At 45.2% G+C, this 71,678-nt stretch overlaps 3 protein-coding genes and 1 non-coding gene across 7 annotated transcripts; 2 read left to right on the top strand and 2 right to left on the bottom strand.

Moving 5' to 3' along the window:
• Positions 1-20,983: 20,983 nt before the first annotated feature.
• On the top strand, positions 20,984-29,858 carry LOC120685299. The gene is made up of 7 exons (XM_039967133.1): positions 20,984-21,167; positions 21,260-21,300; positions 21,621-21,678; positions 28,715-28,808; positions 29,215-29,299; positions 29,377-29,442; positions 29,536-29,858. Exons 1-7 carry the CDS (start codon positions 21,077-21,079, stop codon positions 29,620-29,622), a joined length of 522 nt encoding a protein of 173 aa, XP_039823067.1. The 5' UTR covers positions 20,984-21,076; the 3' UTR covers positions 29,623-29,858.
• A 432-nt stretch (positions 29,859-30,290) lies between these two features.
• On the bottom strand, positions 30,291-33,447 carry LOC120685298 (alpha-ketoglutarate-dependent dioxygenase alkB-like). Of its 4 annotated transcripts, none has more exons than XM_039967128.1 (8): positions 33,257-33,447; positions 33,000-33,157; positions 32,046-32,398; positions 31,437-31,575; positions 31,233-31,299; positions 31,038-31,159; positions 30,818-30,933; positions 30,304-30,747 (listed from the first exon to the last, which is right to left on the bottom strand). In XM_039967128.1, the coding sequence occupies exons 1-8, from the start codon at positions 33,364-33,366 to the stop codon at positions 30,685-30,687; spliced, it is 1,128 nt and encodes a 375-aa protein (XP_039823062.1). In that variant the 5' UTR covers positions 33,367-33,447; the 3' UTR covers positions 30,304-30,684. The 4 variants fall into 4 exon arrangements, with proteins under 4 accessions (XP_039823063.1, XP_039823062.1, XP_039823061.1 ...); XM_039967127.1 differs by having other exon boundaries at positions 33,251-33,447; XM_039967129.1 differs by having other exon boundaries at positions 30,291-30,933; positions 33,251-33,396.
• A 3,168-nt stretch (positions 33,448-36,615) lies between these two features.
• LOC120686410 (probable methyltransferase At1g27930) lies at positions 36,616-38,610 on the bottom strand. Its single transcript, XM_039968612.1, has one exon. The coding sequence runs from the start codon at positions 37,975-37,977 to the stop codon at positions 37,075-37,077; it is 903 nt and encodes a 300-aa protein (XP_039824546.1). The 5' UTR covers positions 37,978-38,610; the 3' UTR covers positions 36,616-37,074.
• A 15,212-nt stretch (positions 38,611-53,822) lies between these two features.
• LOC120687004 lies at positions 53,823-53,930 on the top strand. The gene has a single exon (XR_005680509.1). It is a non-coding gene; the product is annotated as a small nucleolar RNA R71 (small nucleolar RNA).
• Positions 53,931-71,678: the final 17,748 nt, after the last annotated feature.

Below are 71,678 nucleotides of genomic sequence, written 5' to 3' on the forward strand. Positions count from 1 at the left end.
TGTACTTCGCTTCCGCTGTATCAGACATTTTTGTCATTAATGTAATAAATAACATTCGTATTTGCTTTATTATGTCTTTTTACATGATATGTGCTGTGATATACTGTTCATTTTATTGTATATGTGTGTGACTTGATCCTGGCACGTATATGATTGCTCGGTTTATGTCCTTTTATAAACTGGGTGTTACAGAGTGGTATCAGAGCCGTATCGACTGTAGGACGAAGCCTAGATAGAACTGGTCGAGTTTTAAGTCCTTTTCTCTCTCAGCCTTGTCTGTTGAAACTATTATGCTATTATACTCCTTGAATTCCAAGACTTTTACTCGTCTTGCCTTGATTTCTCTCTCTAAAGAATAGTTTTCGTAGATTTTGGCATGAACCAGTCAGTTGACCACCATGAGTATAAGCTAGGTGACCCTTTTATAATAATACGATAGTACGTTCTGCGACGCGTTGTGTTAGTCGAGTTGTGTATTAAACTCGGCTAAGTTGTGAAGTTTGAATGTTTGTTATTATGCAAATGTTTGATTTGGATCTTTGGTTGATTGCATAGTTTAGTAGTTAAATTTGTTTAAAAAAATCAGTCTTAAGTTAAAGTTAATTAAATAATAGAATGAGTTAGATCGTTGGGGGTAAAACCATCCACTCTACCCTCTCTACCTTATCATGCCTTGAGTTTCCCCGGTCTTGTTTGTTAAGAAGAAGAATAATACGAAGAGGATATAATATCCAGGGATTCACTGGCAAGGACGTCACCGACGAGGACGTCGGTTTCTGTAAGGGGGTAGGGATGTGACACCCCGGCCTACAGGTAGTACATGGGAATTGGAGAATCTCTCATACGGAGCAGAAGAGTTATGCTCTAGTTCCTTGTTCCCGGATTTATGTAACACCTATCTGGAGTTTTTCTCTCTTCCTTGACCTTACCAATCTGTATTTCCTTTTATCCAAGCTCAGATGTCGACAGAACAAAAAGACCTTGGAGACAGTGCAATGGGTGATGGTGAGAAAGCTTGTCCGTGTTGCCACTTCTATGGCGTTCCTTGTCGTCAAGTTCGTGCGACTGAAAATGAAGCCACAACTAGGAGGAACCAGAGGTTGTTCTCCGGTACAAAGAGAAAGAGGTCTCATCAAGAGCAGCTGGCAGAGGATTCCCTTTTCCTTGACGATCCAGCAGTCAATGAGCTACATACCATCCAGAAGAGAAAGGATCCTGAGTGCTCTATAGATACACAGGTCAAGAACTGAGCACTCTATGATTATGTTGATGGGTTGACTATCACTATGAATGTGATCCAGCCACACGGCCGCAAGGGGTCCAAAGAGCAAGCAGTAGAAATAATGCAAGATGTGACGTTAAGTTCACAGGGAGGTCAATCAAGTAGCGCCATTCACTACCACCGCATGTGCTACAAATGCGGGCAAAAAGGTCATTATGCCAAAAGTTGTCCAGCACCTCAGGCCCCACGGCAGGCAGGACAGCAGGGGCGCCCAGCCCAACCCAGGGCGCCACGACAGGGGAAGGTGAACCACGTGACGGCCGAGTCAGCGGCCGAGGCTCCTAACGTGGTTATTTTTACATGCATGGTCAACTCTTATCCAGCTACGGTGCTTTTCGATACTGGTGCTACTCATTCTTTCATTTCCAAGTCATTTGCCGAGCAGCATCGTATACCAGTTTCGTGTATGAGGACAGCTATGGTAGTTGCCTCACCTGGGGGCCAGATACACACATGCTCTATATGCTCCAGAGTTAGTATTGTCATAAGGGGGGCAGAATTCCGCACTGGTTTGGTTGTCATCGATTCCTCGGGGATAGATGTGATTCTGAGCATGGAGACCCTTACCAGATGGGGAGTCCGTATTGATTGTGCTCAGCGGACAGTTCACTTGTCAGCATCTGATGGCCAAGAGGTGACAGTCAGTGCTACAGAGCCTTCTGGTTTTCTACATCAGATAGAGGCTAGACCCACGGAGGGTATTCGCGTGGTGTCTGAATTCCCAGACGTCTTTCCGAAAGACTTGCTAGAAGAAGGAGGAGGAGGTGATGAAGACATATCCTAATCTATTTGCTAGCCAGCCCAGAATCTCGGGACGAGATTCCTGTAAGGGGGTAGGATTTGTAACACCCTAATCTAAATTTCAGTATTTATTAATAAATTTAATTGGCTTTATTTAATTTTCTAGGATTTAATTTGTTTAGCCCTGCATTTATAATTTATTTTTGCTTCATAAAGTAATTAAAATTTATTTTTAGGCCTAACATGTTTGTGCATTCATGCTGGAGCATTGTTTTATTTGTTTGAGTGCTAGAGTTGAATTCAAATTCAAATTTGAATTCAAATAGGTTGTGTGAAGTTTGGAAAAGAAAAAGAAGAGAGAAAACCAGAAATAGGAAAGGGGCCAAACCCACTTAGCTCAACCCAGCAGCCACCTTCCTCTTGGCCCACCTTCAGCCCACACCCCTCCTCGTCGGCCCAAGGCGCAAAGCCCAGCTAACCAGTGCGCACTCATGACACCGGGTCCCGCAGCTCAGCGACCCCGCGCTTCCTCCGCACGGACGCGCAGCGCCGTTCCCGCACTTGGGCCCGCACACCAGCGAGCGTGCGCTCTCCCCGCTGACGCCACAGACCCACGTTCAGCGCCGCTCACCAGCTCGCTCTCTCCCGCGCCCGTAAACCCAGAGCGCCCCTTTCCCTTCCCGCGTGACCCACCGCTCAGGCTCGGTGCGTGACGCCCCGCACTCGACCCTGGCAGCCCACCCGTCAGTGACCGCCAAGGTACCCAACTCTACCCCGCACGCTCAGCTGGGCCCGCCTGTCGGCGCGACCAGCCGTGGACAATGGCGCCCTCCCTTCCCCGCTCGGCCCGCCTCACGCGCACAACACAGCGCTCGGCCCAGCTCACCTCAGCCCGCGCGAACGCGCTCGCCCGGCCCACACGCGCGGCCCAGCAACCACCCCGCCCCGCGCTCTGCGCCCTCACCCCGCTAGCGCGTCGTCGCCCTGACCCGCCAGTCCCACCTGCCAGCGCTCACGCGCGTCGTCCGCGCGCCGCTATGTCTCTGCCAACCCGGGCCCGCTGGTCAGCCCCGTCCCCTTCCTCCGGATCCCGCTCGCGCAACGTCCGCGCCCGAAATCCCCAGCGCAGCGGCAGGGGATTTCCCTCCTCGACTGCGCTCCGCGATCCCCGGCGCCCGCCTTTAATTGGCCCCGTGAAGCCTTCCCCTCTTCCTCTCCCCCACTGCCTGCCTTCCCTTGCACCGCGCAGTACCACCGCCATCCCCGACTAGCAGAGGAGCACTTCGTCGTCGATTCCGCCGCCGCCGGTGCCGCTCCGGCCGCGCCGATCCATCCACAAGCATCACCGAAGCCTGCCGCGTCCGGCCATCAGGTGCAGAAGCCCCGAGGCTTCTCCTGGCGACATCTCCGCAAGCGCCGCCCGCCTCGACCGTTGATCCCCGCCGCCGACCACGCCGCACGGCATCTCCGACCCGAAGCATACCCCGGTGAGCACCAGAATGGTCCCCTCTGTCGTTTTTCGCTAGCTTGGACGGGCCGTAGCCTCTGGAATCCCCGAAGCACGCGCACGCCGGCGAGTCATGCCGTGCAGACCCGCCGCCTCCCTTGCACTCGCCACCCAGAGCCTCGGCGAGCCCCGCTGTAACCCTAGGTGGGTTATGCGTGTTGCGCCGAACCCGCCTGACCCAAGCATGGGTCGATTTGAGGCCCGGAGCACCTAACTCAGTGAAGTCCGGCGCAAGCGCCACTGCCGCCGCCGTAGGTGCTCGCCGCCGGTGGCCAGCGCCGCCGCCAGCGCGCCCAAACGCCCTGATCCATCCAACCGATGCCCAGCGGTCACGATTAGAACCCGAGCCCAGCAAATCTGAGCCGCCGGATCGAGATTCAGCGGATCAGATCTAAACATACCCCTTCGCGCTGCTACTTTTGCTAAAGAGACCCTGCCTTTCATCGGAATCAACCCGCGGTCCTTGATAGTGTAAAAATAATTACCCTGAGGCCCAGTTTTTAGCAGTTAGGCCCCTGGGTTTTCCCAGATTTGAACCCGCCATCCACCCCTGGCTTTTTCACATGTTAGCCCCTAGATCTTTTCAGTTTTTACATTTTAGCCCTCGGTTTTTGTAGAAAACCCCCTGGAACTCCAGTTTTCTTACAAATAAGCCCCTGGACCTTGTTTTAAGCGTAGTTTTCACGTTCTAGCTCCGTTTTCGGCATTCTTTATATCCACGCGATTGTTGTAATGCGTAGAATAGTTTTAGACTAGTTTTGTTTGCTGTTTTCATGTATTGATGTACTGTTTCTTAGTATTTGCACTTGTTTGCTTGTATGTTTATTTTGTGTATTGTTTTTGGCCATGTGTTCGTGAGTAGACGTTGATCCAGCTGAGGAACCCCAATACCAGTACTAGGAGCCATCTTCTGAGCGGTTTGAGCAGCAGGAACAGTTTGAGGAAGGCAAGTATAACATGAACAACACCTATCACTTTTTAATACAATTTCATACTGCATTTTAATATTGTATGCCTATAAGGACTTTCCTAGCCACTTTATATCCTTTATATATATCCTTTGGGTTGCATTTTGGTTAGTTGTGCTAGGTGCCGCGCTATAACACACTTGGTCCTTTTTAATTAATTTGATTCATGGTATATGCAACTTAATTTTGAGAGTGGCACTCTGTGTGGCTTGAGTGGCTCACTTCTCGTTAAAATTGGTTTTGTTAGAAACTTGGTTTAGGGGCCAGCACGGTGCTTAGTGCTTGGTTGGCCACTCTCCATAAGGACCGGTTCATAGAGCGACAACCTGGGACAACAGCACTACCACAAGACTGGAATGGGACGGTCTTGGCTTACTAATTAGGTCTTTTTGGTTTGGAGTAACTTACCTGCGGGGCAAGGGTAGTAAGCTTCAATGGTCCCTGCTCCTCCAGCTTGGTCTGTGCTACGTGCTTGTACCCCTGGAGGTGGGCCCCATCGTCGCTGATCTAACTCTTCGCGGTTACGCCTTACCAACGAGATTCTTTGTAACGGCCTCGTAGTGAGTTTGCTAGTCATCTCACCTAAGGAAGTGTGATGAACAACTAGCATAGCTCACGACTTGTGGGTAAAGATGTGCAACCTCTGCAGAGTGTAAAACTGGTATACTAGCCGTGCTCACGGTCATGAGCGGCCCAGATCCTCCTTTTGATTAGTGGGGTTATCTTCCTTTGACGAGGCAGGTTTCCCCGGGTGGCTTGGTTCGGTTTGGTTCTCAGTAGTTTCTTAATTAATTTTGATTAATTACTATGTAACTGGGTTAATAGTAATTCATCAACTCGTAGTAAATAGCTTTAATAAAATTTTGCCAAGACTTAAAAGCTAATGCAGTTGAGTCAGCCAACCTTATAGCCTCATAGTTTGTGTTATATTTGTTGAGTACAAGTTGTGTACTCACTCTTGCCTCTTCTCTACTTTTTCCTCTTGGATACGCTACTGCTGCTTAGCTCCTGCCGAGACGAGAGAGTTCGCTCAGCGCTACCAGGACTACGAGGACTTCTAGGCATTCGTCTTCTAGTCGACGTCCCTGTGGCGCCCTGCTCAGCTTCGGAGAGTTCTTTTTCGTATTTGTACTTCGCTTCCGCTGTATCAAACATTTTTGTCATTAATGTAATAAATAACATTCATATTCGCTTTATTATGTCTTTTTATGTGATATGTGCTGTGATATACTGTTCATTCTATTATATATACGTGTGACTTGATCCTGGCACGTATATGATTGCTCGGTTTATGTCCTTTTATAAACCGGGTGTTACAATCCCTCACTCCTCTGTCACCCAGCGCCGCTCCCTCTCTGACTCCTTGTGACAATTCAAGTGTCTAGCTTTTAAAATAAAGTTTAGTGTGTGTATTTTGTGTTTATTCTTGTTTTACTGCAAAAAATTTGCAGTGTTAAGTAGGGGTATTTTGGTAATTTTGAAAAACTATAAGCCTCTTTGTGCAAAAGTTTTGACTTAGGGAGTAATTTCAACTTTGGTAAGGGCTTTCTTGCAAATATGCTATTAATAATTATTTTGGTAGCAATATTGCATTTTAGCCCAAAAGTATAGGAATATTTGTTATTAAAAGTATTTTTCCTTAATGTAATAGAGTTCTTTTGCATTTTTGAAAATAACTTCAAATCCTTTGATTTAGTGAAAATTTGCATAACATGATGTGCATAACATGCTGTGTCTAGTAGTAAAATAAAGTTTGGAGTGTGAATGATGTGTTTATTTCTATTTGGTTGTTGAAAATTTTGCAGTGCAAAGTAAGGGTATTTTGGTAATTTAAAAAAATTATAAGTCCCTTTGTGCAAAGTTTTGACTTAGGGAGTAATTTCAACTTTGTTAAGGGCCTTCTTGCAAATATGCTATTAATAATTATTTTGGTAGCAATATTGCATTTCAGCCCAAAAGTATAGGAATATTTGTTATTAAAAAGTATTTTTTCCTTAATGGAATAAATGTCTTTTGCATTTTTGAAAAATGTCTTCAAATTCTTTGATCTAGTGAAAATTTGCATAACATGAAAGTTGTAGATCTTGAAAATTGAACAACTTTCATGTTCGGCATTCTTTCATTTGAGCCCTAGATCAGTGGGAAATTTTTAGTTTATAGATAGCCCCCAGAACTTTTCTGTTTTTGCAAACAAGTCCAGCTAGTCGTCTTCTACCTCCAGACTCCTCGGAGTCCTGGAGGCGCCACCCTGCCACCGGTTTCCCGCCCACCGGCTGCTCGTGCTGCCGTTTTGGACGCCGCCAAGCCGCCTAGGCAATGGCTTTGCTAGGGGCGGCCGGCGAGGTGGCAAGCAGAGCAGTCGCGGGACGGCGTGGCGCGACCTAAAGTCGCCAGCAGAGGCGGCGCTAGAGGCAGTGTGGCTCCATGCGCGACGCGTGGAGGCGGTGAAGCGGCTCAGGAGGCAATCCTGGTGGCGGTCGAGCTCGCCGGATCTAAAGACAGAGGCGGCGGCGGCGCGGCGCCTTGGGGGAAGAGAGATAGGCGCCAGGATGTGAAGGGATGAGACCAGGAGGGGTCAAGGCGGCTTGGCGGCGTCCAAAACGGCAGCACGGCAGCCGGTGGGCGGAAAACCGGTGGCGGGGCGGGGCCGCCAAGACTTCACCCACAGCTCTAGCAAGCTCATCCTTTCTTCCAATTGCTTATCCTCTCCATGCTGGGCCTATAAATAGACCCATACCGAGCCCCATCACCAGCAATCCCTTACCGCCGCCCTCTCTCCCAATTCCGGCGACCCTCTCCACCGCCGACCCACCACCACAGTTCTTCCCCGACCTTCTTAACCCCCTGGTTAGCTTCACCCCGAGCTTGTGAAGCTACCCAACCCCCTCGCGTCGCCAATCCTTCACCAGAAACCCCTTGCCGCCATTCACTCCCGCCGCCGTGCTTTACGCCATCGCCGGCGATTACTCTCCGGCCTCCAATCCTCCATCCCGACCCCACCAGCAGGTTTGTCTCGACCTCCTGATCCTCCTTGACCCCTTGGCCCTCGCCTGTTCCTCTTTCCCTTTGAGCCAGGGACCTATCTGCAAGGATTTCAATTGTCCCAGGGTCTTTTCTGTAAGAGTTTTAGTCTTTTTCTTTTTGAACTTTGAAAATTCATGAAAATGGTAGAAAAATCAGAAAAATGCGAAATCAATTTTGTTTTATTTATTGTGAGTAGATCTACAAGATAGTGCTAAGAGTTTGCTATGAAACCTTGTGTAGCAATTTTTAAAAATAGAAGTGAGAAATAGTTCTTTCTAACCATATACCATGTTTTAAAATTCTTCTTCTTGTGAGCTTTGAGCCATGAGCTCTATGAACTACAGTTAGCTTTTTATAATTTTTTAAACCCATTTTTTTTACTTTAAATCATACTTTTTGTAAATTCCTTCTTTATGTGTTATTCATATTTTAAAAAAAAACAAATCCTTTCTATAGATTATTTTGAAAACTTTTCTCCATGTTGTTTGGTACTTGACATGGATTATCTTGATTGCTTAATTGAATGAATTCACAACTTTGTTGTGAAGGAAAGCTATACTCAAGTATAGTATCTTACTTTTATTTCCAACTATTGCATTTCATATAGAGGTCACCCCGTTAGCAGACGGAACATACGAGTTTATCCACGAATCAGACGGGGATTTTTTTGAAGCTCAGGCCAATATTGTTGAACTAACCGAAGCTCCGAACTCCGATTCGGAAGATCCAAAGTCTACTGACTTTATAGACATCAATACAGGCAAGACCCGATGCATAATCCTATTTCTTTGATTTATGAAATTCAGTACCGCTTCCTTGTGCATTTAAGTTATTGCAGTAGAATGAAAATTCTAGATGCATAATTCTAAGTACCTATTGATTGAACACTAGAACTGAGTCTAACTAGATGCTATGTTAATAGGACCGGTAAAAGTCGAGTGATTTCCTGTCACTCGCGAGATTTATAGGAGTTGACTGTTTACATTCTTGCAATCACTATAAGGACCATGGACGAATTTGATCAACAGCTTCATTTGAAATCCATCTGTGTTGATAAATTACTAAGGCCGCAGTGTGTAGTAGCGGTGGTTAAGCGTTTGAAAGTGCTAGCCACATGCCGTAAATATGGTACGTGGCAAGCCTAGTAACTGATCGGCCCGGCAAGTGGACATACCTTCCACTCTCTCTTAGAAATAGGGATATATATATATTATGTTGCAACACTGCCACTACAAAGATGTGGGATTCTCTGTAGTCAGGGAGAGTGGCCCTGTTCCATGAACCGGAATGAGAAGTAAATGGTTGCTTGGGAGTGACTCAACGGTACTCTAAGCGTGTGAGCTAGGTTATCCTTGCAAGGTTGGAATTCGATTCGGAATCGTCCGCTTCTCACGATGTTTGGGATTGCTTAATCCCTTTGCTACATAGAGTAAGAAGAGGAACAAGTTTGTTTCAAATATGGTTGGATGGAAATAATTCTTTACCATGTTTGTATAGATAGGTGCATACCTAGAATGGTTAAAACAACTAGAACTTGAAAGCTAAAATTTGGAAGTAAGGACCTATTCTTTGTGGTTTTTCAGCAAAAATAAACCCAGAACCTTTCCAAGCCTGGCATGTCTAGATATGGGTTGTTATAAACCCCTTTATCGGATCAGTCTTGCTAAGTATTAGTATACTCAATCTTGTTTGTGACTTTGTTTTCAGGAATGACTTTGGAAGACTCAAACACTAGCTTGACTTGGCCTAGTGTTTTGCCTTCCGGCTAGTCTATGGAGTGGGAACCATCTTCAACCAGCCATGACTTGGACGAATGATGTCATGCTCGGGCTTATCATGACATCTACCTCTCAACGTTTGTGCATAGTTGTGTTTCTTTTCCGCCGTAGACCTTCTAAAGTGAGCTAAGCTTACTTTTATGTCTTTTCTTTGAATAAGTTGTAAAAGATAGAACTTTAATGTCCTAGCTTCAAAACTTTGTTGTAAATTACACCTCTTATCTATGTGATGTAAAATATTATGGAATTGTTGTATCTCCAACTCGCCTTCGTGCGGGACATATACTTGTGTTACGATCGGATATTCAGTGGTTTTATCGGGGTTTTACCCTACAGACCAAGGATTATACCGATTAAGGTGCGCTTAGATGTCTAGCGTAATTGATCTGGTGTAATTCAATAGTGGTTCTGTAAATTGAACAACTTTCATGTTATGCAAATTTTCACTAAATCAAAGGATTTGAAGTTATTTTCAAAAATGCAAAAGAACTCTATTCCATTAAGGAAAAATACTTTTAATAACAAATATTCCTATACTTTTGGGCTGAAATGCAATATTGCTACCAAAATAATTATTAATAGCATATTTGCAAGAAAGCCCTTAACAAAGTTGAAATTACTCCCTAAGTCAAAACTTTTGCACAAAGGGACTTATAATTTTTCAAAATTACCAAAATACCCCTACTTAACACTGCAATTTTTTTGCAGTCAAACAAGAATAAACACAAAATACACACACTAAACTTTATTTTAAAAGCTAGACACCTGAAGTGTCACACTCCTCCCTCCCCTCCATCCCGCACGGTGGCAGCACTCCTCCCTACCCTCCATCCCGCACGGCGGCCCCCTCCCCAGCCTCCCTCCCAGCCAACGGCCCCCTCCCCAGCCTCCCTCCCTACATGCCCTTCCCCAGCCTCCATCCTGGCGGCCCCCTCCACAACCCTCCCGGCGGCGCCATCCTTCCCCTCCATCTCGCACGGCGGTGGCGCTCTCTGTCCCCTCCATCCAGCACAGCGCCTCCCCAACCTCCCTCCCGTCGGCCCCTTCCCCAACCTCCTTCTTGGCGGCCCCCTCTACAACCCTCCCAGTGGCTTCCTCCCTCCCTCTCCTGGTGTGTGGTGGTGGAGGCACGGCCTGGCGCGGTGGTGGTGGCCCTCCCACTCCATCCCGACACGGTGGTGGTGATGGTGGCGCTCCCTCGCCTTGGTATGCCCCCACCCTCCTCTCTCAGATCCGTTCCTCACCCTCTCACCTCTCTCAGTTCCGTCTCTCACACTCTCTCCCTTGCAGATCCAGTGTTATGGCGGCGGTGGAGGCCAAACCTAGCGGAGAGCGACTGGATCCAGCATCAGGGCCACCAGTTCCAACGAGGGACAATGACGGGAAGTTGCAGCGGCAAGCGGATGGGCTCACCGACGAGCAGCTGTGGCGGAGGCGCATGGATGGCCTCATCGAGCTTGTCCATGGATTCTTTTTCTTTTATTTTCTTTTTACAATTTTGATTTACCGAGGCGGTCACCAAACCGCCTCGAAAAGTAGGTCATTTACTGTGAACTTAGGTCCGAGGCGGTTGGGGTCCCCGACCGCTCAGGAAATCTTTCCTCACCACCTCCGTTAAGTTTATTGTAGTAGTGTTTCTCTCTAATGGTAATGCTCAAAATTAAATTTTTCCTTCTGTTGAGCATAATATAGTATGATCAATTAGGTTACGAAATAGACTTAACAAAAAATGTAAGATATATAAAATGTTTGCCATATTTTAATTGTCGCACAAATAGCTTTGCGGAGGCAAGGTTTAGTATATCAATGATTATATTGTTTCTTTTAAGACAACATGTAAAGATTCAGTAGAGGAAAAAATTAAAAAAAATATAATTCCTCAAAATTAAAAGTGGAGAAGTTGTTTGTTGGGTGTGTTATATTTTAATCCACCCAAAACTAATCTCCACATATATTGTTTGTTCCTTTGTGTGTGCTCCTATGGTTTATAATTGTGGCAGACTTCTATTTTTACTTGTAGACATATCACTCCTTTAATTTTTAGAATCTTATCTGTAATCATGGGAAATATTTTGTGCAACCCTAATTAGGACTTTTGATAATTTCTCACAATTTGTTTGCATGGTTAGATGTTTAAGTACTGTTTAAGTATCCTCACCAGAATTTGTAGCCATGCAATAATCTGTGGTAACAGTTGTGCTAGGTACTGGGTTCTTCCAAAAAATTGAATGCCAGCCTCTGTGATGGATGCAAGAAGCATAAAAAAATTAAAATTTTCGATTAATAGCATGCAATTTGATCGAGATCAAATACAATCAATTTATACTAGAGTTACAATACGATCACCTTTTTTTTGTGGAATACAATTCAGTTAGCTAACTTCATAGTTAAAAAATTATCCTTATCCAACCTTCATATCATATTCACTACTACGAAAACGGTTTTTAGAAGTGGGTAAAAACACATTTCTAGGGGTGGGTGCTGTTTGGTGGGTAACATGCCCGCCCCTGAAAACCCATTTCCAGAGGCAGGTCAATCCCCTCACCCACCTCTGAAAATGTCACACTGATCCGCACTTGAAAATGGGCACCATAGCCGGGTCGGTTGCTACTGTAGTTCTGCTTGTGTGGGTGCGCAGGGACCTAGCCCTCCCTATGATCTGTAATTTTGCATTGAAAATTTTGAATTTGATCAAATTATTAGATAAATTAGCACTGCTGGCCCCCCTAACAATGAAAAAAAATAAATTCCTGGCTACACCCCAGCCTAAAAGTAGTTTTTTAGTAGTGGTTGTTATAACTCAAAACTTGGGCGTTGAATCATAAAAAAACACCTAAATTATGGCAATAACAAATGGTTAATCTAAGCATGAGATCTCATGTAGTGATGTATCCATCCCCACATTTTCACTCAAACTGCATGATAATATTTTCATGTTTGGTCATCCATAAATTAAAATTGTAAATTATGGAAGGAAAGTTTGATGAGTAAAAAGGATAACGATTGCAGTTTACTGAAATTTAGCTAGGATCTAGTGTATTTTTGTCCAATAGGAACTAGATACAAGGTCCTTTAATTTTGATATGTGAAATGTTTATTAATTTTCTTTTATCGTATATCCTAAATGGTGATTGTTCATGAAAATTTGACAGTACGACATATTACATATTGCTGGTATCTATTTTACTGAGAACTTAGTTCTACACTTAGCATTGATAGAGTTCATAGTATTTTATTGAAAATGAAGATTTGATGCAATACAGTCCACTACGTCAATTACATAATTTGAATAATTCATGGAGCATAGTTTCTTACCAAAATACTGACAGCAGCTGAGAATTGAATTGAGATGAGATATTTAACAACAAAGTTGGTTAAAGAAGAGGTGGTATACAACATATGTTGTGGTCCTTTTGAGAGCATATTTGGGTTTTTTTTATATGCATACATCTTTTAAGAAACAATATAATTCCAAACGAGAATGGAGGGGTATGATACTAATAATTAACCTATATATCTTGTTCATCCCGTTACCACCCATGATTTTCCTTCATCTGCACTCTTCTGATTGGTCAAGTCTAACATTTTAGTCTTTATTGGGGTCTAGAAATTTATTGGTCAACTCAAATGGATGATTGGCGTTTGGAATCCAACAACTCGTTATGGACATTTGGCCATGCAACGATGTACGTTGTCATCACATGGCCAACCTTCTTGTCCACGGCTTGTACTAGTGGTACTCGCTTCATGTCCAAGTTCTTAATAACTACTCCATCCGTTCCAAATTATAAGTCATTCAAAGAATCTTGGAGAGTCAAAGTTTTTCAATTTTGACTAAATTTATATAACAAGATAATAACATTTATGATACCAATTAAGTATCATGAGATTCTTTGTTAGCTATATTTTCATAGTATACCTATTTGATATCATAAATCTTTGTGTTTCTCTCTATAATTTTGGTCAAACTTTGAGATGGTTTGACCCTCCAAGATTTTTGGAATGACTTATAATTTAGAACGGAGGGAGTACTGAAATATGCAGGGTGAGTTGGACTTTTCATTGTTTCTTCCTTAACTGAAGCAAGAGAGCAGCAGCATTTGTTCCTCCTTTCTGGAAGACAACACAAAAAGGAACAATACCAGATGGCACATATGCCTTCAAAATAATGCTCGTACTTTAAAATCTGTTATTCTTTGAACAACTAATTATTTTCTCCCAACCAGTGTTGCTAATTAATTCATTGGCTTTTGAGTCACATCCAGGATATGTGATGAACATCTAGTTACTAATTTGATGTCGTGAATTAGATTAAATTGAATTAAGCTTCTTATATTGCAGGTCATCACGCCATGATGATGATGGCATTATTGCTTATGTATAAATGTATAATGCACACCTTAATTAGTTCATCGAACATGCTCTTTCAAAGAGTGTTTACCTTTGATTATAAGACAAACCTCTTGCTTACTCTCCTTACCTTCCTTACTCTTATCTGATGCGCAACGAAAGCTCTGTCTCAGTTCTGTATTCATTTCTGCTCTCATGTACCACCAGGCTTGGAATCTTTTCGGTATTCATCATGTCGCCACTATTGCCTTGTTCGGCTGGCTGGCTGGATGGCTGGCTGATTTCGCGTGAGAGGAAAATACTGTTGGCTGGCTGGTTGGCTGGTGGCTGGGCTGATTTTGCGTGAGAGAAAAATACTGTTGTGGCTGGCTGAATCCGGCTGAATCCGCCAGCCGAACAAGGCGATATGTGTGTGTGGTTCTCTGCGCGCGCGTATGAGCGGATTCATATTCGGCTGGTGACATACGCTAGAACTGATTAATTGTTCATATTCATTTCACACCAGCCCTAGTTGTGATACGGTAAACAAAGTAGCATCTCACTTTCTCCATGGCAGTAATTTACCGGAACTGACCCAGCAAATAAATTAAACTTACAAATAATTTCACCGAAAGTCCGGTCGGGCTCTGGCTGATGCTGATCTTTATCCAGCTTTGGAGCAGTTGGTTTCTTGGCTTGTAAGTTTAGTGCTGCTCCGGTTCATGATCACCATCACCACACAACAACTTAATCCACTAGTTAGTGGTGGTAAAGGCATTACTCTATTAAATTTCAACACCACAACTGATGGTGTTGCAGCTTGCTGCTTTTTTAAAAAAAAATATATATATAATGAAGCTAAGCTAGCTGCTTGATAAGCTCGAGCAGTGTCAAACTGTCAACGCGATAATTGAAGCCCTGCTAGCTGGTCCTGGAGCTTGTCGTTTTCATGTTCTACAAGTCAAAGATTTGCCGGAGATACGCATCATGATGTTGTTCCTATGATCCATCCGCTTTCGTCTCACGCTGATTGGGATGGACAACGTAGCTTGAGAGTGTTTCTTGCTTAACCATTCCACTTGTAGTAGTAAACTAGATATGCCACAGTAAGCATGGCACTACTACAAAAAGATTTGTACCAACACCTCGAATTTTTTTAGGGGCGGATCAAGAGTAAAGTACATCACCAGTCCCTAAACTTGCACTGTTGTATCATCCCGCTCCCTAAACTCGCAAATTCCTATTTAGGTCCTCAAACTTATTCATTTGTGTCATCTTAGTCCCTAAACTTGTTCGGTTGTGTCATTCTGGTCCCTAAACTTGCAAATCACCCGTTTAAGTCCTTAGAATAGTTGATCTATGTCATCTCGATCCCTAAAATTGGTTTGAGTCTCATTTATATCAAAACAGGTCGATCTAAAAATTTTATGTAAAAATAATTTATAACTTTTTCATATAAACTCAAATGAAGACAAAATTTAGATCCAAATTGTAGCCCTCGACGCAATCTACAACTTTGTAGTTGAATTTTTTTTATGTAAAGTCATTTTTGTCCTAAAATTTAATTTTAAATTTGAAATTTCAAAATTTATATATATATAATAATATTTTGGGATCCTTAACATTTTTAATTAAAAACATTTCAACTATAAAATTGTAGATCGCGTCGAAAGCTACAATTTTAATATAAAGTTGTCTTCATTAGATTTTATATGTAATGGTCATGAATTATTTTTTGATATAAAGTTTATTGGATCATCCTGTTTTGACTCAGATGAGACTAAAAACTAAGTCTAAGGCTCGGGATTACACATCTTAACAAGTTTGAGGACCTAAACGGGTGGTTTGCAAGTTTAAGGACTAGGATGACACAGCCGAACAAGTTTAAGAATCTGAACGGTCGATTTACAAGTTTTTGGACCAGAATGACACAGTGGTACAAATTTAGGGACCGGTGACAAAATTTACTCTAGATTTGACACGTTGCTACAAATGGAGCGGAATTACTGTAGCAACAGACCCGCCCTTAAAATGCAAAAACAGCACGGCGAACGGTCCGGCCTAAGTGGGCGGACCATTGCTGGTTGGTTCGGACATCCGAACCTCACTGCAGAAGGTTCGGACGTCCGAATGTCTTTACACTGTAGAATGTAGTGAAGTTCGGACATCCGAACCCGTGAACCGTCCGCCAGCTATGGCCGGACCATCCATGGTGCAATTTTTTGAATGAAGTAAATTTTTGGAATAAAATTGAAAATTATTTGTAGGGGCGGGTGAGGGTGAGGTCTGCCCCTGGAAATACCATTTTTAAGGGCGGGTCAACCCATCACCCGCCCCTACAAATAATTTTAAAATTTATTGCAGAAATCTGTTTAATTCAAAAAAAATAGCAAAAAATATAAAAAAAGTGAAATTTATACCATAAGTCTATTGTGATCTATAGAACTAGAAAAAATAGTAAAAGTATATTTCGCTGTACATAGTAATTATGAGTGTGCAACCACAAAGTGAGTCATGAGTTATATGAGAGAGTAGAGTGAGTGAGTCATATATTATGGTTTCACACTCTTAACCATTATATACCCAAAAATATAGTTTTGATATTTTTTTGTTAAAATCTACATGTCATAATAGGCTTATGACAAAAATTTCACATTTTTTGAAGTATTTTGCTATTCTAATGAATTAAACAATTTTTCAAAATAAATTGAAAACTAATTGTAGGGGCGGGTGGGGCCCCACCCGCCCCAACTAATCCATTTTGAGGGACACTCAAATTAGATTTTGGTATTTTTCCTAAATTATACGGGACGCAATAAGTTTCTTGTAAAAAATTCATATTTTTTTTGAAGTGTTTTGCTATTTTTTTGAATTAAATGATTTTTCAGTATTTTTAACGGACCGTCCAGTAACCTAAGGCCTAAGACAGACTGTTCACCGTTCAAAAAGTTCGGAAGTCCGAATGCCTGCACGTCCAAACAATTCGGACCTCCGAACTTTTTAAATGACGAACTGTCCGCCCGTTTATGACGAACGGTCCGCCTGTGGTTCACACCATCGATTTGCACCTAAAAATTGCATCCACGTCATTGATCTGCAAGGGGGGTCGCAGCCACGGCCTTTCAGCTGCACAACCTCTCCCTCACAGCCTTTCCACTTATCTCCTTCCAGCCGCACGATCTTTCCTCTTATCTCCTTCCAGCCGCACAGCCTTTACTCTTCTCCTTAATCCTCTCTCTCTCACGGTCCCACATTCTCCCTCATCTCTCTTTAGGACCTGGCATGGCGAGGGCGCCGGGGTGTTCGCGGCCACACCCGTCCAGGCGCTGTCCGGGCGGGCACGGCCCTGGTGGGCCGCCGTGGCACAGGCCGAGGCTCAGAAGGCAGGCGCCCACTTGGGGGACCTTGAGGTGCGGCTCCCAAAGCACCAAGGTGTAGCTGCTCCCGCCATCATGGCTCCTTGCAGCGCCACCCCCTCCCCTCCCTTGCGGTGGCGCGGGCCCCAGGTGAGTGGATGCGCATCCTCCATTTTCTCTGGATTTTGATTTTGCCTCTAATGCTTTTGTGCAGATCGGTAATATCAAGGTGGATGTCAATCATGCAGACGCAAGACCGATAGTTTTTGGTAAATTGGTCCATCCTTCTGTCCAGAAGCCGATCATAGATAATGATCATGAAGCCAGCAGCTACACTACAACATCAAGTTACTTTCAACCGAGGTGGTGTCGTCCAGAATTGACTCGTACTCAAAAGAGGAAGTTGCAGCGCCTACGTGCTTAGAAGAAGAAAGAGCAAGAGTTCGAGAAGCTGAAGGACAAAAAGTTCAACCAATGCAGACCCTTGGTCCCTCAGGGCAAAGTATGGAGGGTCAAAGCAGCTAACCAGCCAGTGTGACCGGTCAGACCTCCTCAAGTGGCCGGTCTGACCGGTACAACCGACCAGTCTAACTGCTTAGAGTAACAATATGGAGCTCAATGCCCGTTTCGGGTCCTTGCAGTGGAGAAACGCCGCTAACATTCACGGTACAAAGCAATGAGGAGCTAGTGGATTATGAGGCTACACCAAGAACGCAACAATATGGAGCTCAACAACATTTTAGTGCTCTGGGGGGCACAATATTGGCAAATGATAATTTACCACATAAATTTTCTATTCAATAGATTAGTTTGCAAAGGATGCTTAAGGTTTTGACTATATTTTGTTTTGAGATTTTGAGTTGTTTGAAAGATTTAACATCAGTAAATAAAGTCAAATTAGAAGTTTTTTTCGATTCGAGCTAGAAAATTGGCAAACTTTTAGTAATGAGGCATGTTGAGCCTCTTACTTGCAAGAAAGATTTGCAAAAAATTTCTAGGCAAGATGAATTTATTGAGAAGATTTATATCCAATTTGTCATGAAATATTAATGCTCTTACTCCTATTCTTCGACTAAAGAATGAAACCGAATTTGCTTGGGGGGCAAAACGGCGAGAGGCATTTGAAAAGATTAAGAAATGTTTGTCTTCACCACTGGTACTGAAGGCACCTAGGAGAGAGGTTCCTTTCGAGCTTTATGTGGTGGCATGAGATAAAGTTATTGGGGCTGTTTTGACTCAAGAAACTGAATTATTGATGCGGAGCATATTATCACCTACATAAGCCGGCGACTTATTGATGCGGAGACAAGGTATTTATTTCTTTATTATACTTGTACCAAATCGATATATTATCTACTATCTAGTACTTACATAGTAGTATGTCAAACCGATGTGATCAAGCATATGTTACACAAGGCTTATGCTTTAATTGAATATGATTTTGCTTGTGATTTTTCCTTGAAATCTATGGGAGGCCAATTTGATACATTAATGATGAGCATGTTTTAGAAGTCGGCTATGTTACTTGCACACTATGGAAGATATACTTTGATGGATCAGTTTGTGAAGATGGAAGGGGAATTGGTGATGTTCTTATTTCTCCAAATGGTGTTGTTTTTGAGTTCTCAAACCAATTGAAAGAATATTGAACAAATAATTAAGTCGAGTATGAAGCACTTCTATTTGATTTGGAATTTTTGCAATCCATGGGCATGAAACACGTTGAAGCCTTTGGATATTCTCTTCTGGTAGTGCAGCAAGTATCTAAGGTATGCCAATGTTATAATGGTTCTCTAAATGCATATCTTGATAGATGCCTTGATATTGTCTCTTCCTTTGATGAGTTTCTTATAAGACATATTCCAAGGGAAGAGAATGGACAGACTAACACTCAGACTTAGCAAGCATTTGGCTATAATGTCGTGAATAAATTCTTTAACATTCGAAAGGCGATGCGAGCAAAAGTCATGTTTCAGGTTCTAGACGAACCGATCCGACCGGTTGAAGCAACCGGTCTGACCGCCCAGACTAGTCTGACCAGTCCAGAGACCGGTCTGACCAGTGAATCTGCTGATAACACCAATTCGGCTGCGAGAGATGATTCAATCATCAAGGCCGAAGATCAGAATTGGAGGGTTCCTCTTATTTTTTATTTAAAAAATTCTGGTCGTGGTGCAGAGAAGAATACTTGGCGTATGGCTTTTAAATAAATTTTGATTGATAATGAGCTCTATAGTCGAACCGCCGAAGATTTATTTTTCAAATGTTTAGACTTGGATCAGACTAGAGTGGCCATGAGGAAAGTTCATAAAAGCATTTGTGATACACATCAACTGGCACCCAAGATGAGGTTGTCGTTTAGAAGAACTAGTTTGTATTAGCCTACCATGATGTATGATTGTTTTGAGTAGTATTAGGGGTGTGAAGAATGTCAGCATTTTGGTGATTTACAATTGGTGCCCGCTACATTGATGCATCCTATTATCAAATCATGGTCGTTCCGAGGTTGAGGATTGAATTTCATTGGTTAGACTAATCCTACATCTTCAAAGTGGCATCGCTTCGTGTTAGTTGCTACAGATTATTTTACTAAATGAACTGAAGAGTTCCATTGAAGAACCTGATTCGCAGCTGAGGTAATATATACTCAGACTTGTCTCACTTACACAAGATGACATGGCTGATATACAATATCGTCCTTGAAAACGAGACATGATTGGTGCGCAGGTGCCTCTCGTTGTTTAAGTGCAGATTTGGGCTTTGAGAGATCTTTCTTGGTACGCAAGCTTTACCAAGAAACAGGAGGCATATGTTTGACACCCAAAACTGACATAATTCAGGGTTGCTGAACAATCTGGGCAAACCGATCAGATCGGTTGTGGAAACCAGTCAAACCGGTCAGGAATACATTGCTAAACCTTCAATTGGACTGCACCATCACGTAGATTTTGTTGAGACGATCAAAATTCATATGTAGAATGTTCAATTTGTAGTCCAGATGAGGAAATTATGCCTCCAAAAAATTTGCATGCTAGTCTGACTGGTCAGACCAGTCCAGGGGCGGTCAACTTGGTTGGGAGACTGGTCAAACCGATCCGAAACGCTCAATCCAAGTTAGGAGTTGTATTTTGACACGGAATTTGTTAGGATTTCAACTCTTAATAGGTACAGACCTCCCCATTCTATATATATGAAGGGTCACCGCCAATTGAGGGTAATCTCAATCGATTCAACAACTCGTACCTTTTTTTTATCTCCAAACCCTAACTTTTTCAATCCCATCTATTGTTCTTCTTGCGTCTCTATGTCATCTGAGTGGCCTGTCGACCTCAGAGCAAACCTAGATCTTCAAGCTCCGATGGGGTCCCTCCCGAGCTTGAGGTTTTATGTTTTCGCGGCGTCCATGCTTGCACCAGTTTGACCGGTCTGCCCAGGACTTCGCTGGTGTTGATCGTTTTGACGATTTTGTTGCGCGTTCTAGTGCATTCGAGTGTGTGACTAAATTTTACGTCAACACATCGATAGATGTTGTATCAGTATCAAAGTACCGGTCCGCTTTTTATCCCGATAGAGGGAAGGGGACGCTAGATAAAAGGATTCATGTGTCATTGATTGATGACGTACCAAAAGTCAATGTACCATAGCAACCGTTTATTTTTTATAAGTAGGTGAAGATATTGCAACAAGAATTATATTAGTGATGTCCTCACCTTAATTCTTGCGTCCAACTCCGAAATGGACTTGTATTTCTGATTGGAAGCGTATCTGTAACGGAATTATGGAAATGCACCGTCCCAAATTTTATCACAAAAATTTTGAGGCCTCAAAAAATTTCTTAGTGAACTTGAACTCATCGTATGGGCCTCAACCGGCATACGAAAGCTCAAATGTTAACCAAAACGGTGGCCCATATCCACACGGGCACACGGCCCATATAGTCCAAATTTATTTTTGCCCATTAAATGGGCGCCACTTCTTTTACCTAGAATAATCAACAAAATAAGAAAATCTGAAGACACGAGCACCACCAACACAAGACTAGTACAGAGTACAGACTACAGACTGCAGGAAGGGGGAGGCGGCCGGCGGACATGGCGCCGGCGGGCGGCGGCGACAGCATGATGACGAGGGAACAGCTGCTCCACCTCTTCTCCCGCTTCTCCTTCCTCACCTCCCTCCCCGGTCAGTCCCGGTCTTCCCCCAATTGCAGTTCGCTCCCCATCCCCGGCTCATCTGATTTTCTCTAATCTTTGTTCCTTACCCCCGCGCTCCAGAGGTCAAGCAGCGGATCGCCGACGCCGTCAGGGATAAGCAGGTGGGGTGCATGTGCCATTTGGGCGTCATTCCTCATCTTCAGCGCTCGTGGTGTTCCTTGGGAGGATGGGGGTTCTTTGGGGGTGGTTCTTGAAATGTTGGGTTCTGTGCTTGGCAAGCATCTTTCTTTGCCTGATTACGGCATTTCGCTCACACAGCTCGATTGTCTCGACTCTCAAGTCACTTCCAAATTTTAGTTTGGACTATGAAATGTGGGAAATTTTGTAGGGATTGTGCAGTTTGTTTAGCACAAATTTGCATGTGAAAGATTGGAAATTTATGTGCAAGTTACAATATGTGTGTGTTTTGCTGTGCCTGTAGGAGGCTGTTGCCGTGACCACAGAGATACAAGAGGAGATCCTTCGCGAGATGGGTGTAGGTATGCAAATTGCATTCGATCAGAACACCTTGTTGTCTGTGGGTTCTGTAGGCTGTAGCATTTAGACATGTGATTTATAATGATTGTGATGCAAATGAGAAGTATTAATGATTAAATTGAGAATAATGATGCACTTTTCTACTGTAAAAGAGAGGAACAGTGAAAATAGCAGCCTGGATCGTTAGCCCTATTGTCATATCTACAACTATTGATATCAAAATAGTGATGCTATTACATCAATTGATGCATGCGAATTTGGTACAGCCTCAAGTTTAGAGAACACCTACCTGGGCTTATACCTGGGTGCAGATCATGTGTGGAAACGTCCCTGGCCTAATGGGTTTGGCATTCCCTCTCTTTGAGGCCCCATGGTCGAAATTTTCTAGCAAATAGCACATATACCTTCCAATTTGGGTTTTTAGTAAATATAGTTTCTTTAGGCTGTAGCATTTATGACATGTGGTTTACAATGATAATGGTGCAGATGAGAAGTAGTGATCAGATTGAGAATGATTACACATTTATTTTGTGTAAAAGATATGAACTGTGAAAATAGCAACACTGTTGGTTCTGTTATCACTTCTACATCTATTGATATCATATCATGATGCCATATAACATTTGGTGACGTTTGCACATTTGGTAAATTGAGGGATTATGGAAATAACAGTGGTATTGTTCTTTTGACAATGTAGTATTGCAATAAGTGAATAATCAATCTCAAGTAAACTAGGGTAGAAGAAAATTTCAACTATTTATTGATACGGCGAGGCCGTGTAGGAGTGCGCAAGGGAGATTTCAGGAGCAGGGACGACTGAAGAAGAGAGCGGAGTGGATATCGGGGACGGGGCGAGGTCAGCTTGTCGCCGGCGAGGACACGTTCCTCGGCGGAGAACGAAGCCAGCTCGCACCCTGAACGGGAGAGCCTTTATTCTTCGATGCCCTGATACAAACTAATCGGCAAGCCTTTATAGAGTAGGCTTGCTTACGTGCCAATCTCCTAACAACTTAGCTACTAATCCTCCTAACAACCGAGCTAACAAATCCCTTGAATTGTAAACTAACTAACAGCTCCTCCCGAGAATATCTTTGCCAGGCGATCTAGCCACGCTGCTGTTGCGGCTTCTTGCGGCGCAGGTACTTGATGCCGACAAAGGCGTCAACAACACTTCCTTCCTCCCCGAGGAACAGTTCGTCCTCGAGCTGCCACTGAGGGTAAGTCTTGACAAAGTCCTCCAGCAGCTCCCATGTTGCGTCCGCGGCAGGGCGCCCAACCCAGTGCACCAGCAGCTGCTAGACGCCGCGGTTCAGGCAAGCGCGTAGCACTGTCTCAGGGGTTGGCAGAACACGGCTGTGCACCAGGGGCGGAAGCGCCGGCACAGCTGATGGCGGCGTCCCCTCGAACTTCTTGAGCAGCCCAACATGAAACACGTCATGGATCTTCGCATTTGCTGGGAGCTGTAGGCGATAGGCGACGGAGCCGATGCGCTCCAAGACTTGAAACGGCCCATAGAACCACTGGGATAGCTTGGACGGATGGCCGGACGTGATGCCGGACGCTGCGCGGTGGTGTAAGCGAAGCCAGACCCACTCGCCGACAGTGAACTCCACGGCGCGCCGGTTCTTGTTGTGCTGCGCCTTCATGATGTCTTGAGCGAGCAGGAGGCGCTCGCGAACACGTCATGGATCTTCGCATTTGCTGGGAGCTGTAGGTGATAGACGACGGAGCCGATGCGCTCCAAGACTTGAAACGGCCCATAGAACCACTGGGACAGCTTGGACGGATGGCCGGACGTGATGCCGGACGCTGCGCGGTGGTGTAAGCGAAGCCAGACCCACTCGCCGACAGTGAACTCCACGGCACGCCGGTTCTTGTTGTGCTGCGCCTTCATGATGTCTTGAGCGAGCAGGAGGCGCTCGCGGATCTCCCTGAGGAACTCGTCGCGGTCCTGGAGCTGGCGATCAACGGCAGCCACGCGCGCTGTCCCGGCAGTGTAGGGAACGAGTGGCGGGGGCGGCCGGCCGTAGACAACCTCGAATGGTGTGGCACGGAGGGCTGTCTGGTAGGACGAGTTGAAATAGAACTCCGCCCAGGGAAGCCACCGCAGCCAGGAGCGTGGACGGTCACCTGCCAAACACCGTAGGTACATCGCGATAGTACGGTTAGCCACCTTCGACTGCCCATCCGTCTGAGGGTGGAACGCGGAGCTCATCTGCAGCTTGACGTCAGCAAGGTGGAAGAGCTCGGCCCAAAAGTTGCTGGGGAAAACTGGGTCACGATCGCTGACGATGGACGTTGGGAACCCGTGGAGTCGTACGATGTCGGTGAAGAATGCCTGAGCAACTTGGAGAAGCGGTCCACCACCGTGAGCACGACAGATTTGCCACCGACCTTGGGAAACCCCTCGATGAAGTCCATGGAAATATCGCTCCAGACCTCCTGTGGCACCGGCAGAGGCTGGAGAAGGCCGGCGGGGTGCAGATGCTCGGACTTGTTCCGTTGGCAGATGGAGCATCCCCGGACGAACTTGCGGACGCGGCTGGTCATGTGGGGGTTGTAGAAGGAGGCACGTAACCTGTGAAGGGTCTTCTGCATACCTTCATGCCCCATGTCGTGAGCCTCAGCAAGGAGCCGTGGCCACAACAAGGAGTCATCTGGCACGTACACCTTGCCACGGAACAGCAGCATGCCGTCGGCCGCCGACCAACCTTCTGGAGCCATTCCTGCCGCGAGCTGGTCGAACAGCTCCCGGCCGCGGGGGTGGACGGCGAGTTCCGCCTTGAGCTCCTCGTATGCTGCGAACGCCGGCATGGACACGGCGTGAACCGGCAGGACCTCCTCATCGCGGTGGGACAGGGCATCTGCCGCGGCATTTTGCTTGCCCGACCTGTACTCCACCGTGATGTCATAGCCAAACAGCTTGGAGACCCAGGTGTGCTGTGGTATGGTGGTGAGGCGCTGGTCGAGGATGTACTTGAGGCTCCAGTGGTCGGTGCGGACTGTGAACGGCCGACCCCATAAGTACGGCCGCCAGTTCCGGACGGCCTTCACCAAGCCGATGAGCTCGCACTCATAGGTCGGCAGCTTGGCGTGTTGTGGCGCCACCGCCCGGCTGAAGAATGCCAACGCGCCGGCGCCCTAGTGCAGCACAGCACCGAACCCCGCCCCGAACGCGTCGCAGTCGACGATGAACCACTTGGAGAAGTCGGGCAGCTGGAGTAGCGGCGCAGACGTGAGTGCCTTCTTGAGGTCGAGGAAGGCGCGTTCGGCGTCGTCGGACCACCGGAACGCCTCCCACTTGAGGAGTGCCGTGAGCGGCTCCGCCACGGCGCCGTAGTTCGCGATGAATTTGCGGTAGTAGCCGGTCAACCCGAGGAAGCCGTGGAGCACCCGCACGGTCCGTGGGCGCGGCCAGGCCTCGACCGCTTCAATCTTGCTGGGGTCCATGGCCACACCCTGAGCCGTGACAATGTGGCCCAGGTAGGCCACCGACTCAGCACCGAAGGAGCACTTGGATTGCTTCGCGAACAGCTGGTGCGCCTGGAGCTGCTGGAGCACCGCCTTGACATGCTGCAAATGTTCTGCCCATGATGCACTATAAATCAATATGTCATCAAAAACACGAGTACAAAGCGGCGAAGAAAGGTCTTGAGGACGTCATTCATCAGCGCTTGGAAGGTGGACGGCGTGTTCGTCAAGCCGAATGCCATGACCAAGAACTCGAAGTGGCCATGGTGGGTGCGGAAGGCCGTCTTCTCGACATCGCCGGGGTGCATTCGCACCTGGTGGTATCCACTGTGCAAGTTGATCTTGCTGAAGAACCTCGCCCCCTTGAGCTCGTCGAAGAGCTCATCACTGACCAGGATGGGGAACTTGTCTTTTACCGTGCGCTCGTTGAGAGCCCGGTAATCGACACAGAAATGCCACGTCGCGTTCGGCTTCTTGGCGAGGAGCACCGGGGAGGAGAACAGCGACGTAGACTCCCGGATGATCCCCTGGGCGAGCATGTCCTCGCACTGGCGCTCCAGCTCGTCCTTGAGGATCTGGGGGTAGCGGTACGGCCGGACAGCGACCGGCGCCGTGCCCGGCAGGAGATGTACCCGATGGTCGTGGCGGCGCTGCGGCGGAAGGCCCCGTGGCGTGGCGAACACATCGGCGTACTGGGCGAGCAAGCTGTCGAGGACGTCGCGCGGAGTCGCCAGGGTGTTGACGCAGGGGCTAGGGCTGCCCACACCACGCCACACGATGCTGCGGCCATCCCGCCAGATGGCCATGGTGAGGTTGTTGAGGTCCCACGTGATCGGGCCAAGGGTGCAGAGCCACTGAACGCCCAAGATGACGTCGAAACTATCCAGCGAGACTGTGTAGCAGTCGACGTCGAAGGGGACGCCGTCGATGTCCACCGGTGTTGCGCGACAGACACCCTGGCTTGGCACACGGTCGCCGTTGGCGACCTTGACCGTCAACCCCGGATGCCGGGTCACAGCGAGCCCCAGGCGGCGGGCCACCTCGTCGTGGATGAAGGTGTGCGTAGAGCCGGTGTCGACGAGAGCGATCAGATCGACGCCGTGGACGCGAACCCAGAGCTTCATGGTGAACTGGGCATCGGGCGGCGTCGCGATGCCCGTGAGGGCAGCGAGTGAGACGCCCAGGTCTGCATCAGCGCTGGCAGACGCCTCCTCGTCAGAGATCTCCGAGAGGAACACGCCTTTGGCGGCGCATTTGTGGTCCTTGGTGAATTTCTCGGGGCAGAAGTAGCACTGCCCGCTCGCCCGCTTCTCAGCGATCTCCTCCGGCGAGAGGCGGCGGAACTGCGGACGCGGCTGGTCGTCGATCTTGGCCGCGCCCCTGGGCGCGGGGAGCGCCAGTGCATGGTGGCCAGGACTAGATGGCGTCCATGTCCGGGCCGGCGTGCGAGTGACCCCGGCTGCGGCCGCCTCGTGGCCGCGGCGCTCGTACGCGCGCGCTAGGCTCATGGCCATCTGGAGATTGTTGGGCCGCTACAATTCGACGTCGGAGGAGAGTGGTTGACCTAGGCCTGCAGTGAACAGATCGATCTGGTGTTGCATGGTTAGATCAGTGCAACGGCACAGGAGGGCAAGGAAGCGGCGCTGGTACTCATCGACCGAGCCAGAGCGGCGGAGGCTCGTCAGCTCGCCGAGGGAGTTGGAGCGGATGGGCGGCCCAAACCGGAGGTTGACGTACTCCACGAACCGCGCCCAGGATGGCACGTCGACGTCGCGCTCCAGCTGGAAGTACCACTCGGCCGCCACGCCGTCGAGGTGCAGCATCGCGGTCCAGACCTTCTCCTCCTCCATGGTGCGGTACCCCTGGAAGAAGTGTTCACACTTGTTGATCCACGGCAACGGGTCCGACTCGCCGTCGAAGTGTGGGAAGGTGAGCTTGGGGTGGCGCGGACGCCGCCAGTCGTCATTACAGAGACCGTGACGACCCCGACGAAAGCCGTCGCCGACGTCCGAGTCGTTGCCGCTACTACCGCCGTCGCCACCGCCGCCGCTGCGGCGCCGACCGTGGGTACGTTTGGGCGAGTGGAGGCCGTCATCCTGCACCTTCTCGTCGTCTTGGTCGCCTTGCTGGAACTTCTCGGTGCGGGCGATGCGACGGTCGTTGGCGTCGAGGCGGTTGTTCATCGTGGTCATTTGGGCGAGGAGGCGATCCAGTTTGGCGTCCACGGAGGCCAAACGATCGCCGTCAGGATCTCCGGTGCCGGCCATGGCGGGCGATGCACCCGTGCTGGTCTCTGATACCAGGTTGATACGGCGAGGCCGCGTAGGAGTGCGCAAGGGAGATTTCAGGAGCAGGGACGACTGAGGAAGAGAGCGGAGTGGATATCGGGGACGGGGCGAGGTCAGCTTGTCGCCGGCGAGGACACGTTCCTCGGCGGAGAACGAAGCCAGCTCGCACCTTGAACAGGAGAGCCTTTATTCTTCGATGCCCTGATACAAACTAATCGGCAAGCCTTTATAGAGCAGGCTTGCTTACGTGCCAATCTCCTAACAACTTAGCTACTAATCCTCCTAACAACCGAGCTAACAAATCCCTTGAATTGTAAACTAACTAACAGCTCCTCCCGAGAATATCTTTGCCAGGCTATCTAGCCACGCTGCTGTTGCGGCTTCTTGCGGCGCCGGTACTTGATGCCGACAAAGGCGTCAACAACATTTATACTACAAGAGACATAATATTTGGTGCTTAATAACAATGGGGGATATTTTTTTCATGTTATTTTTAAAGCAATTTACATTTTTTCCCTAAACAGATTTTACCAGTTTCAGGTCATGAATGAAAATGGTGTACTCATAACAGTAGCAAGATGCACAGCGCCCCCTGCATGTTCGATAAAAAATGGTAGTACCAATATAGATACATAGCAGTAGCAACACACAACCATACATAGCAGTAGCAGTGTTGAATAATAAAAGGCAGATTATGTTGAGTGAAAAGTTGGAATATGAATAATCTATCATTACTTTTTCAAAAAAAATCTATCATTCTTTTGAAGTTGCCAATGGTGAAAGAGAAATCATATATATTTATAGTTTCTATAATTGTCTTCAGAAATTGTTTTGTTTCAGGATGGGACTTCAGTAGATATTACCATTTTCATTAAGATTTCAATGAGAGATTCTTTTTTCACTCTGGTTAAATCGATATTTGGATCCCTGCGGTGCATGAAGGCACATCTTTCATGCGATCGTGATTAGCGAAGATCCAAATGTTGTAGAAGATTAATGCCTTTTACTCTTCCTGCTTTAACAAGCCAGGCAGACCTATTTTACTATGCTGTTTTTTTTGTTTTGTATCAAGTAATTTTGCTGAGTACTAGGTTTGTGTCAAGATTCAAGAATGTAATGCTTGCTGAAATTTAATAATCTAGATTTGTAGTTTTGTACTTCTGCAAAAGGATATAGTTTATTTTTTTCACATTTTAGAATTGCTTTTAAAATAACTGTACTCCTGTGTTGCCTTAATGTGGATATCATTGATTTCTGACATGTTATTTCTGAATGTCAGATCCAAGTTTTGGTATTGGTTGCCTAGGAAAGGTCAACCTTGTTTATGAAAATGACAAGGATTTGATGATTAAATTCTATCAGTTTGTTGCCAAGTGCTTTACTCCTATATATATAGGTCCAAAGTCAGTTGGAAATGGTATATTTAAGAAAACAAAGGGCTACAGATGACTGTTAAGAGTCAATAAAGCTTAGCATTTCCCTTTATCAGCTATCATAGTGCTGATGGGCACCATCCTGGTTTCTAACTCGTTTTGTATATTTTGAGTTGACCTTCCTAGTCTTGTAGTTACAATCATGCTTCAGTTATTAGTTTGTGTTTCCATAACATTTGAGAATAGGAGACGATCAACCCATTAAATGACTAACCTTCACATAGAACAAGATACATATGACAAGTTACATACTTTGTGGCAACACCTACTCTATTGCAGCAATATTTCCTGGAGTAAACTGTGGCTAAATACTTATATTTAGCTTTTTTGTCATTCTATTTGATAGGGAAGAGATGGCTATTGATGAAGCTGAGCTTGAACCTAGAGAAATGGCTGAAAAACTACATGCTCAACAAATACTACAAGAACAGGTGAAACAACACCTTCATTATGTTTGTGTTGTTTATAATGAAAGCTGCTAATTACATGTTTTGAGTTGTTCCTGCAGCAACTGAACATGCTAGTTGAAATGAGGAAATATAGCCCAGAGAGCCAATCTGTCATACTTCGGAATGTATGTGCAGCTTCCCTCATTCCCATTTCCCTTCCCTTAGATTCTAATTCAACAGAAGAAGTATATCTTTACTTTCCTGTAATCCATGTGCAGTTGCGGAAACAATGGGAGGAAGCTAATTTTGACATCAGCGCGTCGATCTTGAGTCCAAAGCAAATTCAAGAGACCATTCAGAAGTGATAATTTCCCAGCAGATCAGTAGTACCAGCCTTGTGGTTCGTTGATCCCGTGCTTGTGCATCTATCTTTGTAATCGCTAGAAAGTGGAAATAGTGATCAGTCTTGTCTATTTGATATCTGGTGATTGTAAATTGCATCTTAATAGTTGTAACTGTTACAAGTAACCTTGGAAAACATACTGATTTTGCAAAGACACTTCACAGGGATTGTAAAACATCCTGATTTTGCTAAAAAAAAGTTCTTCGGGATGCACTTTTGTTAATCCTTTGAGAGTAACACAAATATTGAAGCACATTAAAACTGTTGATTCTCACTTTTATTCAGGATAAGTTTCCTTTCATTTTTTAAGGAAGATAAATCTCTTTTGAGCTTTAAGAAAACAATACATATGGTTTTATATGTGAGTATTTAAAAACTGAGACTCTGTTAACAAAAAACGGAGTTCATTAATCCTTTTCATATTTGATCTTCCCTTGCACTATCTATAGCTTTCGTCACAATCCTATCATAGCAGTAATGTGGTTTGGATTCTCACAATTTTACCAATGTTTGACAGACCAAGTCATTTAATATTAGGGATGGTTGTTTAGTAATGTAGTGTTCTATGGGAATCTTTACATATTCTAGTAGAACAATGATGTTAGATCATAAATATGGAAAGAAATATAAGTCTATATGGAACTGCAATGCCAAGCAAAAAGTCAACCCATCCGTTGATACAAATGATAACTTACACAGACACAGAAGATACAAATATTGGCATATGGATTCTCAAGGTGAGGGGAACATCAAGCATAAGTCCAAATAGATTTACAAACATCTTGCAGTAGCAGCAAAATTGTGGAGGACTGAAACATCAGAAAATGGAACAAGATGAAATCAGATACCAATTGTTAACCCTTTTGATCAGCAATCCTGCTCAAGGTCTGCTTGGTCTAAAATCCCTGAAAATTAGCCTTTTATCTTCCCCGTGTTGCCAAATTATACAAAAAATCTTGTCCAATGGGGGCTATAATTGTGGTTAGTTTGATGCATATATTCTAAGCGTTCTGATCCTTCATTCCTATTCCAGATGCCACTTAACGAACCATGGTACTCTGCAAATGCACCTGACTCCAGTGAAGATGCAGCATTCATTACAAATATGTGCAAGTCTGCAACCAATCTGGTCTTCAGTAGACTTGTCTGATGTTGATATTTATCCTGGAATTCTTGATGTAGTCCAAGATAAAGCAGTCATCTTCACCAGATAGTTGTGAAACCAGTGCAGAGATTTCTTGTTGGTCGCTTTCTGTGAAGATCCGTGGTACACCTATGAAATGGAAGTCAAAGGTTAAAATATGAACACTTGATGATCTATGGCGCTTCAACGTTCTTATTTATGAACAACTTTCTTTCATTTTATATATGAATTACCATGGAAGCGTTCTCGTGCTTCCCCAGCCATCAGTACTATATCACCGCTTCGCAGGAACATTGCTGTTGGAACTTCATCTCTTGTCTTTCCTCCAAGAAGAAAGATGCACTTGCAACCCAAACTAAAAGGATAAAATGTAAGGTGCTATGTCATGAAAAATCTAGAAGTCACAAAATAAGAAGCTTGATTGTTACCTTATGCTTACAATAGGTTTTGTCCAATCTGCTTCCATGTCATCAACATGGCCACCGAGCATATCACCTACATCAGTCAAAGCTTAATATTTCAGTACAAATATGAAATGGAGCATGAACTTACAAATCTAAAAAAAAATTTCCCAAAGACAATATATCAATTTAAAGGCATTTTCAGTATTTTAAGAGACAAGACATGCATACTTGGACCATAATAGTTCACTATAGCAGCTTCTGGCTTGAATTCTTCTCCAAAAGGCATAGCTGGAATAGCCATATTTTTTGCAAGATTAGCTAGGGCATCTGGAATCCTCTTGTGTGGAAGTGATACATCATAGTTGCGCTGTAAAGCAGAAGGATTTGACCAAAGAAAAAGGAGAAGACATAAATATGCTATTTCTAGCAACAGCCTAGCCTATTGTGCAGTCAAGCAAGAATAGAATACAATTTTCTAACATGACGACAGAACAATACATCTTATATGTGCAACAGGTGATACTTTCCGTGTTTACTTTTATAGACAGTTTCAACAGAACAATGATGAACTAGCGCAGGTCCTTAAGATGTTTGCTACTAGAATGTCCTTTAAGTTGTAATATTGTGTTATATATTCTAATGGAACTCTAGATTGATAACAATAATATGATTGAACCAAACCGAATATTGTAACAAACTGTAGAAATTTTTGTAGATTAAATTATATATTGCAGTATAATGTACTAGAATATATCAGTACCACCACAAGCTGGGATTCAAGCAATAATTGAAATGAGCATTGTGCTAGCACCATCATGGAAGAGAACAGATACATACTTTTGACCAATCAAATTGCAGGCCAAGGGTGCTCCACCGGAGCTTGCGCATGAGAGTAGTTGCTCTGGTTGACCTACACCCTTCACCCTTCTGGATCTCTGAGTCTTCCACAAATTTGGAGTATTTAGATTCCGTTTTTCCATCACCATTATTCTGTTCTTTTTCTTGTACATCAGAATTTTCCACTTCAACCAGGATCTTTCGATTTTTAGCAGCAACGAACAAGTCAGAAATTGAACCATATATAGCAGTCAAATTAGTCCTATTAGGTGGCTGTGGAAATGTTTTCAAGCTTTCCCTAATCCAATAGCATTGTTCCTCAGTTGATAGAGCGCCAGGAATGAAATAGAATCCTACAAAGTTTTAGAGTTGGAATGACAGTATATCAGAACCATATTAAGTGTAATGAAATTGTGATTTGTGCCGTCAATGTTTGAATTTTATACACAAATCTTGGCAGGAACATTGTTTAACTGTAAACCAGTAGTCAAAATTATGATTTGTCATTTGCATAAGCTCTCGTCCTGATATGTTATCACAGATACAACCATATCAAAAACTTTTAGAGTTGGAAGAAAGATAGGAAACAAAGAGCTGAACACAAAATATATGAAGAGGATATCCATCTCTAGTCCAGATTACTACACTAACCACCACTCATGTTCCTATTAAAGTTAAAGAAAATGATCAGTAATGACACCATGACTAGAGATCTTGCTGGCCATTTAAATCTGAGATGAAGATCTCATTCACATAAATCTGCACCTCCACACTAGCACTAGCCAAATGCAATTACAATTTACAGGAAGAAAACAGCATCTAAGAGATGATCAAAGTCTGCAAGCATCCCCTGTTCGAAGTGCAATGTTCAAACCCGCAAGTACAAAAATCAAGCTGGATCATCCAATTTTAACTCGAACAGAGAAGGATAGGGAGGGAGAGCTCCGCAGTTACCCGGCCGGTCCAAGAAGCAGAACACGGGGTGGTCGAACCCGGCGCAGTTGCTCCGGCCGATCCCGGCGGGCAGCTCCCCGTCGGCCGCAAGCAGCGCGTGGAAGTCAACCACCGCTGAAAGGTCACCGCAGCCTCCCTCAACGCCGTCCGGCTTGCTCCTGCAGCGGCGAAGGCGTCAGGGTTTGGGGTTTCGGAGCAGAGACGAAGATGGCAACCAAGAGGGCAAGAAAAGGGGTGACCGAGATCCTGACCTGGACCTGGACCTGGACCTTCCCTTGAGGTTGGGCGGCTTGTAGAGCTTGTACTGCTTCTCCGCCCGCCGGAACGCCGTGCGGTCCGCAGCGGCGGGGTCGGAAGCGCCGTACATCGCCGGCGGCGCGTGAGAGCTTGTCTTCGCCGCTTTGCTCGGTTGCTATTGCTGCCCGTCCGAGTAATTCCGGTCGCCAGCCCGCTACTAATTACGGCCCATGGGCCTAAAGTATGCTTAGCTTCACACTGACTACTGGGCTCCACCGCAAGTTCAATGCTACCATTTGCATTTTATTTTATTTTTTTATACTACCATACCATTTGCATTTTCGAAAAGGGAAGATGCCGTTGAGTATATGTTACACGCAGACGCTTACGCCTCACTTTTATAAAAAGAGTAAATTACATCAACTACACAATAACTTGTTTGGTTATATCTTGCATACCATGCAAATAGATGCATGGAGTTGTCACATATATGCTTATATGGTCACATGTGCACCATAGATTGTATTTTCCCACGGCGGAAGATCATGTAGACTATACATTATTAATAATATGATGTAATGGGTTAAACATATATATCTTATCATATCTCTAGAAAAAATAATTATATGTTTTATGGTGTGATTGTGATGGGCTAGACATAACATGAACAAACAACCTAAGCAAGAAGAGAGCAACCGCTAAGGATTTGTAAAGTTCAATAGGACATGATGTGTCTTGGTAGGATCATATGATGTAATTCTTTAAAGCAGTTAAATCATATACAAATTTTTTGTTTGGATAGGATATAAACATTTTTTGTCAAATGTAAAACAACATATGTCTGGTATCTATTTAATTGACGACCATCATCTATACAAGAACACTATAATCCAGAACGGAACCACGTATGATAATCAAAGAGAAAAAAAATCGCTATATGGTCAAACAATTTAGGGGCAAAAGCGTTTCTACCCCTGTTTTGCAATGTAATGGTGATTTTGCCCTTACTTTTTTAACTTTGTGATTTTACCTCTGCGATTTCAAAACGAAGGCTGAGTTTACCCCTAATATGTTAAGTCCACGTAACGGTGTTAATTTTTGGACAAATGGACAACTTTGCCTATGCGTTTTTACCCCTGTTTCTTATGATAATTGTGTTTGTACCCCTGTAATAGATTAACAAGTTGAAATTTTGAGTACAGAAATTGTAGAAAATTTCGACAACATTTCAACTGACAATTCATGTCAACAGAATTAAATATCACACAACAAACTAATTTGAAAAATATTGCATTAAGTACATCAAACCAAATCCATATAACATGCCATCTTAGTACCATGTTTGATGACAACATAGAGGTCCAGAGAACATGTCGAACACCAATATATAGGTAAATGACATGTCGAACAAAAGTAGTGGGTTTCCTAAGCAACTAGTAGTGAGCTACATATATGTGATTCAATTCTCTGTGATTAACCCTACAAATCACAGTAGGAAATAAAAAAGTTAGGGAGAAGTCGTTTCTTCCATCTCATGAACACATATCTCAGAAATTGATGGAAGTATACCTTTGTTCTTCCATGATGGTTGACTGTTCTTCCATGGTGATTGACGTTGAAGGGGCTACCGAGAGGCGCGACGTTCCTTGGGGCCGGATTGGCGCGAGAGGGGCTGGAACAGCCGCTCCCTGCCGCGCGCAGGAGCTACAGGGGCCGTCCGCTCCCTGCCGCGTGCAGGAGCTGCAGGGGCCGTCCGCTCTCTGCTGCGGCAGGAGCTGGAGGGGCCGCCCGCAGGCGCGAGTCCTGCCACGCACAGGGGCTGGAACATGACGCGCTGGAGTTCGCATGAGAGAGGGTGACGGGGAGGGGCAGGGAGGGCGCCGCCACAAACCCTAGGTCAGCACCATGGAGGGCGACGGGGACTCGGGGAGAGGGCAACAAGTCGGGCCAGGAGGGTGACGGGGAGGTATTTCTGTCTTTTGGCTCTATATGTTTTCTCATTTTCTTTTGTTTCTACCGTTTAATCCAAGAAACACTAATGGAGTTGCAAAATAGAGGTAAACGACAGCTTCGTTTTGAAATCACAGGGGTAAAATCACAAAGTTTAAAAAGAAGGGGTAAAATCATAATTACGCTTTGAAATAGGGGCAGAAACGCTTTTTTCCCAACAATTTACTATAAGTTTTCTTTCTTAAAATCAGGCAAGTTCAATTTTAGCAACACATCATCATGGAACAAACTTTTGTTCCATGCCTTGTCAAATATTCCTTTTGTCTCAAGATATAAGTCGGTTTAGTTCTACAACAACAACAACAACAACATAGTTTTTTTTTCCCAAGCAAGTCGGTTTAGTTCTATTGTGACTAAATTTATATAAAAAACATCAATCTCTACCAAATCTAATCAGTTTTACTTTAAAAAACTGGTATGAAATTTCTTGTTAGTGCATTTATTTGGTATTATAGATATTAATGATTTTAATCAAATTTGGTCAAAGTTAAGGAAAGACTGATTTAGAGCAACACAGAAGCTGACTTATATTTTAAAATGGGGAGAGGATCTGTTACTCTCCTTTTACCAATCCAAATAATCAAGATCTTATAGAATTAGAGCAACTCTAGCAAAAGCCTCTACTTTTTAGAGGTTTTCAAATTTGCTCCAACTCTATCAATAGCCCTCAATTCTAACTCATAACAGAGGGCTCCCTAGAGACCCACTAGGAATGGAGGTGGAGGAGGGAATTTGGCGGTCGCCTTAAAATAGAGGGTCTCTAGGGTCTGCTAGAGTGTATTTTTTTTACTTAGCTCTCTAAATTTGAGATACGGGGTTGTTTAGAGTGTGTGTTGGAGTTGCTCTTAGACTCGTTAAGATTGTCTGCTAACTTATTTTGAAGATTAGAACAACTGTCTATGCAAATATTACACGGAGTACTATAGTAGTTGTGCTACCATTTGCAAGTCACAACACAATGACTGATTGATTGTTCCATGCTTCGGCTTGTCTCCTTTTGGCTTATTTCGGCTGGTTCCAATTTATTCTCTCTCACATAATACTATTGAATCAGCCAATTTGAGACTTTTTTTCCAGCCGAACAGAATAAGAAGAATTAGCTAATGTAGGTCTGTGCACATTGATAAGATTAAAAAAAGAAAGTAATGCTTCAAATCCAACCAAATGCAGCACCAGTTTTCGACAAGTTCTTGATTGTAAAATTTGGATGAGTTTATAAACCACTGAAACAAAACTTAATTTTTCAGTACATGTACTACACTACTACGCTTGACCAAAGATCCCTCAACTGATCAAGCACTGGTACGTAGTTCGGCGCCCAACTGCTGGGAGAAACTCAGAATCCCTCAATCTAAAGCAATCTAAGAAGTAAGATCAATTGATCAAGCACTAAGCGAGTTGGGTATTATTTGCTGCAGACAAAGAACAACACAATTCAGAATACTAGTTTATTTAGCAACAAAAAAAGGAACTCTTCTTGCCTGAAGAATTCTGGTAGGCAAAAAAAAAAAAAAACAAATCACCCTAATGCCTAGCGACGCACTCGATTCTTCTACAGATTTGGACAGTTTTAGCTTAATCCTATCAACAGCTGGATCCCCTTTGTTTGCTAGTATAATTCTATCAACAGCTCAGATGCTCAATCTTCTTGGCATTAGCACCTCTGCCACAATCTCCGAGCATTGGACCTGCACAGGATCTGCTCGTCGCCTCCGGTGATGCCGCCGCATAGATCTCGGTGACACGGTGGCGGCATTGCCCCTGCTGGGTCCGAAGCTCAACTCCGGTGACCTTGGGTTCTTGGTCCGGTCCGGTTCGTCCTGCGGCTCTACAAGATCTGGACGGGGCCGGTGTTGCAGAACGCGTCCGGCGGGCCGCCGGCGCCGACGCGGAAGTGCCAGAGGCGGCCCTTGGCGGCGACGAGGTTGTCCTCGCAGAGGAACTCCCACGCGTACCACCGCTCGACGGTCCGGTCCACGTCGTGCACCGCCACGTCCACCTTGCCGTCGCCCCCCGCCGCCGCGGATGCGCGCGCCAGCGCCGCGGCGGTGTAGATGGTGCCCATCCGGCCGGGCTCCCCCGGCGCCGCGCCGCTGGGCCCGTCGACGACCACCACATCCCACCGCGCGTCGAGCACCTCGCGGGGCAGCGACGTGAGCGCCAGCGGGCACCCGGACTTGCGCACCGCCCCCGTGGGCCGCCGGCACGCGGGGCTCCCCCGCGCGCGCCGCAGCAGCGGCCACGCCTCCGCCGCCGCGTCGCGGTACCTCGCCCGGTGGACGGCCACGGAGCCGGCCGGTGCGCCGCCGGCCTTGCGCCCGGAGCTGAGCACGCGGCGCGCGGCGTCCGCGTCGTCGGCGCTGTCGGTGACGAAGGCCGTGGCGGCAGCGGCGGCCCCGGAGCCGGCGCCGGAGTTGAGCCTGGCGAGCGCGACGAGCTGCGGGGAGAGGCCGAACACCAGCAGCCTGCACGGCGCGCGCGCGGCGACGAGGGAGCGGAGCAGCGCGAGCTCCTTGGCGGCGAGCGCGCTCCTGGCCGTCCCGTTGCCAACGCCGCCGCCGGCGTCCCACGCCGGGCTGCGGGGGGAGGAGACCCCGGACGAGGAGCTGGTGAGGAGCAGCAGCTTGATGAAGGAGAGCGTGGAGAAGATGACGATGATGATGGTCAGCAGCTGCTTCGGCGGCAGCATCCTACTTCCCCCGCCGCCGCCGCCGCCGCCGCCGGTGTGCATCTGGTGGCTTCTCCCCCCTGGTCTCCCCCCTGGTCTCCGGACTCCTCCCAGGGGTGCTCTACCGAGTTCTTGATCTGGTGTTCCTCCCCATCGCCTGCCGATTCCTTCTGCTCTCGGATGCCAGATCTCCTCCCACTCCTCTGCTGGGGACCTAGTCCTCGGTTCTTGGTCGGGGTTGCTCTGCTGTCGGCCGTGCCTTGTTTGTCCTTTGCTAGCGTGGAGGTGTTGACTTCTCCACGGCTGCTGTTTGCTGATGCTTCGGTGTCACCTTTCTGAGGCTGGTGAGGTGGTAGCCGCTGAGTTCAGCCGCTACACTACACTTTCCTCTTCCTGATTCTGCATCGATTACTTTTTGTTCCAGACCTCTTGCTTGCCTTTGAAGAGAAATACTACTCCCTCTATTTTTTAAGTATTTTTAGGAATCTTTCTAAATTTCACTCTCTAAATAATGATTTAGAGAGTCATGTATATAAAAATTTCTCTCTTATATTTCAGAATTTGCATATGAATTCATGAGCCTTTCAGAAATTAACCCCCTGATCCATATGTCAATGACTCGGATTGACCCCATATGTCATTGTCATAAGGGGTTAAATTCTCAAAGGCTCACGAATTCAGATGCAAATTCTAAAATCTCTCCTATTTATACATCTTCACTCTTCAACAACTTTTTTATATCTTGTTTACACTCTAGAGAGCCATGTCTTTGGCTAGCATGAAATTCGAAATAGATTATGGGTATATTTGGATAACCATTTAGAAAAGCTCTTGGAGACTATTTTTTTCATCAAAATTTCTATTCCTAACAATTATGATGAAAATAGAGAGTCCCTTTGAGTTGCTCTTATAATTCTATTTCAAAAACTAAAATGTTAAAAAATGATAGTCCTATTTGCCATTGGTATAGGCTATGATAATAAATGACACTAGTAATGAGGAGTTTCTAGTTAAAAGATTTGCCGGCCAACTAAAAGTCTGTGTTGTATTTATTATATTATAAGTAAGGTTGTTTTACTTGAACATTGTGTCAAATTGAAATAGGACTATCAAAAGAAAATGGATGGAGTATTTTGTTAATTTTTATTCACATTTCATTTTATTTGCTTAAAAAATAAAAATGACATGAACAGAATCGGGCTGATTTTGGCTCTCGATTTGACCTGTTTGGCAGCACTCTACTCCAGCTTTGTATGCTCCACTCCAGATGAATATGTCCAAACACATCCACCTTCTCCACTCCACTCCATCAAAAACTCACTCCACTCCATCTTTTTTCTAGAGCACCTCAAGAGGTATTCCACCAATTTTTGAAGTGGAGTGGAGCTGTTAGTGTTGGGATAATATTACCCACCATGCCACTTATTAGTTGAAAAAAATGGTTCGTTCTATTTCTTTTCTTCCCCTCTGATGCCTTCCGTTCGCACGCGCTGTACCTCCCCCGCCTAGTCCTTCACCGCCGGCTCCGCCGCCTCCCGATCCTTCCTCGCGCGGTGCTGGCACCGCCCGGTCTTTCCCTGTTGTCGGCGCCACCCTGTCTTTCCTCACCGCTGGTGCTACCCCACCCCCTGCCACCGCCGCACTGTCCTTCTCCCACCGCCCAGACCTTCCCCACAGCCAGCTGCCCGTTCCTCCCCTGCTACCGCACGGTCCTTCCCCCGCCCGGTCCCCCCTCGCAGCTGCCCGGTCTTTGCCCGCCGAGTCCTCCCCTTGCTGTGGATCGGTCCCTCCTTTCCCGCCGCTGGCGCCGCCCGTACCTCCCCCGCTGCCAGTCCTTCTCCACGGTCGCTGCCAGCACCACCGGGTCCTCCCCGGATTTGAGCAGCGTGAGGGCAAGCTCACTACTCCTCGGCCCGCACACCGTGGATCTTGTCGCCCCCGAGGTTGCCTGCCATGGATCTCGTCGCCGTGGAGCTCGTCACCCCGCCGGCGGCGTCGCTGCGGCTCCATGCCACACGGCCTCCCTGTGGTTCTACGCAGCAGTGCAAGGCGTGAAGGTAGAGGATGGAGTATGTCTATGATAATCTGGACCTACGAGGATTAGTGGAGCGGAGTGGAGCCAAACGTGTTAGGAAAAAAATGATAGTGGAGCTTGGAGTGAAATACTTGAAGTGGAGCACTTTTTTTTTGAGTGAAATGCTTCCAAACATACCCCTTATCTAACAAACTAAGAGTATCTCTAGCTGATTGCTCATCTCTCACTGCCAAAACATCTTCTCTCTCCATCTCCAATAGTTATTTTTGCGTTTTTGGAGATCACCCCCACAACAGACTATCAAAACTTAATCTCCAATACCTCCACAACCATGTGGGCCCCATATGTCAGAGATTTTACTCATTTTTTCTCCTCCCTCACCTTATCCTCTTCCTCCCTCCCTTCTATCTTGGGATCAGATGACCCCGCTCGGCGATGACCAGAAGACCCCGCGCGGTGCCTGGGAGCGGCGGCAACCAGACGAGGCGAGGGGCGGCGCAGCGCGGAGGCGTGAGGCGGCGTGGTCGGAGGCTGGGGCGTGACCGGATGCAGGGCGGCAAGGAGGCGTGGGGCGGCGTGGCCGAAGGCAGGGGTGGCGCCGAGGCAGGGGCGGCGCAGCCGGACGCAGGAGTGGCGCGGAGGCAGGGCGGCATGGCCAGAGGCCCAGAGGCAAACGCGGGGCACGGCCGGAGGCTTGGGCTTGGTCAACGGCGCGGGCTTCAGGGTAGAGCAGTGGTGCGCAGCCGGTGGAGCAACGACGCCGGCGAGTGGAAAGCTCTGACGTGCGAAGCCAACCGCCGATAGGGGACCTTGCATCAACGGCTTGCTTCTCCCCTACATGTAGGGGAGAGGAGGTGATGTTTGGCGATTGTGTTAGCAAATAATGCGAAAACAAGATCGAAAACGAGACACGATTTTTACGTGGAAAACCCTTGCGGGAAAAAACCACGGGCGCCAACCGGCGATCTTCACTATAATGAGGAAAGTTACAACGCAGGGAATACAATGAGTCGTCTACTCTTCCCGTGCGGCTTACAAGATGTATATATAGGGCGGACTGAACTGACTGCAGTTGTAAGGATCACCGAGGTGTCCGACCTTAGAGGGGGAGGGGGTGAATAGGGTCGCTAATCGCTTTCTAACCTAGGGCTCAATCTATTTGCATAAGATAAACCTAACACGTCCTACACATGCTAGTTATGACTAAGGTTTATCTATGCTACTCTCTACTTACCCTTAAAAGACTTGCAACCTATAGCCAATCCTAATCAAACTAACTAGGAAAGTAAAAGCACACAAGATAGAGTAAATGCGGAAACGTAATACGGTAAGTAAAGAGGTAAGGGAGAGAATATGCAAACTCCCGTGAAGATACCAAGACACACGATTTAACGTGGTTCGGTTAGGACACCAAGTCCATCCCTATGTCCACGGCCACTTGTCCAACAAGAACAAGTGTGATGCCGAGTCTCTTTGCTTGATCACCGTCTTGCGTTCGCCACCAAGGCTTCCGGCAAGCAAAGGCTAAGTGGCGCATCCAAATGAGGCGTGGGGTGGCATATATATAGCCCAACCCCTCAAACTAGCCGTTGGAGGAAAGCTGACAGAAAAAAACTCGTAACGCCGGTTAATCCGACGCTCCTCCAATAGCCATCGTCGGTTCAACTGGTGAATGTAATCTGCCCACTTGAAAAACTAGCCGTTAGTGGTACGGGCAATTAACTGACGTATAGTCGGTTTAACAGGTGAATGTAACTGTCCCATGATTTCTGAAAAACTAACTCTCTAGACAATTACACCGACGTTCACTTTGCCTTCATCGCCGGTTTAACCGGTGCTTGTAAAACTCCTGCCGCTTCTTCGGCCTCCAAGTCCATTACACCGGTGAGTGTAAAACACCCAACGCCGGTTAATCCGGTGCCAAATCCTAGCTCGCAGCTTCTGTGTTCATTGCACCGATGAGTGCTGAACCCCCGTAGGGGCGGCCCTTCGGTCCTAGCTACGCCTATCTTCTCTTTGTCACCCCTTGAACCTAAAAGCCTGAGAATGGTCATCTTAACAATCATATTAGTCCAAGTGTTGTGTTGTCTATATCAATCACCAAAACATTATATTGAAATATGGCATGAGAGGCCATTTTCGCTAAAGCAGTCAAACACGGAAACAAATCCGCTAATCACATAACCCGAACCGTGGGCCCTCCAGGCGTTCCCACAAGACACACGTTATAATTCAGATCATATTCAACAAACTCCACCTTGAGACGAATTCCATCTTGTAGCAAATGAAGTATCATCAATTAACTCACTTCAATAATAAATAATCGCGGACGCCAAAAGTCACTAGGACTTAAACTTTAACACCAACCAAGCTTGAGCATAGCTCAAACTTAGCTATAGGAACAGGCTTAGTCATCATATCAGCAGGATTGTCATGAGTACTTATCTTGCATACTTTAACATCACCATCAGCAACAATGCCTCGAATAAAATGATATCTCACATCAATGTGCTTTGTTCTTTCATGAAACATCTGATCTTTAGTAAGACAAATAGCACTTTGACTATCACAATATATAGTAATGCAAGAAGAAATCCCGCAAAGTTCAGAGTATAAACCTCTCAACCAAATAGCTTCTTTACACGCTTCAGAAATGGCCATATATTCAGTTTCAGTAGTGGACAAAGCAACAGTAGCCTGCAAACTTGCTTTCCAACTAACAGCACAACCACCAATGGTGAAAACATAACCCGTGAGAGACCTCCTTTTATCCAAATCAGCAGCATAATTAGAATCAACATAACCAACAAGTCCATCTCTAGATTTCCCAAACTGCAAACAATCACTAGAAGTACCTCGCAAATATATGAAAATCCATTGAACAGCTTTCCAATGCTCTTTGCCAGGATTAGCCATGAATCTACTGACAACACTCAATGCATGAGATAAATCAGGACGGGAACAGACCATGGCATACATAAGAGAACCAACTACACTCGAATATGGAATTCTAGACATGTGCTCAATATCATCATCTGACACTGGACATAAAGCTGAAGATAATCTGAAATGTGCAGCTAATGGAGTACTCACTGGTTTTGCATCATGCATATTAAAACGATGAAGAATCTTTTCAATATAACCTCGCTGACTGAGGTATAACATACCAGATTTTCTGTCTCTGATAATTTCCACACCAAGAATTTTCTTAGCTGCACCCAAGTCCTTCATCTCAAATTCTTTATTCAGTTGTGACTTTAATTTAGCTATTTCTGATTTATCTTTTGCAGCAATCAACATATCATCAACATAAAGAAGCAAATAAATAGCTGAAGCATTAACTGTCTTCAAATAAACACAGCTATCATAATCAGACTGCTTAAAACCATGAGAGAGCATAAATGAGTCAAATCTCTTGTACTATTGCCTAGGAGATTGTTTCAAGCCATAAAGAGATTTCTTTAATCTACAAACAAGGTTTTCTTTTCTAGGAACAACAAAACCTTATGGTTGGTCCATATAAATGTCCTCTTCTAACTCCCCATGTAAGAAAGCAGCTTTAACATCTAATTGCTCAAGTTCATAATCATGTATAGCAATAATACTGAGTAATATGCGAATAGAACTGTGTTTCACAACTGGGGAAAAGACATTATTGAAATCAATACCTGGAATCTGACTATAGCCTTTAGCAACCAACCTTGCTTTATACCTTGCTGGCTCACTTGGAGACATAGCTTCCTTTCTTTTGAAAATCCATTTGAAACGGACAGACTTTTTATTCTTGGGCAATTTGACTAAATCCCAAGTACCATTCTTTTCAAGTGACTCCATCTCATCTTGCATAGCGGTCAACTAATTGTTGCAATCAGCAGAAGTAATAGCCTCATAATAATTGGAAGGTTCTGCACCACCTTCGATCTCTTCTGCAACACTCAAAGCATAAGCAACATTGCATTCTTCGGTCAACCTTTTAACTGGTTTAGGAGCCCTTCTGGCCCTATTAGCTGCAATAGAATGTTGTGGAGGCTGCACAACTGGAGAAGAATGCTCAGCAACAGATGAATCAACAATAATTGGTGGATCATCAATAATAGGTGCATCTTGAACAGCAGCATCATTATTATTTGGTGTATTATCAATATCAAGAAAATGCTCCACCTGCACACTTGATTTCTCAATAGGAGTATCAGTAGATAGGTTGTCAGGTAACATAACAGACTCATTAAAGATAATGTTCCTACTAATCACAACCTTCTGAGTTTGTGGATTACACAACTTATAGCCTTTAACACCAGATTTATAATCGAGAAAGATACACTTAATAGCTCTAGGCTCCAATTTACCATTATCAACATGAGCATAAGCAGTACAACCAAAAACTCTCAATTGCGAATAATCAACTGGAGAACCAGACCATACCTCAATTGGAGTTTTCTTATCAATAGTGTAAGGGATCGGGTGCTCTAGCCTAAGAGGGGGAGGGGGTGAATTAGGCACTCTAAAAACTTAGACCTATGGCTCCAACTAATTTGCACAAAACTTAAAGTAAAACAAGCTATCTAGATGTGCAACTATGGTTTTTCTAGTGTGAAACCCCTATCCCAAAAGAGTTTAGCAACCTATAGCATTTCCTATGAAGAAACTACTCTATGAAAGTAAAGGCATACAAATTGCTAGTATGAAATGCGGAAGCTTAATGAGCGGGATAGGAGATAGCAAACCCTTGACACGGGTGTTTATCCCGTGGTTCGGTTAGACACAAAGGCACACCTACATCCACGTTGTTATAGCACTCACTAAGAGTATTGCTACTCGGCCATCAAGCCTCTTTCGTGAACACAATCACGGTCACCTTGGCCCCGGGTTCCACTAAGGAGCTTCTCCACAAAGGATGGGGGTCTCCACGTCCCCCGCACAAAGTGTCGTCGCCGATCCACACCAAGTCGGAGGGTCGATGACGTTGCCGGCGAGCTTCACAGCTCCAAGGGGCCGGCGCACCAAGCTCTTCTTTTGGTTCACTAGAGAACCACAGCACAAGGGCTCAAGGCCTTGCAAACTCACTCACTAAGAGCTAATCCTTTACACAACACTATCAAAGTGTGCTAAGGGCTAAGGATATGAACACTAAGCTCTTGGTTGGCTTGGAGTGGTTCTTGGGTGTGTATTTGACTTCCTTGAACTCCAGCAATCTTCAAACGGCCGGGGGATGCCATATATATAGGACTCCAAGTCGTGGAGCCGTTGCTCCAACGGTCAGCAAAAATCTGCGTACCATCGGATGAACCGATGCCTCTGCCTGGGGTAGCGTCGATTCATCCGGTCACTCTAAGCAACTGAAGTAGCCGTTGGCTTCACTAACACAGTTGCAGCGACTCCAGGGACCATTGGTTAGACCGATGCTTAGGGCGTCGGTTCAACCGGTCACACACAACAACTGGACTAGCTGTTGGGCCTCCATCTTCTGCTGACGTCAATGCACCGATGCTATGCTCCGATGCCTTGCCGGTTCAACCGGTGCTGAAGACTTGGCTCCTGCGCACTTGACATCGTCTCTGGAACATGGTACGTTGAATGCACCGATGCCTATCTTGAAGCCGTCGGTTCAACCGGTGCTTCACTTGATCTTCACATGATCTCCAGAGGCGCACAGACTTGTGCCAATAGCCAGGCCGTTGGATCATCCGACAACCATCGGATGCACCGATGCCTATAGCATCGGTTCTTCCGGTGCTACTGATTCCAGTAGAACTCGTCCAATTCAGCGTTTCTTTGAGTTCTTTCTTCGTGTTTTGCTTTGCATGGCCTTTTTACTTCATCCCTGGGATTTAGAAATGTTCACTTAACAATACCATTAGTCCCATTGATTGCGTTGTCATTCGATCACCAAAATCACTCGAAATGGCATAAATGGTGCCATGTTCGTTACAATCTCCCCCTTTTTGGTGATTGATGACAACACAATCAAAGCAAGCATAATTTTTGCAAAAATTGACAAATTTAATTGCTTGATATCAATTGAAATCACTTACACTTGCTTGGATGCTTACCACTATCCAATGATGGCTTGGCCTCCCCCTAAAACCATGATTTCCCCCTTTGTTCCTCCCCCTTTTTCGCTACTTCTCCCTCATGACTTGATTCACTTGGCATGTCTCCTTCTTTGGAATATATTTTTCCTTCTTGGGAAAACATCTCTCCCCCATTGTTGGAAAACATGCCTTGCTTTGATCCACATTTCTCCCCCTTTGGAATTAAATCACCTAAAAGGTCTTGCACCTAAAAGGTCTTGCAAAACAATATAGCTCAAGAGAAGATTAGTAGCCTAGGGATTTAGTTCCATGACTCATGATCCAATTTTATGATATCAATGAAGATACCAATTGAAAAATTCACTACGGTGGATCACAAAATCACGAAACTAGCATGACATGAGCTAAGCTCTCCATAAGTATGTGCACAAAAAGATAATGTGAAAATCAAGTGCACAACTAGATGTTATAACTAGAGAGCTTAGATCATATCATGCACGGAGTTAGCTCTAAAAATTATAAGAAATTGACAATTATACCAATTGAATGAGTTTAGAACCTTGCATACCTCCGGGGGTGCTTTGTTTACCTTGCATGTACCAAATGAAAGTGACTTGCAACCAATTGAAAGTCTTTAAACAAAGAGCACTTGGTACACCAAGGTTAAGCAAATGTATGAGCACATAGCCTCTAAACTTAGATATAAGCATTTAAGTTTAATAGAGCATGGCTCAATATGCATGAAAGCACAATTTATCTAATCACTCTTATAGAGTTGTTTGTTCACATTGATCGTGAGAAACATTCTCTTAGAGTGTTAACTCCACGTGAGACTACAAAAGATAAACTTGTAAACATGTTAGTCTCAAAATCACAAGCCATAGGATGAACTCCCCCTAAATGTGTGCATTTAGTGTTTGAATCACCAAGCAAATGTATGCACATTGATTTTGACACAATTGGGAAGTTTACCCTAGCTTGTGTTCATGGTACACATATGAAATACGTACCTCATGAAGTCCATATGCCATGAACGGTAACCTCGTGTAGCTTTCTACACACTTATCAAACCATGTAGATTGCTCATGGGTTAGAATCATGACACAAGCAACCCACCATATATAGCACTAGGAGATGCAATGTATGCAAACAACCTAGCAACAAATCAATGGAGCTACAAGATACTTGAATTGAAATCTAGCTACCATTACCTTATGGGGGACTTGGGCAACAAATGTCCAAGTTGTGAGCTTAGCTTATTTTGGCTTGAACCTTCACTTCAACTTGTAAGCTAAGCATCCAAATCCCCCGAAGCCATTCTTGGGCTTCAAGTCTCCTTTGGAACCCACACCATTTGAGGCCCCTTCATATTGGTTATGACATTCTTGGGCACCCAAATGGAGTGATTCCAACTCGTCTCTTGCTTTCCAACCTTATGAGCAACCACCTTGCCATTGGTTTTCTTCTTGATCACATAGGAGGTGCTTTTGCTTTTGTTCCTCCGGTTGGGCTTGGTGTAGATGAGAGAACTTTTGATTGTAAGCTTCTTCTTGTTTTTCTCATCCGAAAGCTTCTTCCTTGGTTGAGGACACTTGTTGGACTTGTGGCCTTCTTTGTGGCACTTTGAGCAAGTCACGGTGGACCCCTTCTCAAGTTTCTTCACCATGTTTTCACGGTTATCTTGAGAAGGTTGGACATTGCTCTCTATGCCTTTGCCCTTCAATCTATACAAGTCCTTCATGAGCCTTTCCATTTTTTGCTTGAGCTCATCATTCTCCTTGGCAATGAGATCATCACATGATTCTACAACAACATTCTCATTGCATTTCTCATTGTAAGGGTTAGAGCAAGAATCATCAATTAAATCAATGCAAGAAGTTGAAGCATCTACCCTAGAGATAGGAATTTCACAAGGGATAGTTTGCTTTATTTCCAAAGAGTCATTAGTATCATTAATGCTCTCAAATTTTAATTTGAGCTCTTCATGCTCCTTGCTAAGCAATTTGAATTTGCACATTAAATCTTCAATATTTGTAACAAGAGAAGCATTTAGACCTTTGAGAGCACTAAGGTTTTTGATTTCTTTTGATTGTTTCTTAATGACTTTTTGGTGCTCATGAACAAGGTCAAGAAGTTCATCAATTGAAGGAGAGTCGGAGTCATCATCACTCATCGCTATCCATACCTTTGGCCATAAAGCAAGTGTTGGATGATGATCCCATGCGAGTGGTGAATTTCTTGTTTGATTCATCACTTGAACTTGATTCTTCACCACCGCTAACCCATTCATCAAATATGGCAAATGATTCATGCTTGGGCTTCTTCTCCTTCTTTTGCTTGTTCTTTTTGAACTTCTTCTCAACCTTCATAAGTTGATGATGCGGCCCATCTTTGAGGAAGACCACATACCCTATGGAGTTGATTGCCTTCAAGCATTTGTTCATCTTCTTTACTTGCTTGTAAAGGTAGGGGTTCATTGGCTCTTGATCATCACTTGAGGAGCTTTGGCATGCCTCCTCTTCTTCCTCTTCACTTGAGCTACCTTTGATGGCCATCTTCTTCAACTTTTTGACTTGCTTGCATGCAAGTGCACTATGTGTTGGTGAAGAAGGTGGCGCTCTTAGCTTGATATCATGACGTAGCTCATGGGCGATCACCTTGTTGAGGACTTGATTTGGTGTCATTGTGTTGATATCTTTCTCATATAGAATTGTGATCACCAAATCATAGTCCGGCCTTCGGAGTGAGTGAAGGATCTTGCGAATGAGTTCTAAATCTTCTATTTTCTTCACATTTAAAGAGTTAATCTCATTCACAAGAATATTCAACCGTGAGTACATAGTTTCGACATTTTCATGATCAAGTTGCTTGAAGCTATTAAGTTTATCAATGAGAACATGATATCTTTCATTCGCAACATCTTTTGTGCCTTCATGGTTCTCACTAATAGTTTTCCATGAAACCTTAGCATTTTCGCAAGCAAACACACGATTGAACACATTTTCACCAAGAGAGTTTAAAATAGCACATTTGGCTATAGCGTCATATTGCTTCTCTTGTTGACTATTGCTTTTAGTTCCTTCACTCGTTACTCTCCAAACATTTAGACCCTTTGCTTGGAGGTGTGATTGCATCAAAATCTTCCATCGTTGGAAGCCCGTGCCATCGAAACGTGGAGGAGGTCCTAGAGAATCCATCCTTTCCCCTAAAAGAGCTAACTCACTAGGCGGTGAAGCCTAACCGATCAAGTGAGCCGGTAAACACAAATTTGCCAATGAAATTGGCTTTCTTTGTGAGAGAGGTGAGTCCCGGCTCTGATACCACTTGTAAGGGATCGGGTGCTCTAGCCTAAGAGGGGGAGGGGTGAATTAGGCACTCTAAAAACTTAGACCTATGGCTCCAACTAGTTTGCACAAAACTTAAAGTAAAACAAGCTATCTAGATGTGCAACTATGGTTGTTCTAGTGTGAAACCCCTATCCCAAAAGAGTTTAGCAACCTATAGCATTTCCTATGAAGAAACTACTCTATGAAAGTAAAGGCATACAAATTGCTAGTATGAAATGCGGAAGCTTAATGAGCGGGATAGGAGATAGCAAACTCTTGATGCGGGTGTTTATCCCGTGGTTCGGTTAGCCACAAAGGCACACCTACATCCACGTTGTTATAGCACTCACTAAGAGTATTGCTACTCGGCCATCAAGCCTCTTTCGTGAACACAATCACGGTCACCTTGGCCCCGGGTTCCACTAAGGAGCTTCTCCACAAAGGATGGGGGTCTCCACGTCCCCCGCACAAAGTGTCGTCGCCGCTTAACACCAAGTCGGAGGGTCGATGACGTTGCCGGCGAGCTTCACAGCTCCAAGGGGCCAGCGCACCAAGCCCTTCTTTTGGTTCACTAGAGAACCACAGCACAAGGGCTCAAGGCCTTGCAAATTCACTCACTAAGAGCTAATCCTTTACACAACACTATCAAAGTGTGCTAAGGGCTAAGGATATGAACACTAAGCTCTTGGTTGGCTTGGAGTGGTTCTTGGGTGTGTATTTGACTTCCTTGAACTCCAGCAATCTTCAAATGGCCGGGGGATGCCATATATATAGGCCTCCAAGTCGTGGAGCCATTGCTCCAACGGTCAGCAAAAATCTGCGTACCATCGGATGAACCGATGCCTCTGCCTGGGGTAGCGTCGGTTCATCCGGTCACTCTAAGCAACTGAAGTAGCCGTTGGCTTCACTAACACAGTTGCAGCGACTCCAGGGACCATCGGTTAGACCGATGCTTAGGGCGGCGGTTCAACTGGTCACACATAGCAACTGGACTAGCCGTTGGGCCTCCATCTTCTGCTGACATCAATGCACCGATGCTATGCTCCGATGCCTCGCCGGTTCAACCGGTGCTGAAGACTTGGCTCCTGCGCGCTTGACATCATCTCTGGAACATGGTACGTTGAATGCACCGATGCCTATCTTGAAGCCGTCGGTTCAACCGGTGCTTCACTTGATCTTCACATGATCTCCAGAGGCGCACAGACTTGTGCCAATAGCCAGGCCGTCGGATCATCCGACGACCATCGGATGCACCGATGCCTATAGCATCGGTTCTTCCGGTGCTACTGATTCCAGTAGAACTCGTCCAATTCAGCGTTTCTTTGAGTTCTTTCTTCGTGTTTTGCTTTGCATGGCCTTTTTACTTCATCCCTGGGATCTAGAAATGTTCACTTAACAATACCATTAGTCCCATTGATTGCGTTGCCATTTGATCACCAAAATCACTCGAAATGGCATAAATGGTGCCATGTTCGTTACAAATAGCAATACTGGCTGAACGATTAATAAGATAGCAAGCAATGGAAGCAGCTTCAGCCCAAAAACGTCTATGCAAACCAGCATTAGACAACATGCAATGGGCCTTAGAGATGATAGTCCTATTCATACGCTCAGCTGCACCATTCTGTTGGGGTGTGTAAGGAACAGTGTAGTGCCTAACAATGCCTTCAGATTTACAATATGCATTAAATTCTTTAGAACAGAATTCCATCCCATTATCAGTACGAAGCATCTTAACCTTCTTTTCAGTTTGATTCTCAATCATAACCTTCCACTCTTTAAATGCAAAAAATACTTCTGATTTATCTTTCAGGAAATAAGGCCATACCTTTCTAGAATAATCATCAATTATGGTCAACGTATAATGAGCACCACCAAGAGAAGGCTTGCGAGATGGTCCCCATAAATTAGAATGCACATAATCAAGAATACCTTTACTTGTATGAGTAGAGGTATTAAACTTCACCCTCTTGTGTTTGCCAAACACACAATGCTCACAGAAATCCAACTTGCTGATGCTATGCCCATCGAGAAGTCCTCTCTTGCTCAACACTGCCAAACCAAGTTCACTCATATGCCCGAGACGCATATGCCAAAGATTAGTAGCATTAGAATTGGATAATGAATTAGAAATTACAGCAACATTATCTGTAATTGTAGTATCACGAAGATGATACAGGTTGGCAGATTTCAAATCACCTTTCATGACAATTGTTGGCATTTCTTAGCGTCGCCACTAGGAGTGGTTAGTTCCTAGCTACAGCGCCTCGAAGATGTTGTGTGGTATGTCTTAACGTTTACAGAAAGATCCGCAAGCGCACAGAAATACCGTTATAGCATTTCACCCGGAAGTATTCAGGGTATCGTTATTTATATTTTTCCAAGGGATGTCTTGGTTGTGTAAAGTGCATTTACTTAGTTGCATAACCATGACACGTATAAAGCAAAATGAAGACCACTGACTATATAGGGGTAAGTGATAAATGAAGGATAATCAGGGGTAATGTGACACACATAGAACCCGAGAGCAAAGTTTGAGAGAGTTTGAGAGGGAGTGAGTGAATGAGAGTTGAGTGTGAGAGCTCAAAATCCACCCCTCGGCCTCTATTTAAAGGGAGAATGGCCGGGCACTGTTGGGAGAGACTAGGCTCAACGGCTAGTGACCGTTGGAAAAGGCTGGCCCCACTAGCCGGTGGCAGGGGGGCGGCCGACCCTAGGGTTCGGCCGAACCCTAGGTGGGCCACCCTGCTGACAGCCAGGGCCCACTACCCTTCTAACGGTCAAAAACTTTTAAAACTTTGGTGCCGGCCAAACTTTGCTTCGAAAAGGTGTTCAAATTTATTTTTCAAAGGATTTTCATGCTCGGAAATATTTTTGGATTTTTGTAAAAAATAGAAAAGGTGCTAGAAAAGTTTCTAGCATGCAAGGGTGTTTTGAAAATTCAAATATGCAGTGGGAAAAATCGACAAAAATCAAGAAAAACAAAATGATGGAGAGTGAATAATGAGATACGTACCGATTTACCTTCGGCAAGGGCTCGTCATTTTGAGTCTGACGAGCGGGATCTTTCTCCTGCATTGATTACCATTGCTCGGCTCGTCCTGGAGAATTGGATGAGGACGAGCTTGCGACCTTATGCCACACCTTCTTTGCACGTTTTTTCTTTGATCTTGTGGTCGTAGGTCTTGGTAGTGGGGATTCAGGTGCATCCCAAATTGCCTGCCCTTCGTTATCATATCGGTACAGGATGCGCTGCTCTTCCCTCTATTTGAATCTGAAGAACATGTCCTCCTTCCCAACGTGGAAGCGGATTTCTCCTTTTCCCACGTCTATCCTTGCTCTGGAGGCCCTCAGGAATGGTCGTCCAAGGATGAGCTCGATTCCTAAGTCACCCTCTATATCCATGACCACAAAGTCTGCAAGGACGAAGGAGTCTCGCACGGGAACCAGGGTATTCTTGGCTATCCCTTCGGGATACCGGATTGTAGAGTCTGTGAGCTGCACACACATGTATGTTGGGGAGAGAGCATGGTATAAGAGTTTCTCGTATATCACCATGGGCATAATATTGACACTGGCCCCCAGGTCGCAGAGTGCATGCTCATAGTATTGATCGAAGATTGAGCAGCTGATCATGGGGACCCCTGGATCTTCTTGAATTGCTGCTACCAAGCCATCCCAAGTGTCATTCTTTGGGGGATTGTACCTACCTGCATGGTTAGTTCGAGAAGTCTGCCGGGGAAGGTTGCCCCACCCGGTAGACACCATATTTGCAGTTTCAACAGGAGATTTGGGTTGCCCCCGGATCTTCCAGTTCTCAGAGACAGGAACAACAGCAGCAATTTGAGCAAGTTGAGTTTCTATCATTTTGTTGAAACTTAGTTGATTTTTATAAGCAGAAGAAAGAGTTTCAACTTTAGCATGTATATTTTCCAAAATTTTATCATTGGTAGCAAGCTTTTTTTTAATGATTCATTGATTTTAGCTTGGCCAAAGACTAAGTCTCTCAAGGAGGGTTGGTTTGAATTGAAATTCGAATTGAAATTTGAGTTGAAATTATTACCTCCTCCTTGGAATGGTGGGCGTGCTTGACCCCATCCCTGGCCTCCTTGTGGACGGAACCCGGTGTTGTTGATGTAGGCTGCGTCTTCATGAGTCTCGGGGCAGTCATTCCCCGAGTGTCCACCATCACCACAAACTTCGCACGTAAAGTACGAGTTCATAGCATGGACGGGAACAAGCGTCTTTGGCCGGTTCCCTTCATCAAGCTTCTTCATTAGGAGGTCCAGCTTGGCAGCGAGCATGTCTGTCTCCTTGACAGTATGCATTCCGCCCTTGGTTTTGGGCTGGGAACGCTCCTCGTTCCAGCCCTGGTTGGAGACCATTTTCTAGATTAATGCCGTAGTTTTGGCAATAGTGAGGTCGAGATAGGCTCCTCCAGCAGCAGCATCAAGGTGGGCTCTGGATGTAGTCGTTAGCCCGTTATAGAAGCTTTGGAGCACGAGCCACTCGTCCATCCCATGATGAGGACAGGCGAGTATGTATTCCTATAGTTTCTCCCAAGCTTCTGGGATGGATTCCATCCCTGTCTGCTGGAAACTTGAAATTCTTACACATAGGGCATTGGTTTTGTCCAACGGAAAGAACTTAGCGAGGAACGCCGTGGAACACTTGTCCCACGTGCTGACGGCTTCCTTGTTCTGATAAAACCACTGCTTCGCCTTCCCCAGGAGGGAGAAAGGAAACAGGCGGAGCCTGATGGCGTCAGCCATAATGCCTCGTATGGTTACGGTTTTGCATAACTCCAGAAAGTTCTGGAGATGGGCGTTGGCATCCTCATTCAGCTTGCCACAGAATGGGCTAGCCTGCACCATGTTTATGAGGCTGGACTTCAGCTCAAAGTTCACGTCCCCAACATCAATGTTGGGTCCAGTTGCCACATTGGCAGCTGAGGGGACGAAGAAGTCACGGAGAGTCTTCTCAGCCATGAGTTCAGTGATTGATGGTGCTTGGGAAGCTGGCTCGCTTGTCGACTGCGAGATCGGAGGAGGGACGACGCAAGGTCGGACCCTTCTCACGATCTTGTCAGGATTTTCAACAAAATTTGTTGGCAAGGAGAAACCAGACATACACTACTCTGTTTTCATCCAATCAGGAGAAAACAAAAAGAAAAACACATTAGCCTGTATAAGCAGTAGCTACCTCTTACTTATATTGCCATGTTTATGTACTTTAGTAAATAATTTTACACCTAGTGCCATCCCCGGCAACGGTGCCAGAAATGCTTGTTGGCATTTCTTAGCGTCGCCACTAGGAGTGGTTAGTTTCTAGCAACGGTGCCTCGAAGATGCCGTGTGGTATGTCTTAAGGTTTACAGAAAGATCCGCAAGTGTACGGATATACCATTGTAGTATTTCACCCGGAAGTATGCAGGGTATCGTTATTTATATTTTCCTAAGGGATGGCTAGGTTGTGTAAAGTGTATTTACTTAGTTTCATAAGCATGACACGTATAAAGCAAGATGAAGACCACTGACTATACAGGGATAAGTGATAAATGAAGGATAATCAGGGGTAATGTGACACACACAGAACAGCCAACTCTCATGAATAAAGAATAAACAAGAAATCCTAAGGTTAGTGGGAGTATAGACAAAGATTCCTAGTATACTATTCATGTTAGCAGATAAGTTACGTTAGCCACATTGCTTAGAACTGCAGGTGCCAGGAAATTAGGGACATCGGGGAGAATGACCCGCACTTGATAACATCCAGTCCCGTTTCATCTTTGCATGAACTCCTACACCATACCCGGACGTCGGGGAGTACGCTAATCGAGAAGTAGCTTCCCGGCGGACCGACATGGCTGTCACCACCTACGGTCTACCCTAGTCACACCGTGGAGCACCGTCACATCCGAAGGATCCCACATACCCGGACAGCATGCCCGCATATGTGGTCACTACCCTAGCACCCCCAGGTCCCCACCCTTCGGATGGACATGTAAGATGCTAAGGCAAGCCCGAAAGCACAACGAACCGATATTCTTACCCAAATCATCTGGTCTAAGTATGCAACTAGAATAACTTGGTAAAGCACTGATCAAGGCTAAACAAGCTACGAACATAGCAAGATAACCAAGAACGAACTCAATATGAATAGCATAAAGAAAGTCGGAATACAAAGCCATACCAGAGGCCGAGGATTGCTTGCCGACCCCGAGGACGACTGGATTCGCTAAGGAGACGATGTACTAGCCTAGCTCCACTACCCTAAGAAGTACAAGTTACAAGAGAGTGTAGAGAGAGAGGCTTCCAAGTGGTGTGTGTGAGAGAGAGTGGTGGGAGGCCCTTTATATAGTGCTTGAGGTTGGTTCCCGCCATCTCCTTGTAGGAAAACATCATCAACCGCCTTCAGGAGGATAGGATCAAGCTTCCCGCCAAATCTCAGCCTCGGAAGCTGCCAGGTGGGGTCGGCCGACCCCCCCTTGATGCCAATTCCCACCGACCTTTGCTGGTTCACTGCTTGGTGGGTCCTGATGTCAGATGGTCGGTGCCGGGGCTTAGTTGGTCGGTTTGGTCTGGTTTGTGGGCCTCCTTTGCTCATGTTAAGCAGGACACGATCGTGTGTGTCTTCTGTCTGCGTATTCGTCGTGTTTTCGTCTTATTCCAGACTTGTGCTCCTGGAATCATAAATTCTCAAAAACAACTGTGGAACTAGGTTAGTGATACAAATATGCGAGTAAAAGGTATAATTTTCCTTCTTTAATGAGTATAGTTGACGCATATTTCGCACTTAACGACCATCAACAACAATAAGAGAGCCTTTTGACACCTTCAAAACCCCATCTCCACTGGAGTACTTGTACCCTTTGCCATCAAGAGTACTCAAAGAAATAAGATTCTTTCTCATATCTGGAATATGCCTCACATCTGTTAAAGTTTTGATAATACCATCATGCATCTTGATCTGAATAGAACCAATACCAATAATCTGGCATGGACTGTCATCACCCATTTTAACAGAACCACCATTGACAGAATCATACGTGATGAACCAATCTCTATTAATGCATATGTGATAGGATGCAGCGGAATCAAGAATCCATTCATCACCACTATTTGCACATCCAGCAAAAGCAACAAGAACCTCATTACCATCAGAACTACCATCGGTAGCACCGTAAGCATTACCTTCTTCATTGGGTTTACCTTTCGGTCTTTATGTGCCAGCTCTCTTTTCTTTGTTCTTCAATTTAATACACTCAGATATGAAATGAGTGTTTTTCTTGCAATACCTGCAAAATTTCTCATCATTGTCTCTTGACTTTGAACGGCCATGGTAGCCATTCGAACTCTTGCCTCTATAACCATTATTTGATTTCTTATGTGTCCTGCCACGAACAGACAAAGCTTCTTCATTGGAAGTTAAACCTTCAGAAGACACCATTTGTTTCATCTTTTCTTTAGCTTGCAAAGCCTCATAAACATCATTCATGGTTAGAGTGTCATGACTATACAATATAGTATCTCTGAAGTTTGCATAAGAACCAGGCAGTGAGCACAAAAAGAATCAGACCCAAGTCCTCATTATCATAAGTTGCATCCATAGACTGTAGGTCAGCAACGATCTCCTTAAAGACCGAAAGATGGTTAGAGACAGAACCACCTTTTTGCAGCTTGTGCGTGCACAACTTCATCTTCAAATGCATCTTGCTTGTCAAATCTTTAGACATGCAAATTGACTCCAACTTGAGCCATAAAGCAGCTGCAGTTTTCTCTAGCAAAACCTCTTGCAAAATATTATTTGAAAGATGAAGATGAATGTGAGACAAGGCCTTACGATCTTTCCTCTTCTCCTCTTCGGTCCAAGACTTTGAATCCTTGTTACCGAATTTTTCAAGAGCATCATTCACTTCAGCCTGAGTCAGAAGAGCCCTCATTTTAACTTGCCAAAGAGCAAACCTTGTTGTAAGGATCGATGGACCAAGAGGGGGGTGAATTGGGCCTTTTTCAATTTCTAAAACAAGGTAAAGCAACCTTAACCTATGCAATACTAGTAGGGCACCAATTCACCAACCGGATAACTAAGCTACCTACACAAGCTAAGAGAGATAAAAACAAAGTAAAGCCTAGCAAGGTAGAGCTAAGTTATGATCTCTAAGTCAAGCACATGAGTAAATTGCATGAAAGAAAATGCTTGAATAAAGAGAGTGGACAAGAGACGACCGGATTTTTTCCCGTGGTATCGATGTGTTGGCACACACCCCTAGTCCACGTTGTGACACTCACTAAGAGTCTTGTCACCTCCCATGTCACCGAGACTTGGGCGCTCACTAAGAGTCTCCGTTCACCATCCCGGCGTGGTGGAGCTCAAGCCACGTACAATCTTCTTCTCCGGGCTCCCACAATCCTTGGCAAGCTCCGCGAGAAACACCCCGATCACCAAGATCGCCTAGGTGATGCCAATCACCAAGAGTAACAAGCTAAGGCCTTCACTTGAGCAAGAACCGATCACCAAGAATGGATGCACACTAGCTTTTCTCTACTCAAGTCCTTAATCTTGCTTCTTGATTGATTGAATGCACAAGTATGTGAATGATGAAGCTCAATGTGGCTCTTGACTATAGTATGAGTGTATGGATGTTGTCTGGTGTCAAGAGTGGGCGAAATGACCCATTGGAGGGGTATATATAGGCAGCTCACACAAATAGAGCCGTTGGAGAAAAGCTGCCAGAAAACTGCGTAGCGCCGGTTAATCCGACGTACCCCCCATTGTCATCGTCGGTTTAACCGGTGAATGTAAACTGCCTCTTCTGAAAACTAGCCGTTACAACTGGGGCAGATTAACCGACGTAGCATCGGTTTAACCGGTGAGTGTAGTTGTCCACTGAACCACTGAAAAATCAAGTCTCTGGACTACTGCACCGACGTTAACTCAAACCTATCATCGGTTTAACCGGTGAGTACAACTTTTAAATTCCTCTGAAAAACCATCTCACTGGTCAATTGCACCGACGTCTTGATTCAAACAGCGTCGGTTAATCCGGTGAATAGAACTTGAATTTCCCTGGAAAAACCAACTCTGGACCAATGCACCGACGTTAAATTCAAACACGTCGGTTTAACCGGTGTATTGAATTTGTCCAGACTCTGCTGACTTCGTTTAACCGACGTATAGAAAATTGAGAGCGTCGGTTAAACCGGTGTATAGACTTTTTCTGATTTTGTCTTTTCTGATTTGAGTCTTGAATGAAATCCAAATATTCTTGAGATATAGTTTGAGAACCACTTATTTGAACTTCTAGAAACCTGAGTGACCATAGTGTGCATCCATTTTCAAATGATCATGTCCATGCTCAAGTTACTTAGCCTTAACCCCTCTTAATAGTGCGATCACTACAAAACTATAAAACCTATACTAACCTAAGTGTCCTTCTCAACCTTATGACACTTAGGACTAGAAAGATCCTTAGTCTTGACATAAAATTGAGTTGAATACCGAGATCGCCTTTTTGAATAATGAAATTGAGGGGCCTCTTTTGACATATGACCAAATGAGCGATAATGATCTATTAAGCTGCACAAACTCATTAGTCACAATAATGGTTGTCATTAATCATCGAAACATACCTTGAGGGCCTAGATGCTTACAATCTCCCCCTTTTTGGTGAATGATGACAACACAAACATAAATGACGAGAGAGCGAGAAAGATAAAGCAGGATAAACACAAGCGAACTCGAAAAGAAGGACCAAAGAGCTCAACGGCTCAAACGAAATTCATAGATATGTCTCAAAGCACGGCATACTCAAGCGACAAAAGTACATATCCATGAACTAACACCAAATGTGATACAAAGAATCAAAGTCCTGATAACTACGAGCTCTCTCTAGCTCTACCCTCCCCCTAACTCTGGTGCTCCCCCTAACACCTCTCCATGAACTAACACCAAATGTGATACAAAGAATCAAAGTCCTGATAACTACGAGCTCTCTCTAGCTCTACCCTCCCCCTAACTCTGGTGCTCCCCCTAACACCTCTCCCCCTTTGGCATCAAAGCACCAAAAGGCGAGCTACGGGTCGTGCTGTCGTGGTACGGCGACGAAGCGGTCCGGGTCGTCGTCGTCGGACGGAGAACTCTCACCCTCGGTGACAGACGGAAGCTGCTGGTCTGGGTCTGAGCTCACTGGGGGGGTGACTGTCGTGGAGGCTCTCGTGCTGGCACTGCCTGGTAGAGGATCCGTAGAAGTCGTAACCGGGCCAGCGGAAGAAGTATCAATATCCGAAGAAGTGACCGCTTAAGCTGCCGGCTGCGTCGACTGTGGAAGCAGGGACTCCTCTACTGCTCCTCCCCCTGAAGGTGCTGCCTGAAGTGAGGAAGGGAGGGCGACCGACTGAACCGCTGACGGTGAGTCCTGAAAGAGTGTGGTCGCTGGCAGTGGAGAGAACAGTGGACGACCAGCAGACCCAAGTAATGCGGACATCGAGAACGTGGTCTCCGGTGTCGCTGAGGTAGCTGGAGCTGCAGTAGGGGCTGGAGCTGGTGTAACGGCAAGCTGAGGTGCTCCAACACCCTGAAGGCCTGGCTGTCCTGGCTGCTGCGGGGCGAGTCCGGTGTGAGAGTAAAGCTGTGAGATCATCCCGAACATCGCCATCATGCCCTGCTGCATCTGCTGGAACTGAGCGTCTGTCCTCTGTGAAACTCTGTCAATGAGGCCGACAAAACGCTCCTCTGTCGCTGCACGCTCTCGGGCTGCCTCTCTCTGAATAGCTGCAATTTGGGCCTCATGGGCTCTCCTGGCCTCCTCCTGAGCAAGTCTGTCCTCCCTCTGCTGGGTCACGAGCTGCTGTAGTAGTGAAGTGAGCTCAGACGGCTGAGTCACCTGAGACTCAGAGACTGTAGCAGCTGCTGAAGTCGGAGGAGCTGGCTCTCCTGAACCTCCTGCCTCGTGATCGTGACTGGCTGGGGCAGCTGAAGGAAAGTACTCAACGTCGTCGGAGGAGTCTGACTCAAGCTCAGACCAGTGAATCTCATCATCTCCCCCGGGAAGCTGTGCCTCTGCTGCTAGGAGTGCCTCATCCTCCTCTGCCACTCGTGCCTGAACCTCCGGTGACAGTCGAGCCATCGCTGCTCTATCTGCGTGTCTGCCCCTCCTCCTGTCCTGTGGAGCTGTGGGTCGGTAGACAGGGAACCTGGGAGCCTCGTCGTGACGGTAAGGGGCACTGATGGGTGACTCTGCTGGCACTATCATAGAGCATATGTAACTGATCCAGTGCGCATAGGGAAACTGTCGCACCACACCCATCCCATCAGTGATCACATCCTCGATCTCAGCCAAAATAAAGTCAACTATATCAAATGGCTCGTGAGTGAGGATGTGTAGGAGCAAGAGCTGCTGCAAACCTGTGAACCCCTCTGGGTAGCCACTCCTCGGTAACAGAGTCCTCCGGAGTGCCATGTGAACAGCGTTAGCCTCTGGGGTCAGCAAGCTCGGCACTCTGGCGTAAGAGGCTGGGAACGGCTGGCAGAAGCACTGAGTGATCGCCTCGTGAGAAGGAGCAATCCCGCCAACCATCGCCCTGCGGGGTGGATCTGAGTCCCCGTAAACCCTCTCGTGCAGCGAGACGTCGACCAGGTCAACTCCAAGAATACCAGCAATGGTCGCCCTCGACAAACCAAAGTCCTGCCCTCCAAGCGTGCAGGCGAGTGCGGGAGTGGTGGCGGCTGCGCAGGCAAACGGCGGCGCGAGGTTGAGGGCAAGCGGCGGCGCGGAGGGAAGGCGGCGGCGCGAGGGGAACGAGTCGGGCGGCGGCGGCGTGAAGAGAGAAGAGAAACAGGGGCCGGCAGCGCGGGCAAGAGACATATATGACAGGCGGGCCCACGATTTTTCTTAACGCCGGTCGATCCGACGCCTAGGTTTTGAGCACCGGTTGATTGCGTCGGTGTAGTTCACCCGAGGCTTCTGCATATCTGAAACTGAACGCCGGTTGAACCGATGATGCCAAAAGTGTACTCGTCGGTTGATTGATCAAAACACCGGTTGATTGCTAGGTCTGATTTGCATTTATTATCACCGGTTGATCCGATGCTCTGACTTTTGTATACGCCGGTTGAACGCCTGAAACTTGACTGAGCTGAGACAAACTTTAGTAACGCCGGTTAATCCGATGGGTATAGATCCTTTGAACGTCGGTTTAACCGGTGAAGCCAAAAACCCCACACTCAGCTCACTCTTCTATGCTAAGTCCAATAAACTTATAAAACTCAAAAGAACTCAAGTTAATGGACTTGCATAGGCGACTTTACCCCTCAAAATAAATAGGATAGCACACTTGCTTAAATAAATTTCTTTTTAAACACAAGGAAAAGCCGCAAGAGAGACAAAACGCCAAATAAAATGTATGAGCCATGTCATAGGAATATTGAAGATAGAAAGCTTCAAACTCATCATGACATTGCTCACTAGGCAATAACGCACCTAACACTTTGCTCTTTTCACTTTTCATGAATTAAGATCTTGTATATGAAAACAAGTCTCATTTTCATCAAGTGATCTCCTTTGTGACCCTTACGCATGCAATGATAATGCAAGCTACAACCACATGCGAAAGTATAGTAAACATGAAGTGCACATCTATATGACAAGAAATGCATAACAAGAAATTAAGATCTACTTGTCAAGTTTGAACCCACGGGAAGCTTCTTCATGATGAGCCTTTCTACAAGCCTAGAGGAAAACAAGTGGACCACCACCTCTAGCTAAACCCTTGCTCATCACTATCTTACCATGGTTAGACAAGTGTCCTATATGTATGCATTTTTCTATATGACATGGCAACTTACATGACGTTTGCCGCATCTAACACATTAAGCTCATTCCTTAGCCTAACAAAGGTACTCTCGTCTAAAGGTTTTGTGAATATATCCGCCAATTGCTCCTCGGATCTCACACCTTGAAGGGAAATGTCCCCCTTGGCTTCGTGATCACGCAAGAAGTGATGGCGAATATCAATGTGCTTTGTGCGAGAGTGATGAACCGGATTCTTGGCAATTTTTACGGCACTTTCATTGTCACAAAGGAGTGGGATCCTATCTAGTTTCACACCAAAGTCCAAAAGGGTTTGCTTCATATATAGGATTTGGGCACAACATGCACCGGCCGCTATATATTCCGCTTCCGCGGTGGACAAAGCCACGGAATTTTGCTTCTTACTTGACCAAGAAACTAGAGAACGCCCAAGCAAGTGGCAACCCCCGGAGGTACTCTTGCGATCCACACGGCTTCCGGCAAAATCCGAATCCGAGTATCCCAAGAGATCTAAACTAGCGCCTTTGGGGTACCACAAGCCTATGCTAGGAGTGTGCTTGAGATACCGAAGGATCCTATTCACAGCCGAAAGGTGTGACTCCTTTGGGTTAGCTTGAAAGCGGGCACACAAGCACACACTAAACATTATATCGGGCCTAGATGCGGTAAGGTAAAGCAAAGACCCTATCATAGAACGATAGAGGGATTGATCAACCGGTTTACCGTCCACATCCAAGTCGAGATGCCCATTGGTTGCCATGGGTGTCTTGATTGGCTTGCACTCATCCATCTTGAACTTCTTCAAGATATCTTTAGTATACTTTTCTTGATGGATGAATGTCCCTTCCTTCATTTGTTTGACTTGAAAACCAAGGAAGAAGGTCAATTCGCCAATCATGGACATCTCGAATTCCCTAGACATCATGGTAGCAAACTCATGGCTTAGTAAATCATTAGTTGAGCCAAAGATAATATCGTCAACATAAATTTGACAAATGAAAAGATCCCCGTTGACGTCTTTTGTGAACAACGTGGTGTCCACCCTCCCGATCTTGAAGCCTTGCATGATTAGGAAGTCACGAAGCCTCTCATACCAAGCCCTTGGAGCTTGTTTGAGCCCATAGAGTGCCTTGTGCAACCTATAAACATGGTTAGGATTCCTCGGATCTTCAAACCCGGGAGGTTGCTCAACATAAACAAGTTCGTTAATAACGCCATTTAAGAATGCACTTTTCACATCCATTTGATACAACTTAATGTTATGATGTGAAGAGTAAGCAAGAAGGATACGGATAGCTTCAAGTCTTGCGACCGGAGCAAAAGTTTCACCAAAATCCAAACCTTCGACTTGAGAAAACCCTTTTGCCACAAGTCTTGCTTTGTTGCGTATCACCACCCCATGTTCATCTTGCTTGTTTCAAAAGACCCACTTGGTGCCGATGATGTTCTTGTCTTTCGGAGGAGCTTCGAGGACCCAAACTTTATTGCGGGTGAAGTTGTTCAACTCATCTTGCATGGCCATCACCCAATCCGAGTCCTCAAGCGCTTCCTCTATGCTAGTGGGTTCAATACAAGAAACAAACGAGTGATATTCGCAAAATGAAGCATGTTTAGAGCGAGTTCTTACTCCTTTTGATGGACTATCAATGATTTGACCAATTGGATGATCCTTGGAGATGCGACCATGCTTCACTAGCGGTACTTGCGTGGATGCTTGTTGGGGTGGATCATGTGTGACTTGTGCTTGTGGTGGAACACTTTGCTCTTCTTGTTCTTGAACTCGGGGTGTTGGCGTTGCCACATCTTCTTGAGGTTGTGTATCATCTTTTTCTTGATCTTCATCCATTTGGGGCGCCGTGGAGGTGCTTGGTGTAGATGAGGAAGATCCTCCCCCTTGATCATTGCCTTCATGCACCTCTTCTGGCTTGATGTCCCCAATGGACATCTTCTTCAAAGCTTCATCAATCTCCTCATCACCTACATTTTCATAGCCAACAACCTCCTCTTGGGAGCCATTAGATTCATCAAACTCCACATCACATGTTTCTTCAACTAACCCGGAGGTTTGATTGAATACTCTATATGCTTTGGAGTTTGATGCATAACCAAGAAAGAAACCTTCATCACATCTACTTTCAAACTTACCGAGCCTTTTCTTCTTGTAGATGAAGCATTTGCAACCAAAGACTCGAAAGTATGATATATTTGGTTTCTTCCCGGTGATGAGCTCATATGGAGTTTTCTTGAGGAGTCGGTGAGGATACACTCGGTTGGATGCATGACACGCCGTGTTGATTGCTTCCGCCCAAAATTTCTCGGACGTGCCATAATCATCCAACATTGCTCTAGCTAGGGTGATGAGAGTCTTGTTCTTTCTTTCCACCACTCCATTTTGTTGAGGCGTGTAGGTGGCGGAAAACTCATGCTTGATGCCCTCTTCATCGCACCATTCTTCAATCTTCATGTTCTTGAACTCGGTGCCGTTGTCACTCCGGATCTTCACAATTGGGGAGTTGTACTCCCTTTGAGCTCTTCTTGCAAATGTCTTGAAGAGTTCCGGAGTTTCACCCTTATCGCCTAGAAACATAACCCAAGTGTAACGTGAAAAATCATCAACGATTACTAGGCAATAGAGGTTACCACCAATGCTCTTGTATGTAGTTGGACCAAAGAGATCCATGTGTAGTAGCTCGAGCAGCTTGGAGGTAGACAACATCGTCTTGATGGGATGATGTGTTGCAACTTGCTTCCCGGCTTGACATGCTTTACATAGCTTGTTCTTGTCAAAGGTGACGTCCTTCAAGCCGGTGATCATCCCTCTCTTGTGGGCTTTCTTGAGGTTGCTCATGCCAATATGAGCAATTCTTCTATGCCAAAGCCACCCAAGAGAAGACTTGGTGTAGAGGCATGTCATGGTACTTGTTTGCTTTGAAGAGAAATCCACCAAGTAAATGTTGCCATGCCTAAACCCCGTGAATACCAATGACTTGTCTTTTTCATGAGTTACTCCAACACCATTCTTGTCAAAGGCACACGTTAGTCCAAGATCACACAATTGAGCAATTGAAATAAGATTAAAACTAAGTGCTTCTACAAACAAAACATTAGAAATAGATAAATCTTTAGAAATTGCTATTCTACCCAAACCTAAAACTTTTCCCCTTGAGTTATCACCATAGGTGACGTGTTCATGATCGCCGGGGTCTTCAAGGGAGGTGAACATGCTATCATTGCCGGTCATGTGTTGAGAGCAACCGCTATCAAGTACCCAATGTTTTCCACCGGCTTTGTAGTTCACCTACACACATGAGAATTCACTTTTGAGTTTTAGGAACCCAAACAAGCTTTGGGCCTTGCACATGTGTGACAAGAGCTTTTGGGACCCAAAGTTGCTTGGGGAGCTTCTTCTTTGACTCCTTAGTGAGTTTGCCAATGAATTTGGCCTTCACCTTGCCCTTCACTTTACTCAAGAGAAAATGGTTATTTTGAAACATTGATGAGTAATTCTTAGGTAAAGTGGGAAGAGGACGTGATGGTAAGGTGCACTCCCTAGTGTGGTGCCCAGTGACTTGGCAATGTTGGCAATATGAACCAACTTCCTTGATGAAGCTTATCTTGATCTCCGGAGAAGGAGTAGTGCCTTGATTTGGCTCCGGAAATGAACCAAGACCTCTCTTGCCATAGTCACGTGCATTGTTGAAGAGAATTTCCTTATGGATGTATTCTCCTCTTGAGAGCTTCTCCACACTACTCTTGAGGCTAGCTACTTGATCCATCAACTCCTTTTCCCTAGAAGGAGCAAGCTTGGACACAATATTAGTGGCATTTGCATTAATGAGTAGGTCATCACATGAGGTAGAAGCATTGACCTTTTCAATAGTTTCATGAGCAAAGTTCTCAAGACTTGGGTCAATTGCTTCATAGGCAAATTCAAGTTCTTGATATTTGTGAGCCAACTCCCTATGCTCTTGTTTAAGCTTTTTGTGGCTCTCTTCAACTTGCTTAGCAAGTACAAGTGACTCATTGTGCTTTTTGAGCAAGTCATTGTACTTGCCAAGCAAGTCGGAGTGGGCAAGCTCTAACTTGGCATGAGTGCTCTCAAGAATTTTGACTTTGCCCTTTTCCCTCTTGATGACGGATGTATACTCATTAATGAGGTTAGTGAATTCATAAGGATCAAGCTCTTCATCACTATCATCTTCACTATCCACCTCACATACCTTGGTGTTACCTTTTGCCATTAGGCACATAGGAGGCGGAGGTAGTGGTGGTTCTTCATTGGTGAGGGCGATGGTGACGATGTCTTCTTCATCACTTGAATCTTCGCTTGATGAGACATCGGTCACCCATTCTTGTTTTTCCACCAAGAAGCTTCTCTTGGTGTGCCCTTTCTTCTTTGGGAAGAGCTTGGTCTTCTTGTCATGACTCTTCTTCTTTCCAAGCTTCTTGTTCTTGTTCTTCTTCTCATCTTCTTCATCATCGCTTGAATCATGGCGATGTTTGCCTTTGTTGTCCTTCTTTCTTTTGTCCGGCTTGGGGCAATCGGGAGAGATGTGTCCTTTTTCTCCACAATTATAGCAAGTTTTGTACTTGACATCTTCCTTATACCGGAACATCCTTCTTTTGGGGTCAAAGTTGTAACCCTTCTTGTTTATCTTATCGCTCAAGCGTGTGAACTTTCTCATCATGAGAGCAAGTTCCCCATCTTCTTCATTATCGGATGAGCTTTCATGGTGATCTTCTTCTTCATTGCTTGAGCTAGATTCTTGCTTGACCATTTTGAGCTTGCGGTGCTTGTTGGCCTTGGTTTTGAGAGCAATTGATTTGCTTGTTGTTGGCTCTTCGGTCATACCAAGGATACTCATTTCATGAGCGCGAATTTCGCCCACAAGCTCTCCCACTTCCATTGTATCAAGATTCTCCTTTTGAAGCATAGCATTGATAATGTTGTACTTGGGCTTCGGAAGGAGCATGAGAATCTTGCGGTTGATGGAGCCACTGTCAATTTTGGAAACTTCAAGAGCATTAATGTCCTTGACAATGACATTCAAGCGAGAGTACATATCATTGCAATTTTCATGAGCTAGCATTTTAAAGGAATCATACTTAGCTCTAAACAAGTGATATTTTTGCTCACGAACTTTAGTGGAGCCTTCATGAATTTCAATGAGTTCCTTCCAAATATCACTTGCTAAGTCCATGCCATTAACTCTAGCAAAGACTTCCTCACTTATGGCCTCGAAAATTGCATTTCTAGCCTTGGCATTCCATTTTAATTGTTCGGTGGTGGGAGTTCCGGTGAACCCGGTCTTAGTGGCCAACCACACTTCGGGGGCAATCGCATCAAGATATGCGGCCATGCAAACTTTCCAATAAGCAAAGTTCTTGCCCTCGAAGTGGGGCGGCGAACCACCCATCTTGGCCATAGCTCTAGGCGGTGAAGCCTAATGATCCAAATGAGCAACGAGGCTCTGATACCAATTGTAAGGATCGATGGACCAAGAGGGGGGGTGAATTGGGCCTTTTTCAATTTCTAAAACAAGGTAAAGCAACCTTAACCTATGCAATACTAGTAGGGCACCAATTCACCAACCGGATAACTAAGCTACCTACACAAGGTAAGAGAGATAAAAACAAAGTAAAGCCTAGCAAGGTAGAGCTAAGTTATGATATCTAAGTCAAGCACATGAGTAAATTGCATGAAAGAAAATGCTTGAATAAAGAGAGTGGACAAGAGACGACCGGATTTTTTCCCGTGGTATCGATGTGTTGGCACACACCCCTAGTCCACGTTGTGACACTCACTAAGAGTCTTGTCACCTCCGATGTCACCGAGACTTGGGCGCTCACTAAGAGTCTCCGTTCACCATCCCGGCGTGGTGGAGCTCAAGCCACGTACAATCTTCTTCTCCGGGCTCCCACAATCCTTGGCAAGCTCCGCGAGAAACACCCCGATCACCAAGATCGCCTAGGTGATGCCAATCACCAAGAGTAACAAGCTAAGGCCTTCACTTGAGCAAGAACCGATCACCAAGAACGGATGCACACTAGCTTTTCTCTACTCAAGTCCTTAATCTTGCTTCTTGATTGATTGAATGCACAAGTATGTGAATGATGAAGCTCAATGTGGCTCTTGACTATAGTATGAGTGTATGGATGTTGCCTGGTGTCAAGAGTGGGCGAAATGACCCATTGGAGGGGTATATATAGGCAGCTCACACAAATAGAGCCGTTGGAGAAAAGCTGCCAGAAAACTGCGTAGCGCCGGTTAATCCGACGTACCCCCCATTGTCATCGTCGGTTTAACCGGTGAATGTAAACTGCCTCTTCTGAAAACTAGCCGTTACAACTGGGGCAGATTAACCGACGTAGCATCGGTTTAACCGGTGAGTGTAGTTGTCCACTGAACCACTGAAAAATCAAGTCTCTGGACAACTGCACCGACGTTAACTCAAACCTATCGTCGGTTTAACCGGTGAGTACAACTTTTAAATTCCTCTGAAAAACCATCTCACTGGTCAATTGCACCGACGTCTTGATTCAAACAGCGTCGGTTAATCCGGTGAATAGAACTTGAATTTCCCTGGAAAAACCAACTCTGGACCAATGCACCGACGTTAAATTCAAACACGTCGGTTTAACCGGTGTATTGAATTTGTCCAGACTCTGCTGACTTCGTTTAACCGACGTATAGAAAATTGAGAGCGTCGGTTAAACCGGTGTATAGACTTTTTCTGATTTTGTCTTTTCTGATTTGAGTCTTGAATGAAATCCAAATATTCTTGAGATATAGTTTGAGAACCACTTATTTGAACTTCTAGAAACCTGAGTGACCATAGTGTGCATCCATTTTCAAATGATCATGTCCATGCTCAAGTTACTTAGCCTTAACCCCTCTTAATAGTGCGATCACTACAAAACTATAAAACCTATACTAACCTAAGTGTCCTTCTCAACCTTATGACACTTAGGACTAGAAAGATCCTTAGTCTTGACATAAAATTGAGTTGAATACCGAGATCGCCTTTTTGAATAATGAAATTGAGGGGCCTCTTTTGACATATGACCAAATGAGCGATAATGATCTATTAAGCTGCACAAACTCATTAGTCACAATAATGGTTGTCATTAATCATCGAAACATACCTTGAGGGCCTAGATGCTTACACTTGTGTCACGATCCAGAGGCGGAAGATCATACTTCATCGAAGCCATTAGAAAAAATAACCAGAAAAATAATTTGCAGTAAATAATTTAGGTATGAAACTGTGTAACCCTAGAAAATAACCTGCAGCTTGTGTACACTTCCGTGTACGTACAGCAGAAAACTGATGAAGCTCTGGTAGACTTCCGTGTGTGCGCGTAGAAAAAATCCTCAATTTGAGGAAAATCACGCACAGGACGGCCGGCTTCATGTGCTGCGCGACGCAGCGCGGCTGGCTCCCTGTGCACCCTCGATCCGCGTGCAGCACCAGACTTTGCAGCGGCGGACACCGCTTGTGTAGCGGCAGCAGCCTTCTGCAGATGGATTCGCCGGTTCAACTCGGCGAGAGGAGTGCGGCTGTGATGCTGTTTCCTCCCTTCGTCACAAAAAGACCGTTATTTTTTTATTTTTAGAAACTGTGTTTTTGACTGCTCGTCTTATTCAAATTTTTTATGTATGTTATAAAACAAATAAAATATTATTAAAATATCACTAGTGATGTAATAAGTCATAATAAAAATGATAATATTTGTAAAAGAAAGTTGAATAAGACGAGCAGTCAAACGTAGTTTCTAAGAGTCAAAAAATGACGGTTTTTTTGGGACGGAGGGAGTAGATATTTACTCGTAAATTCTGTAAACGCAAAAAAAATCATACCGAATATTTTGACAGATGCATAGAGTACTAAATAATGTATATTTACAAAACTTTTTTGTATAGATGGGCTGTAAATTGCGAGACGAATCTAATGAGCCTACTTAATCCATGATTTGCAACAGTGATGCTACAGTACCATCCGCTAATTATGGATTAATTAGCATCATTAGATTCGTCTCGCGATTTACAACTCATCTGTGAAAAAAATTTATAAATAAACTTCATTTAGTATTTCAAATTAGTAATATTCCTTTACAAATTTTTTATATATAAACAACTAAACAAGCCCTCAGCGGACGAAGCACAAATTCGCCCTTGGACCTGATCCGATCGATTGAATCTGCGGACAGCAGATTGGGTTGGACGGTGGCGGCGCACGAACAGGGGTGAAACTCTATTTTTTTTTTCAATCGATCTCGTGTACGGCTCTGATACTATTTGTTAGTAAATAATGCGAAAATAAGATCGAACACGAGACACGATTTTTATGTGGAAAACCCTTGCGGGAAAAAACCACGGGCGCCAATCGGCGATCTTCACTATAATGAGGAGAGTTACAACACGGGAAATATAATGAGTCGTCTACTCTTCCCATGCGGCTTACAAGATGTATATATAGGGCGGACTGAACTGACTGCAGTTAAACACGGAAACAAATCCGCTAATCATATAACCCGAACCGTGGGCCCTCCAGGCGTTCTCACAAGACACACGTTATAATTCGGATCATATTCAACAGATTGTTCAAAATTTTTTAATATTGGGGAACGTATTGGTAATCTACTGGAGCTCCCTCTTATCTTCAAAATCTCTTAAATGATAGTTTTTAGGTATTGGAAATGAATATGAGCAATCTGCTGGAGATGCTCTAAATTGGCTGCTCATCTCCGTTTTCTTTTTTTTTTAACTAAAGCATCTCCGTTTTCTAACCGAAGAGGACAGCCGCTAGGCTGGACGGATCCCCAAGTTGGTGGTTTGGTGTGCGTGGCCAAACTGCATTGACCTGCCACCAGCTTCTGTCCACAGGTTCTTGCTTTTTCGCAGCAACGACTTGCCCAACATTATAGTCATCTTTTTTTTTTCTAGCAGAACTGGTATGAAGATGTGCCATTTGTTGAAGTGAGGGAATGAGTACTCGAACTAGTTGCCCATTTCTGCCAAACCCTCGGAAGTACTCCCTCCGATTTTTTTAAAACAATGTTAGGTTAGGCAAAATATTATCTAACGATAAGAAATATATAATTTGTAATTAATTTATTTCATGTGGAGGGTGAAAAGACATATGCTTGATCAAAGGGCCTTAATTGCAATTTTTAAATAAAAATCAAATCTGACATATCCTTTACCATGTCCTCAATATGCGTGCATGTTTACTCTACAGTAAGTGTTGTGTGTTGACATGGAGTGCACGATTAGTCGAATAGCTTTTATGTGCAGTATTCCTATAATCAACATTGTATTAAGATATTCCACCAAATAAATCAGTGATGAGAGATCATATCGAGTTTTGATATTTGCAAAAGAAATCACTAAACATTCATGTTGAATAAGAACTTAAGAAGCCTAAATCAAGCACTTGACATGCTTGGCTAGACTAACATGGCCTTTTGTGGCTCTACTCACTGAATACATTCAAATTCCGTTAAGCATGTGTATATTGGAGTGGTTTTCCAATAGAATGGAGTAGATGTAGACATTT

This window comes from Panicum virgatum, chromosome 8N (assembly GCF_016808335.1).
Source record: "Panicum virgatum strain AP13 chromosome 8N, P.virgatum_v5, whole genome shotgun sequence".
NCBI classification, from domain to species: Eukaryota; Viridiplantae; Streptophyta; class Magnoliopsida; order Poales; family Poaceae; genus Panicum; species Panicum virgatum.

Coding starts and splice junctions, on each gene's coding strand:
- LOC120685299 (XM_039967133.1), top strand. CDS start 21,077: ATGGCGCCGGCGGGCGGCGGCGACAGCATGATGACGAGGGAACAGCTG. Junction 21,168..21,259: donor CTTCCTCACCTCCCTCCCCG/GTCAGTCCCGGT, acceptor CCCGCGCTCCAG/AGGTCAAGCAGCGGATCGCC. Junction 28,809..29,214: donor TTCTATCAGTTTGTTGCCAA/GTGCTTTACTCC, acceptor TCTATTTGATAG/GGAAGAGATGGCTATTGATG.
- LOC120685298 (XM_039967127.1), bottom strand. CDS start 33,366: ATGTACGGCGCTTCCGACCCCGCCGCTGCGGACCGCACGGCGTTCCGG. Junction 33,158..33,250: donor AGGTCCAGGTCCAGGTCCAG/GTCAGGATCTCG, acceptor TCGCCGCTGCAG/GAGCAAGCCGGACGGCGTTG. Junction 30,934..31,037: donor AGCACGAGAACGCTTCCATG/GTAATTCATATA, acceptor TCCATTTCATAG/GTGTACCACGGATCTTCACA.
- LOC120686410 (XM_039968612.1), bottom strand. CDS start 37,977: ATGCACACCGGCGGCGGCGGCGGCGGCGGCGGGGGAAGTAGGATGCTG.